Raw genomic sequence first — 71,934 nt, forward strand, 5'->3', positions numbered from 1 at the left:
GATTCCTTAAACATTCTACAGTTTTTCGAGGCACAAATAAAGGAGATAAAAAAAATAAGTACTGACTCAACTGGCCCCTGTGTTGTAAACCAGGGTCTGCCACTGCTGGAAGTATTAAATCAAGAAGTTAACCGTTTAATCAGAAAACAACATTTACAATTTTCCATTGGTAAACAACAAGAAATCAATCACCTTAAGTGAGCTAGAAATCGTTACAAATTTAGAGAAAAGAGAAAGGAGTCTGATGCCAAATGGATCAGGTTAAGGGAAGCCACCACAGCCAAAAATTCGAAAAAATACTGGCATCTGATCGCAGAATACTGCGATTCAAGACAGAGGGCTCTGCCTATTCCAATCCCAGAAAGGGAGTGGGTGGTTTATATTTCACTATTATATAAAAATAATGGTACAGTACCTTTTTTGGCGCCCTTTATAGAGGAGTCATCTCTGCTGGAATATGGTCCTCCATCAAGGGATGAAGTAGTGGGTTACATAAAGAATAGTAGATCCTCCGGCGCCCAAGGGCCTGATGGAATTCCGAACGTGTTAATTAAAAAGGAGCCAGCGGCTTGGGGAGCTCTTTTAGCACATTTGTTTGATTTCTGCTTCCAAACTACTAATGTCCCCTCCTCCTGGAAGGGTAGTATTATAGTTCCTTTGTATACAAAGGGCCCAAAGAATCAACCTACTAGTTTCAGACAGATTGCGTTATTGGACGCTACGGGCAAATTATTTGCTAAAAGCATACTCTGCCACCTGCAGCAATGGGCCAAGGATCAGAACATTTTACCACAGAACAGGTGGGCTTTAGAAAGAATCACGGAACCCTGGACAACATTGCAGCTGTCCAGACCATTGTAGAGAAATATATCTTCTCACGAAGCATGCCGGTTTATACGGCTTTTATTGATTTCTCCACGGCGTTTGATAAAGTGGATCGTCAAACACTGTGGAGAAAGCTTCATCATCTCGGAATGCCGCACCACCTTCTGGGCCTCTTGATAGAATTACATACAGACACTTGGTGTCAAGTTATGATGGGAGGCCAGCAAGGTCTATCTTGCAGGATCGAGGCTGATAATGGGCTGAAGCAAGGCTGCCTGTTGGCCCCTTTTCTGTTTTCCCTCTATATATATCTGATCTTCCAGGCACATTAAATTCAGTGAGGGGGGATGCCCCTAGAATTGGTTCATTGTCTGTAGCTTCCCTACTTTATGCAGACGACGTTGCAATTTTTGATTTAACTCCTATCGGCTTGCAACGTCGACTGGCTGTCCTAACTAAATATGCGGCGGGTCATTTTATGAAAATTAATATTTCTAAAAGCAAAATCTTAATCTTCCACAAGAAAGGTCATAGAATAAAGAAAAGGTATAAGTGGTTGTTAGGTCATGAAGAATTAGAATTGGTCGACTCATATCTGTATCTGGAAAAGGTTTTTGCAAAAAATGGGCGAGACTCAGAACATACTAAATTATGTGTTGGTAAGGCCGCCACTCAGGCTGGAGCTCTGAATAGATTTTATAAAATTTGTGGGAGACGTCATTCTGGTCATGTCCTGTCAGTATTTAAGGTTAAAATTCCGCCCACATTCATTTATGCTGCAGAAGTATTGGATAATAATTACTGGCTCGCCTTTGACAAGGCTGAAGGCCAGTTCTTCCACCAAATTTGTAATCTAAATTCTCTAGCCGCCCCACATGTTTCACGCTTGGAATTTGGTTTAGCCTCCTCTTTTTTTTAGCTCTGTCAGCAGTCCTGAGGTGGGGGAACGCTCTCCGTTGGGTAGATGAGGAATCCCTCAGGGCCGCCCTGAGAGTGGAAATCTTTAACAAGCTAAAGGATTATTCAGCTTTTTTTAGATCATTTGCTTATGCAAATAACCTATTTGGGCTCAGCTTAAATAGTAATTCACTTGTGCCAAAGTCCGCATTGAAGCTATTCATAAAGAAGACTGCAAGCTCTATTAGCATGGCAAGAGATATTGCTCTAAGTAAATCTAAGTCCCAAAATGAGTTAGTTTGTGGTAGTGCCCTGGGAAAAAGGCCACAATTGTATTTAATTTGGAATCATCCACATGAGATTAGAAAACTGATGCTTCTTTTGAGAATTAATCTGTTGCCCTTAAGAGTTGTTACTGGCATTTGGGATAAAATCCCGAAAGAGGAGAGAATTTGTGAATTATGTTATACCAAAATCCAGGATCTTAATCATGTTTTATTTATGTGTCCAGAATCACAAAGGGCAAGGCGTCTGTTTTTAAGACCATCATTTATCAAATTTGATATTCATTCAGCCCAGGAGGCCAGAATATTTGTTTTATCCCCGCCAAACGAAATGGTCTGTTATAGGATATTCCAATTTTTTAAAACTTTTTTGGCTATATTTTAGGGTTTATTTAAAATCTTGCTATTAGTTGCCATTACTGTATAAAAATCATATTTACCCTTGTGCTGCACTTTTTAATCTATTGTTGCATTTTAGGAAAAAAAGGGAAATATTCTTTGTATTGTATTTAAAATTGTTTTTTTGTACTGTATTGATGCACTTTGTGGACCTCCGTAGTAGTTCCTTAACAAATAAAACTTTTTGACTTGACAAGGCACATGTGACCCTAATGAAAGTCTTCAGAAGGCTCTCTCCCCAGGCCAGTGGATACAGGGGTCGGTTTACTGGCTGTCATTCATCCTTCAGACCGTACTAAGGCTGTCTATTCAAGTATACAAGACCTGCGTTCTTCCTTCAGAGGAGATGAGGGAGCAGGTCAGTGCTTAATTTGAGCCAGTGATTCCGGTGCTTGGCCTTGGCAATTAATTGTCAGCACTGGCACCTATACCAGTCTGCCACATGGTGGTGCTATTTGGCTAAATACAAATGAGCACAAAGTAAGTTGTTTATTAATACAATATACATTAAAAATGACTAACACCTGCATCCCAAGTTACTCCTATAGCTAGAGGAGCCTGGAATTGTCACACTTGTAGGAGTGACATGGTTAGTAGCTGTGTTGGGACTGTCATTGCAAGCGATGTAAGGGGCAATGGGTGGTGCAAGCTGCAGTGGCCTCGGGCCTGGCACTTATTTTCTTACAAATTAAGCACTGGAGCACGTTCGGCTTCAGATAAACTGGAGGCCAGTCAAGGGGAGAGGGAATGCAAGGCAAGCATGTGCTCTCTCCCTTTTGCGAAGGTATGTGGGGGATTTGACTTTCTTTGTGAAGGAATGGCAAAATATTTCCAAAGATCTATAGGTCCTGCAGACTGTCCAGGGGTTTTCGCATAGACTTTGTGGGATCTCCCTTTCAGGAGAGATATCCGAATCCAAAGTTTTTCACCTGGAAGGGGAGAATTCGATCTTCTTGGAAATCAAGAGGTTTGTTCTAAAGGGGGGGTGGAGCATTGTTCTTTGCATCCAGAAGGGTTTGTCAGCAATATTGTTCTGGTTCTAAAAGAAAAACAAAAAGTTCAGACCTGTAATAAACCTGAAGGAGTTGAACCAATTTGTATTCTACTGCCATTTCAAGATGGAAACAGTACTCTGCTTGAGGGACATTACAGATAGGGAATTGGATGGTACACTTCGATCTGAAATACATATTTGACAGTTCCCGTATTTCAGGGGTACAGACAATGTGTTCAGTTTCTTTGGCAGGGAAACCTACACAGATTCAAATCCTTCCTTTCAGGCTGACTTTGGCTCTTTGGTGCTTCACCAGTTTTCTGAAGCCAGTCTCATCCTTTCTCAGATCACAAGGACTATGTATAATTGTGTACCTGCATGACATAATATTCTTCAATCAGGAGAAAGATATCTTGGTGGATTTTCTGCAGAAGGCAAAGGACCGTATGCAGAACATAGGGTTCATAGTGAATGTGGAGAAGTCAGACCTCTCTCCCTCTCAAAGAATGGACTTTTTGGGTTTCCTAGTGAACTTGAAGAAAGACATATTGATGATGCCAGAGGCAAAATTAAAGGGGATCATGATGGAGTGAAGATGACTATGGTTCAGTCCCATATCTCACTGAGACATTTGGCCATGATAATAGGTCTTATTGGCCTCCTCCATACAGACTTTTTCTCTAGATACAGGAACCTCCAAAGGTTAAAAATAAGACATTTGCAGAAAGGGCTAGGATACTCTTCGATGATTCCTTTAGACACAGGGCGAAGAAGAAGTGGATTGGTGGCACATATGGACGACTAAAATGAGCAGACAATTTTTCCATCATGCACATATCTTGTATTAGAATTCGATGCAAGTCTATGGGGAAGGGGTGCAAGGTTTGGCACCTTTTGCACTCATGGAAGATTGTCCAGGAAGGAGTAATCAGCGGACATGATCTGTTTAGAGCTTCTTGCAGGCTCCTTTGCAGTTCAAAGCCTGTTAAAAGGCAAAGTAAAGTGTGCAGTGCTCCTCCAGGAGAACAGTGTGTCTGCCGTCTATTATTTTGACAAGTTTGAGGGGACGAAATCAAAACCATTAACAGACCTAGCAAAACCACTTTGGAAATTCTGCCTCAAGCAGGGTATATCTTTGGAGTACATGCAGGGCTCAGTAAATAGAACTGCAGATTGTTATTCCAGGAATTTCGTGGACAGTAGCGATTGGAGTTTGGACTACCAGGAGGAGCAATGGGGACCTTTTTCTAAAGATCTCGCTCCATCCAGGCTGATGACTCAGTTGGACAGTTATTTCAGGTGGAGATGGGATCCAAATGCCCTGGCAATGTATGCTTTTCACCAGGAGTGGTCAGGGGGGTTCACTACCCTTTCCCTCCATTTGTCATGATAGCAAGAAGCCTGGCACAAATGCGCAGAAAATCAGCAAGGGTGGTGATGGTGACACCCCAATGGAGGACTCAGCCGTGGTACCCAACTCTGTTAGAACTGTCAGAGGAGTGCCCTGCTCTGCTGCCAGTCTTCCAAGAGATATTGAAGAATCATTAAGGACAGGTACATCTGATGGTTTCCCAGAACAGGCTAGTTTTGGTGGCATGGAAGCTTTCAGGCTGTTTGCAGATGTGCCAGGCCTTTTGAATGAGGCTTCAGATTACATTGAGGCATAATGGGCCTCAGGCGCCATCAAGGCATACAGATCATACTGGGAGCTTTTGGAGTAGCTGCTGTCTGTGAAGAAGTCTGGACCCTATTTCAGCAAATATGGTGGGGGTGTTGAATTCCTTAGCTTCGTTAGCAGCAAATCGAATGCCCTACAGGACTACTAATGGTTACCGGTCTGCAATTTCAGCGGGACATCAGGAGGTTGATGGGGAACCTGTCAGGGAGAATCCCTTGGTATGTAGACCCCTTGGAGATATTAGATATATGAACTCCCGTAAACCTTTGTACTCACTTATTTGGGATGTTAATCTGGTGTTACATTTGTTTGAATACTGGGAGGATTATGAGATTATCAATTAAATGGTTATCAACTAAGTTGGTGACTCTATTATGTTTATTTTCTTTTCAAAGATTCTCTGATGTTAGAGCATTAGACATGAATGCTTTGCAGTTCGCACCACCTTGGGTACACTTCCACATTACGAGGAAAACTACGAATTCTTCCAAGCTTTGAGGTGTATCCTAAGCTTTGTGTGGCATGGTGCCTTCAGCAAAACATCCATTTGACTAAAGGGGAGTGGATAGCTGCTCCCCAGTTATTGATAGCCTTATGAAAAACCTTTTCCTGCTGTCTTTTACTACTTTGAGTAGATGAGTCAAGGACATTATGGCCAAGGCTGGTGTCGATATGGGTTCTTTTGGTGCTCATTCAGTTAGAGGGGCCATGGCTTTGGAGGCTCTCTGTGCAGGGGCTCGATTGGATGACCTCTTAAAGGCCGCAGATTGGTCCTTGTTGTCCAGGTTTAAAACTTCCTACTGTTAACCAGTTGGCCATGCTGTTATGTTTGTTATTAATGCACTTTGAACATGCATTATATGAAGCCTCTTTTGTGTGTGATAAATTTGCCGTTTCTCATATCCAGTAGGGAAGGGTAGTCCTTATTGCATTAAGGCAATGAAGGGGAGTATTATCCCACCTCCGTTGCTTTTCTTCACATAGAATGTCTGATTAATAGTCACGCTATTTTTGGATGTTTTCTGTAGTCCCTGGAACGCTTAATCTACCATCAATAGGAAGGCCTGGTCCTGGGGGGGAGTGTCCAGAAAGACTAAATGGACTCTACTTCCTGAACGCTGGATGGAATACCCAAAAGCCAGGGGGACCTGATGTGGTTGATGCTGGGTTTCATAATGCTGTTTTTTATTTTCCTTTTTACTCATGGACTGAGAAAACTTTCCTTTGGGGTCGCTTCGGGAAAAGAGTAATCTATGATCTGTAGAGTCCTATTTATGCCCTGTGGGGCTGATTGTATTTTTTGTCATTTCCTGTTTTCTTTTAGGGAGGGTAATAGTAGCACACTCAGCAGGCTCATGCATACATCACAAGGGACTCCTGCAGGTATTCTTGCGGACAGGTCATGAGGATATATTACTAAGACATTTAAGGGTTGGTTGACGCGTGGGAGCTTTGTCCCTACTCAGTCCACTTTTATGTGACTTATTTTCTGCTCGATTTTTTGAGTTTTCTCTTCCAGGGAGCATAACTGATTCGGATAACAACAAACTGATTTGTAGGTAGCATTTCAGTTGGGACCACCTTGTCATGACTTGCCCCCCAAAAAGTACTTGAGGTGCAGATTACATACAGAGAAAAGCGAAAAACAGTCAATGAGACAATAATGTAGTAAAAATAGGTTTATGGTTACAGAGGTAAACAAAAATTACAGGGAAGTTTTTCATTCACATTTTGCAAATTTCGGAGTCCTCCCTGGAGCGTACTCTTGTTCATTCCTCACTTTCGGTTTTCTAGAGAAAGAAAGAGGTTGTTTTAATTCAGAGAGAAGCGATAACATTTCATTCCCCAACACCCCAGCGAACAGACAACTGGCTATGCGACCTAACAGTGCCTAGGTCGCCACCCACAGTGCGTTTGCAGACAGAAACTAGTCGGCGTGCAAAGTGCACGTCCCTAGATTGTGAGGAGGATTCGTAGATTTGACCCCCCCCCCTTCTGGGAACATCTCCAGGCTTTTTACACAAGTGGCCCAACTTATTAAACAGGAACCATTGCTGGGGTGGCCGCCCCTATGCCTGGTGAAGCTTGTGTGCGCCACTCATTATCAGTTATTTGGTGCCACTCGTTTTATTGTGAGAATCCTGCTCTGGATTCAATGTTTATGAGGAGAAGAGACACATATGTGGGCATGCTGATTCTATTCGATCACAGATGGAAACCACGAGCATTCCTGACGGATCCAGCTCACCTTGCCCCCAACGTCACGGCTCTTGGTCCTGAGTTTATTCACTTGGGATTCAGCAATGTCGGCCCTTTCCTCGGCTTCCTCCAGCTCGTGCTGCACCTTTCTGAATCGAGTCAGATGCGCGTTTACTTGCTCTTCCTAAAGTTAGTAGAAAAACGTATGAGGATATTTCGAATGAACTGAAATAGCTACATTTTATATTTTTCATTTTTTATAAATATAGAACTTTGAAATGTGAACTGGATATTATTCTGTTTTCTGAGACCTCTCCGCCCACTGCCTAATAAAGGGATTAGGAAAGCATGCCGAAAACCCGCCACACTATTTTTGACTTATTTTATTCAAGTTTGTCAGCGCTCGCGATGCCAAAGAGAGTCGCACTTTCACTGTCCACTTGCGCCTTAAATATATCACTTTGGTCCACAATCTTTGGACACCATCCAAGGCGAAGTACAAAGGTCAGACACTGGCCTGTGGTCACTTGGTAGTCAACATCTGCACCATTGCTATCATCTGTGCTCTTCCTCCCCGGTTTGACAAATGCCGACAAGCTCTGGGATCTAGCTTCATTTTCCCCCTTGGATTTACCTCCTTGCGCTACAGGTCTCCTTAGTCATCGCCGTGGTGTGGTTCTGATCGCTCACGAGGGGCTATCATTGGATATCTCGGAGAATGGAAAACCCTCCAAACGTAAAAGCAAATTGGTTGAACAGTTCTTCCATTTAACGTTTGGGGACTGACGTCTGCATAGGCCAGGGATGGGCCTGATAGTGGATCTAAAGTACTACAGACCATGTGTTTAGCAAAATGACTGCAATAGCTGTGGGCAAACACATAAGCAAGTTCTCAAGTAGGTGGTTGGAGGCAGAGAGGGCTTCAAATGCAAACGTCCCTCACAGGAGAGATCATTACAATTTAAATGTGGTTTTGTTTTATGCGCATGTGTGGTTAGCAATTAGCGGCAGGATCTTCTCTTCGAAGCAGATTGATGCCATACACAAGACCGATTGATCAATTACTAATGCCAATAATTTACAACCGAGAATCACCAACTCTTCAGTCGATTGTTGAATGGCGAATACCAGAAACTGTTGTTTTAACTATAACTCAAAATGTGGATGGCGGTGAGTCTTACTCTCCATGCTGTAGCACCCTCTCTGTATCTCACTTTTGAGCAAATACACAGACAACACTATGATCCTGTTCATTATGTAAAGCCCCCACCGACAGGTTTTGGTTTCATTAAGTAAAGAGAGGATTAACTCTGTCTAGGTCTTATTCTAGTGCACAATTTTTAGAAAATAACTTCCCCAACCTACACAACCGAAAATGCAGGACCACTTACTTGTGAATGCCCTATTTTCTATTTCAATACATCTGTGTAGAAATGTGCTCAGTCATTTTTTGGCTAGGGTGCCTTTTGCACAGGATGTCCTTGATTCTCTATCCATGATGACATTAAGCAGAAATTTCTCTATTTGAAAGAGTCTCAGAGGCAGACCTCATGAGTTTTCCCCTGCAGGTACTACATTTTAGGCCAGCTGCCAGCTTTGTCAAACATGAGATTCTATTCCCCTGTGTTTCAGACATTAAAGGGCCTGTGTTCTATTTGGCTGATTTAAGAGGTTGAAGCTAGACTATTTCCAGTCAGATTCCGGAGTCCTTCAAGAATCACATCTGTGCCCCTTGAATTTTGTTGTATGCCGCCCTTCCTGAAGACATCAAATGCTTGCCTGTCCATTAAAGAATAGTAGATGGCCTTGAGCTTTGTCGTACTGCAGGCTCCACAACATAAATACTGTCACTCAGCACTAAAACCACTTGGATGTGTTTTGTTTAAAGTCGCTTGGGGTTTTTCTAATTGAATGTCTTAAAATTAAAAGAAAGGGTGCTGTAGTTTGGACAGTGTCTCACAACAAGATGTCTCTGTCTCATTCCGTTCATTCAAACCTGGGCAAAAATTCTACAGATTTTTCTCAAAATAAAGATGCATGTTGAGGGAAAGTATGATGTGCTACTCACAGACTCTTCTGCCTGCCTCTTGTAGGCTTTAACCTTCAACTGCAGTTTGTCAGCCAGATCCTGAAGTCTCAGAACATTTTTCTTATCTTCTTCAGACTAAAAGTAAAAACACAGAAATATGAGAAAATACATTCAAGATGCTATTAACATATTTACAAGCAAGTGTATACAAAGATGAAAGGTGTAGAAATATTTAATTTAGTTCACTGTATAACTTCACACCTCATTGTTTGCCTCTGTATGCTCCTCTTAATTGCTCAATAATCCATGCATACTATGTGAAATTAAACACATACCTGGTATGCTAGTTCCTTAACTCGCCTCTCGTACTTGCGGACACCCTTAATGGCTTCTACCCCGCGTTTCTGTTCAGCTTCCAGCTCGTTCTCCAGTTCATGGACCTGAAAGTGGAATTGATATGGTTATTTTATTCCATCACTGACCCCTACCTCCAGACCCTAACAATTTGAACTCTGCTTTGTAACTCACTCTGCTCTCCAGTTTCTGGAGCTGCTTCTTCCCTCCCTTCATCGCGAGCTGCTCGGCCTCGTCCAGGCGATGCTGCAGGTCCTTCACGGTCTGCTCCAGGTTCTTCTTCATTCTCTCAAGATGGGCGCTTGTGTCTTGTTCCTTCTTCAGCTCCTCAGCCATTAAAGCAGCCTTTGGGAAAGCATGCATTGTAAAGAATTGTTATCTTGAACGTCATACGCTTACATTAAGTGTTAAAATGGAATCTAAGTTTATACTTAAATTTATGGATGTCTCTTATACATTTAATTAGTGAAAATGCACTAAATATTTAGACTTTTGCAATTTTAACTAGAGCCTTACATCGGTAATGGCCTTCTTGGCTTTTTCCTCAGCATTCCTGGCTTCCTGGATGGCTTCCTCTACTTCATTCTGAATTTGGGTGTTATCACTCTCAAGCTTCTTCTTGGTGTTGATTAGGCTTGTGTTCTTAAGTAGAGATAGAAACAGAATATAGAATGTAACAGGTGCATTATCTTGTATTCGTATATAATGAATGATTTCCCAACAGATAGTAGTACCTGAGAATGCAGAAGCTGCAAACGTTCGCTGGCATCAAGAAGTTCCTGTTCAGCAACTTTGCGAGATCTTTCTGTCTGTTCCAGTGCAGCCCTCATCTCTTCGATTTCCGCCTGCTGTAGGTTGTTTCTGCGTTCAGTGACAGCCACCTGTTCTTTCAAGTCGTCCTGTCCTCTAGTAGCATCATCAAGATGAAGCTGGGCATCCTATTGGGCGCATAGCATTTTTTGTGATACAATGTAAATGTTTTGTATAAAGAGACATAGAAGTGCAGTTTGAGCTTTGGTTAAATATAATACCTTCAGTTGAGCTTGTACATTCCTCAGTTGCTTCTGCGCTTCTGCAGCCTGGCGGTTGGCATGGCTGAGCTGAATCTCTATTTCATTCAGATCTCCTTCCATTTTCTTCTTCAGCCTCAGAGCATCATTCCTGCTTCTGATCTCAGAGTCTAATGTACCCTGCAGAGAATCTACAGATCTCTGGTTGTTCCTCTTCAGCTGTTCAATCTCCTCATCTTTCTCTGCAATCTTCCTGTCCACCTCACCCTTGACCTGGTTGAGCTCAAGTTGGATGCGCAGGATCTTGGCTTCTTCATGTTCCAGAGATCCCTATTATAGCAGGAGGGTAACATCATAAACATTGTAATAAAACTAACCAAACGCAGTACCTCAGTGGAACATATTTAACATTGGCTTTTTTACATACTTCAGCTTCCTCCAAGGCAGCATGGAATTCACTCTTTTCTTGCTCAACCTGTTTCTTTGCTTTTTCCAACTCATGGATGGCCTTTCCGGTTTCCCCAATCTGTTCAGTAAGATCTGAGATCTCCTCTGTTAGAGATATATAAATGATGGCATCAAGTTTCTAAAATCTGACACCAGATTGTGGCAATCATTCTATGTATCTATTATGCTACATTAATGTGGATACTCTTTCACATTTCTTGAACAGATACTTACGTTGCAGGTTCTTGTTTTCACGTTTTAAGGTTTCAAGATGATCCAGAGATTCTTCATAAGCGTTCTTCATCTTGAAGATTTCAGTGCTCATGGAGCGGGCATCCTTTTGAGATGCTTCTAATTCTGCCTGAGCTTCCTCAAACTTCTGTTTCCAGTCTGCCAGGACCTGTCAAAGATAGTTTACATTTTCAACACAAAACATAATTCCAGGAAACACTGGTAGTTTGGTAAGAAGATTTGTGTCAATTTACCTTATCAAAGTTCCTCTGTTTCTTGTCAAGGGATGCAGCAGCACCATTGGCTCTCTCCACATCAACCATGAGATCCTCCACTTCAGACTGCAGTCTCTGCTTGGTCTTTTCCAGAGATGCACACTTGGAATTCACAGCTTCAACCTGTTCTTCGGCATCCTGCAGTCTCTGAGCCAGCTTCTTCCTGTAATTGGGTAAGAAAGCAGAAGTATTATGAATGAGAAAAATCCATCAATTTCACAACCCAAGTATCTCTTGTCTAACGCAACATACTTGGCCTCTTCCAGTTCTTCTGTGCGTTGGATGGCATCTGTTTCATATTTGGTCCTCCATTGGGCAACTTCCCCATTGGCTTTGGACAGAGCGCGCTGGAGCTCAGCCTTGGCTTCCTGCTCCTCCTCATATTGCTCACGGAGCAGATCACAGTCGTGTCGAGCGGATTGCAAGGCGTGTGCCAGGGCATTCTTGGCCTGTAAACAGATTACTTTTGTCAGTGCCTCATCATTATTTATTTTCTGTTTTATCAATAACGTCACTGAATAGGTAGTCTGTGGTCAAACTGTGACTCAGTTAGTTCGTTACCATCCTTTACTGTTCAGTTAGGTCAAGAGCCCCAGGTGTGTTGTTGAATAAACATGAGTGAAAAAGGTCTATGTTTAATATCCTGTCTAACCAATAAGGCAGTGCAGTTGCTACCTAGAAAAGAAAGCGTAAGGCCTGTACTGGGAGTGTATTGAGTTTATTTTTTACAAAATGCTATAAAGAGGATCAAATAGAGATGTTTTACAAATTTAAAAAATTAGGAAAACAATGAGTGGTGTAATAGGTACAAGAGTTGGCAAGTCGGGCATTTTAGAATCATTCTCGTTCTGTGTCTCTTTCACCAGTATAGTTTCACAGCAATAGGACATTTAATTGTACCCTTTCAGTGAAGTAATAATCCAGAGGAAGTGACAAAATGACAAGGACTATAAGAAAGCTTCAGGCACGTATTAAAGATGTGATAATTAAGATTCAATTAATCCACAAAGCCTTGCATTTGAAGCTCCGAATTTGTGAGGGAAAGCATAGGGTGAAAGAGAGGTGTTAACTGTGACCAACTCGAAAATAATTCTTTTGATCCCTGATTTGTTGAAGAGTGTGACAAATTCACGTATATGTGTGTGTAGGGATGGACAGAGCTATAGTTTGAACCACATCTCCATATCTACCTAGATCTATGAAACTCTGTTGTAATGTATTCTACTGATCCATGCTGATCAATAAATTGTTTTGTCTGGCTGGTTTGACTTTGCTCAAGCTCCTGCATAATCGTCTTTCTTTGCAATATTGTTCAGTTACAAGTTAGTATTTTCATGGAATTGATCAATGTTCTGTGGTATAACTTATTTGCATAACAGTTCATCTTGAAACAGGTCAATCAGCTTTGGGTTACATAATATGTACTTTGCTTCCAGTCTTTAACTGTTGATAATCCCAGAATGTGGGATGCTACAGACACCTTTGGTATTCTGATACCACTCTCAGCCTTAGAACATGATGATTCACCCAGCAAAGTGCAGAGAAAATGTCTATGCAAAAACGCAAGATACCTTGGTTTCTTCTTCCAGCTGTCTCTTCAGTTCCTCAGTCTGTTGAGTGAAGGCTTGTTTGCCTCTTGTCAGTTGAGAAATCAAAGACTCTTTTTCTTCCAGCTGACGAGAGAGTTCACCTGATAGGAAACAAAGTGAAATGTTCTGTAACTGTCCTTATTGTTCATGAACGTAGAATAATCGTGAGCCAAGGCTGTGAAATTATGAAGAACGTGAAGTGCATTTTGACACAGAAGGTGAAAATGCCATTGAAAGCGATGCATTTATTTGTTTCCTTTTTAAAAACAAATTGTGTTAGTATTAGGTTAGCCTTGGTTTAACAGTTATTTGCTATTTATTGTCTGAGCAAGACAACACACAATTATGTGAGTTTGATTGAGTTTGGGAAACGCAGGTAGAAGGCTGGCTGAATGGGTCTGGCCATCCTTATTTGCAGTGAAGTTCTGTATTTCATTGTTAAACATCTAATTGTGCTGTGGCTTTGAGTGAAATGTGTATGATATTAAGGTGGACTTTCTGAATATTTTTAAAATGTTGTCTTAAATGTAGCCCGCCACCATTTCATTGAATGTTCTCTGCATGACAAGAGCACGTTTATTATCTATAATTCTTCATTGAGGGCCAGATGGACTAACATTAGTAATAGCGATGCCGAATAGCAATTTTTTTGCGAATCACTATTACTAAAGTACTAAAGTTGTACCTGGCCCTTATTTCCTCAGTATTGATTCAGAGTGGGTTGCAAATAGACCTGCCTCATGAATATTAATGAGGTAGATCGCAACTTGTGACCCGCTATGGTTCGCCGCCATCACAGGGATGGTGGCCTGCTTGAGTCAGAAGACCACCATGTATGTGATTGCTTTTAAATAAAGCAATCTTTTTTTTATGCAGCCCATTTTCATTAAAGGAAAACAGGATGTGTTTAAAAAAAAGTGAAACGATTCATTTTTATTTTTTAAACATTCTCAACGGGGAAGTACTCCCATGGGGACCCATTCCCATTTGCGAATCGGTTACCACCAGCCAGTTAGATTCCCTGTTTGAAAGGGATGCCCCTTCCAGACAGCAATTCTGTTTTTGGTTGCAAACCCAAACTGCGATTAGCTAGTTTCACAGTTTGGTGTTTGTACATTTGAAGAACCAATTTTTCGGTCGCACACAGCCCTATTCTGCAAATCAGGCCATTAGCGGCCAAACAAATGCTTTGTACATGTGGCACTTCACACCTTAATTACCATTTAGGAGTCAATAAAACCATGTTGACCATTTTAAATGAGTCAAACATGCACTGGGAGTAATTTATGATTATATCATGGGTTTTGTCCAGCTATTTCGGGTCACTTTTTTCTGATTAATTAACAGAACTGAATGGATAATAAAATTGGATCAATACTTGTATGAAAGTCTAGGTGTTCATGAAAGTAACATTGTATTATGCAGAATTCTTATTCACATACTGTCTTTCTGTCTTTTTTTACTGTAAATGTTTCCAGAAATTGCAGCTTCCTCTTTCAAACTTTTCAAATTAAATTCATACCATTTTCTGTCTGGAAGCGTGCCTTCTGGGTAGTGAGGTCATTAATGATGCGCTGATGTTCATCATCTTTTGTTTTAACTTCGCTGAGTTGATCTTCCAATAGGCGGCTCAACTTTTCAAGGTTAGCCTGTGGACAAAAGATGCCATTAGTGGTAGAGTAGGTAATCAACTTGTTTCACAACATGTTGCTTCTTACTGACTAAAATAGGTTACCTTGGACTTGGAAACATTCTCCATGTTGCTGGCGAGGTCATCGATTTCCATTTTGTATTCACTCTTTTCTTTCTCCAGCTTTTGTTTGACCCGCTGCAGATTGTCGATCTGTTCCCCAAGTTCTGCAACGCTGTCAGCATGCTTCTTGCGAAGGGCAGCAGCAGTAGCTTCATGCTGTAGAGTGGACTCTTCCAGGTCTCGCCTCAGTTTCTGGAACTCTGCTTCACGCTTCTTGTTCATTTCAATCTGGGCTGAAGTGGCTCCACCAGCTTCTTCCAGTCTCTCACTGATTTCTTCAAGTTCCCTGGAGAGATCGGACCTCTGTTTCTCAACCTTTGCCCGAGCTGCACGCTCTGCTTCAATTTCCTCCTCGAGTTCTTCAATACGAGCCTACAAGTTCATATGGTTTCATTTGTTATTTGACATATTTAAACACAACTGGTCGCTGCAACAGCAAGTCAAATGCTATTTTCAACGAAAGTGTGTACCTGAAGCTCTTTGATTTTTTTCTGCAGCTGGGCACCCAAAGATTGTTCATCCTCAATCTTGCCCAGCAGTTGGCTCAAATCGAAGTCTTTCCTATTGTTTTATAAAAATATGTTTAGTAGAATTTTTAGAGGGGTAATTCCTCTACCAGGTTAACATTCACAGCACATTTGTTTAGCCTTCAGAGGTGAATATGCTATTTTAACAAAACTAAGCACAGAAACAAATTAGCTGATACATTATCTAAACGGTAGTTTTTCTTGTTAACATTTTTACATACACTTAAATATTACTTCTAAAGACACCATGCCTCTTTCTTTACGCCATATTTCGGCAACTAGGTCTCATAAACTCCAACTTCTTTAGCTTTTCTTCGCTTTGCTGTTTTATAAACACGTCTATTAGGATTTCAAGTAGTGCAGTTCCCCTGCCATGTTAACACTCATAGCACATTTGATTAGCCTTCAGAGCTGAATATGATGTTTTAACAGAACAGAGAAGAGAAACGTGTGAGCTTATACATTATTTACAGCTGTTTCTTTCCCCATTAGCATTTTCAAATGTACCTAAATATAACTCATAAAATATATTATAGCTACATGGAGCAGACACCATGCCTCCTTCGTTATACATATTTCGGCAAATTGGTCTCCTAAATACCTACTTCTTCAGTTTTTCATCGCTTTGTTGTTTATCATTCTCAAGATCCATCACAGTTTCCTGGGACAGCTTCAGATCACCTTCAAGCTTCCTCTTGGCCCTCTCCAGGTCCATGCGAAGTTTCTTCTCTTGTTCCAAAGATCCTTCAAGCTGAGGATTTTAAAACAAAGGATATATCATACAATTTTGACTCACACTGACTAGTAAAATGTTCCCCAGATTGCAAAATTCACAGCAATAATAATTTATTGAGTGAGGTTTTTTCACAGGAAACCTTATTCAAATGCATACTTTTAACATTGCATGTTTGCTGAGTGGATTCCACTTGAAATATGCATTTGTCACCGTTTTGCCTACTGCTTTGTGAAGCTGTACCGCTTTAACATAAACCAGTGTCTGTTTCATGTAGCTTAGTCACAGCACACTAAAACTTAAGCTTGATCAGATTCTAACAATTCAGTATTTTGGAGGATTCCAAGAATTCGGATTGACTATACTTCTAGTTGCAAAACTAAGTACGTATAGGTGTTTCATCATGAATAATTCAATTGTTTATAGAAAGCCAATTTTTTAACATTCCAGCGTTAAAAGGTAGTACCTACTCTATGGTTTTGTGAATGAGGTCTCTGTTGTACACTTTCTTTCTTAGTAATTTCACCAGAACCATTCAAATTGTTTGGCATTAAGGACGGGTTAAAATTTCCTCACAGACAAGCTCAATAATGATTGTTAACACTTACATCATCCACTTGCTGTTCCAGCTTTGTTTTGGATTTGGTCAGTGAGCTGACTTTGTCTTCTTCTGCCTGCAGGTCATCCAGGGTCTGCTGATGGGCCTCCTGGAGAGCTTTCTTCTCCTTGGAAACCTTTGAGATGTTTTCATCAAGAGCTGCCATTTCCTCTGTGAGGTTTTTAACCTGGAAACATATAGATAAATAGTTGTTATCTAGAGGGACCTAAAATATTCTTCTGCATTTATGCACCTGTAACATATATATTTCATTGAATAGTTAAAAGTTACCTTATTCTCTGTGGCATGCTTTTCCTTCTCTACTTTGGCGAGAGTCAGCTCAAGGTCATCGATGTCTTTCTTCAGCTCAGAGCATTCATCCTCCAGTTTCCTCTTCTTGGCCGTCAGCTCAGCATTACTTTCCTCCTCATCTTCAAGTCTTTCTGTAAGCTCTTTCACTTTAGCTTCCAGTTGGATTTTATTTTTAATCAGACCTTCACATCTTTCCTCTGCATCTGCCATGTTTTCGCTTTCCTGAATATTTATGGAAAAGTTTTAGTTTCATATATTGTGTTGAAATGTAAGAATTTGTAAGTATTGGATTTTACATACCGACTGAACTTGTAATGCCAGATCGTTCTTCTCCTGCAGAAGGACAACCATTTTCTCCTCCAGTTCTTTCTTTCTTGCTTCAGATTTTACCAGAGCTTCTTTAGTCTTTTCAAACTCTTCTTTCATGTTGGCCATCTCCTTTTCAGTCTCAGCACTCTGCAGAAGTGGCTTAATCTTAAAGTAAAGCTTCATCCATGGCCAAGTTTTGACATTCATGAATGATCTGACGTTGTATTGGATGATAATGATGGCTTCTCTGTTATAGGCAAATAAATTATATTGTAAGGCACAGTGTATCTCACAAACCTGTATTTTATGTATTCACAAAGACTATTTATTAATACCTTCTTTCCATCATTTTCTTGAATTCAACTCTCATAAGGTACCCTCTGCAGGCCGCCTGTGTTCGGGTGATGAGGTCGGCCAGCTTTTCATCTCTCATTTCCTCCAGGGTACCCAAGAGGCCGGCTTTGAAGAACACCTTAAAGTAACAAGAGTATTATTGATAACTGACTTATTCCTCTCAATAAAAGACACACTATCTATGTTTTAATAATGTTTTACCCAATGGGCGGAAATGTTGTGACTTCCTTTCCCGCTGACTTGTTTAATGGAGATATCTAATCACTTATTGTACCATTTGGAATGAACCCATAAAGTTACAAAAATTACATGATTACAACAGGAGTAATGACAACCCTGGCGGGTGGTATTTTTCATAAATCCCTGACAGAAGACACATTCCATAAAATAAGAATTTCTTTCCTGTGCAGATTCAAATTCAGGTCTTTCCCTGGCCTACATCTTGGTTGCCAGAAGAAATAGTCTCTCCTTAGAAAAGGAGACTCTCAATGCACACAACTCAAAATCAGACATTCAAAATGCTGTTCTAAGTCTGTGTTGTTTGCCCGATCCACCACTAGCTTCATAATACCAAGTTAGTTTGTCTATTGAAGCTGGAACATTTTGCATGTTGCCCTGCCCAAATACAAAACGTTTCAGCCAATCTGATTGAGACAATTTTCATATCTGATAAATTTTCAGATGAATAAGACTACTCTTCTCCCCAGAGCATTGTAATGGCTGATGTCTGCTGCTTTGTGCTAGTCATGCCTTCTCTCTGACAGCAGCCACCACCTACACAATAAATATTAGCCCTTAAAGTATTTTGGAGTACGTTTTGCATTTTTATTTAATAACTACATCATTTTGTACCTTAGTGTGTCCAAATCTGTACTGTGTATGGTCAACATCGATGGAACCCAACAGTTTCTCACATCCCTTCTTGCTGTCAATAAACGCACCATCGGGAATAGCACTTGCATTGAGGACTTTGTACCTTAAAAAGAAAACAGTGAAGCTCAAGTATTTTGTAGAGCATGCAATAGTTCAAAGTAGCATTGAGAAAATGGATACCATTATTGTCTTGAGTAATCATTGGTCAGAATGAGATACAAAATTCCTCTAGATAGCCTTGAAAGTTTACATTCCTTGAACTTTCCTATTAGGTAAAGTCACAGTTTGTGTACTTATATTTCATGGATGTGTTAACACTTATTGTAACATTCTAATTACCTCTGTTTGAAATCACCATAGAGGATTCTACTTGGGAATCCCTTTCGGCAAATCCTAATGCCTTCCAAGACACCGTTACATCTCAGCTGGTGGATCAGGAGATGGTTGTCCATAACACCTAGAGGGAAAGACTAAATACATTAGTTGATCATGTTCTCACTAGAGCAACAGCTATCCTGAGTTCAATATTAATGTTGAAACTTTGTACCTGGAGTTTTTGTCTCATTTGGAATGAGACAACGCACAAAGTGGGGGTGAGTGCTTCTTAGGTTGGTCATCAGCTTGCCTAAGTTCTCCTATAGAAGTACAAATATAAATATCTTTTAAATAATATTTTACATAGGATTGAATACCTGAAAATATGGCAAATAACAACAGTGATGATATGGGTTAATATAACGTAAACGCAATAAGTTTATATTTAAGTAGATTCATTATGTTCACTTACTCTGAACAAAGCAGACACTGTCTGGAAAGACCCTCCCTTCTTCTTCTTTCCACCCTTGCCACTAGCAGCAGCAGCTGCAGCTTCTAGGATTTGAAAGTAACAAAAGGAATCCATGAATCAGAAACACTTTAAGTTTTGTGGCATTGTTCACTATTTGCATGCATTGAAGAAGGATATTTACCAGCTTCTGCTGCAGTAGCACTGTAAAGCATGGACAGCACTTTAAGGGAGGACTTCTGGTAAAGCTGGATAACAGATTCATTCAATGGATCCTTGTTCTTCTCCAGCCAGCCAGTGATGTTGTAATCCACAGTACCAGCGTAATGCACCAGGGAGAAGTGAGCTTCAGCCTTTCCTTTGCCTGGCTTGGGTTTCTCAAAGTTCTTGCACTTGCCCATATGCTGGTCGTATAGCTTGTTCTTGAAGGAGGTGTCTGTAGACTTGGGGAACATGCACTCCTCTTCAAGGATGGAGAAGATTCCCATGGGCTGAAAGAAACATAACCATGTGAGACTTGGGTATATGTGTATATGTTATTTTAATACAAACATATGCAGTTTGAACAGTCACCCACCTTCTCAATAAGCTCAATGCAGGCAGCCAAATCCATGCCGAAGTCAATGAACTCCCAGTCAATGCCTTCCTTCTTGTATTCCTCTTGTTCCAAGACGAACATGTGGTGGTTGAAGAACTGCTGCAGTTTCTCGTTGGTGAAGTTGATACACAGCTGCTCCAAGGTGTTGAACTAAAAGATAACACATTTGGTTCTTGATTAGATACTTCTAATGAACTCAGTATCGGGAGGCTTATCTATATCTGCACTAATAGATCTTAAACTTACATCAAAAATCTCAAAGCCGGCAATATCCAGGACACCGATGAAGTACTGCCTGGCTTGCTTGGTGTCCAGCTGCTGGTTGATACGGATCACCATCCACAAGAAGAGCTTCTCATAGACAGACTTGCAGAGTGCACCGATGGAGTTGTACACCTGGTGGATACATAATTACACTTGTAAGCTGAATGCAGCGTGTTTATTTCATAATCTTTTTTAATCAACTGTAGTTTTCTTGAGAAAAGTATGACTAGTGACAATGTAGAGTTACCTGGTTAACAGTCTGGCCCTTGGTGACAAATTCATTGCCGACCTTGACTCTTGGGTAGCACAGCGCTTTCAGCAAGTCAGCGGAGTTCAGACCCATCAGGTATGCAATCTTGTCAGCAACTATGAGTAGAAAACACGTTTATTATTGTGCCAACTATACATTTATACTCTGATTATTAGTGAAGGTGTAGTAGACTCAGCATGTTTTATGTTTTCATAGACATAAAACCTAAAAGATGATCTATCTTTATTGCGTATATGTGCATGTATTACTTCTATAGCGCTAACCTAGCCAAAAGGCAGCAGAGTGTAGTAGCTTTATCCTCATGTATCCACAGAGATGATAATAGATGGACTAGCAATACGGTGCAGTTCTCTTCTTATTGCCCGTTTATTGTTTGTGTGGGCTATATTGGAATAGTTGATTTCAGTGTTACACACATGCAGCAGTTTGGTCAGTATCAACAAAGCCTCTTTCATTCTGTCCTAGGTTTCTGTTGTTCAGTTGCTATGTAAAAGCTGCAGCAGGTTTTGAACATGTACTCAACATCGTGTAGTATCATGTCCACATAGTTCTCCTATCGCTCGCAGAATTATACCCTGAATCCCACCAGGGTGGGGTGTATTTGCTAGTCTTCCCATAAAAATTTGTTGATCACTCACTGAATTAGGTCAAACAGCTGATTAACACTAACACAGAAGTATCAAACATTTGGTATGTAAAGTTTGAAAACCATGAGTTTGAAAGGGAAATCTTTGGAAGAAAAACCAGCATGTTGGGAAAACTTTGAAAATGTTTAAACATTTACAGTATGTTTAATTGAGTCGGAAAAAGAATACATTTTGCGCTAGTGTGTTTTTCAGGGATAGGATTAGGATTAGGATTAGTGTAAGGTTACCTTTAGAATTGAGGCAAATATTAACTTTAGGATAACAAAGGGTAGGAAGATGGTATGCGGTCATAAGGTTTAGGGCTTTGTATTAGGGCGTGAGAAAAGGTGAAGTTTAGGGTTAGAGTTTGGGGTATGTTAGACTTATGAGTAGAGAATAGTGATGGTGTAAAGGGTGAGTAGCATTAGGGTTGGAACTGCGCTGCATTGAATAAATGATTGTTAGTTTCAGTGTTAGGTGATGGTGGCGGGGGCCTTGGGACTTTACGGGATCAGTACGTATCTTGAACAACCAAACTGTCAATCAAATTGCGACACTTTCAAACTTTTGGCCTTCAGCCTAATTGATAATGTCATAGATTACGTTTATTGCTCATTGCTCTCATCTTTGTACAGTCACGGCAATCCATCTCTGTCTACAAATGCTGTCCCTTTGAAATCATATGTTTTGAATGTTGTAGTGAGTTCTTTCAGGGAATGAGGTGCACAGCAGTCCTTACCTTCTGTGCCATCGGGCTCGGCCTGCTCCTCACGCTGTTTCTGCTTGAACTTCATGTTTCCGTGGTGCATGACTGCTCCTGTCAGCTTGTAGATGGCCATCTTCTCATCTTGGTTGAACCCCAGGATATCAATGGCACTCTGTCAAGAAAGGGGAAACGCATTTAGGTTTAAGCCAAAATGAAAAGTGTTTGAAACTAAAGTGTACTCTGCATTGTTCAGGGTGGTTGTTGAAGGATGACTCACATCAGTAGCCAGCAGCTCCTCTACGTCATCAATGCTCTTCACCACAATCTCGCCCTGGCTGATGGAGGGGAAGTCGTAGGGGTTGGTGGTAATCAGGAGCATTTCTTCGAAACAAAACAGTTCCAGGTTAGAGGGGTCTCAGAATGCGAGTGTGGGAATATGCTGAGACTGGCAGGCAAAGTACTTTCTGTTCATAAAAGGATAAACGGCGTTCGCGTCCATAATACTTTGTTTTGGGGTGTTTTAGATTGATCTACTCCATTTCAACATCAAATGGCTAAAAGTCTTTGCATTGGGCTCTGGACATGAGAGACAGAGCTCAGGCGTTTGTTCCGTAATTGGAACTATTGATGCAACCCCCCAACTGATCCTTTCATGTCCTAGAATAAAACGGGCTCCTAGACAGCCTTCCTGTCGTGGGAATGGCATGCTCCTTAAGCTCACATGCTGCAGTCCTATTAATGTGTGGAAGCCAAGGCAGGTCTCTCAGTTTAAGCAGTACCTTAAGAGGACGGGAGCTTTTCTACAAACAGGCGGCAAACTTTAGACAGCAAAATGAGTCCCACTCAGACGTCTGCAGTGAATTCTGAGATTACATTTATTTTAAGAGTTCTCGGTTTTATTGATAGGTTTGGCAACAGTTTGGAGCACAACACAATGTTTCTCCAGTCTGCACCATGATGTCAACAAACAACAAGGCGCTATAAAAAATAAGCTCGAGTTGCTACATTTCAGGTTAATGTATTTGAAACTAAGGGCCTCATTTATCAAAAATTGGCGATGAGCAGCGCCGCAAGTCTTTTTGCAGTGCGGCCCTATGCCAATTTGAAAGGGCAGGAATGCACCGTATTGACGAGATATGGTGCAATCCTGTCCTTTCTGCGCCGGCGCACAATTTTGTGCCTAGCACCAAAGCAGGCACCTGTGCACCATGGTGTAAGGGTGTGCGTTGTTGACGGGATTGTTTTTGTGCAAGAAGTGGCACCTTCCTGCACAAAAACAATCCACAGAGGCATTTTCCTCATTCTATGTGTGCTGCATTTTAGACATGGAAAGAGGAAAAAACGAGGAGAAATGAAAACATTTCTCCTCATTTCTCCTTGTTACTCTTGCTCTGGGGAGGCATAAGGTTTTTGCCACTGCTGCAGGTTTATGTGATTTTGTAGGTCTGGGGCAGCGTCAAAGTCCATGGGTGTTGCGTCGGAACACCAACGGGAACACCCATGGAACGCCTCCGTGACGCAGAGCAATGCCATGCAGTGCTTTGCGCTGTCTTCCCTTACTCCATATCTATGAGGCCACGCATAACCACGAAGGGTGGCTTTTCTGCGTCTTATAGATATGATTGAGAAGCCTGTGCCACCGGAACATCAAAAGAAGTGACGCTGCACAGCGCAGGCCTCTTGCAGATAAGCACCTAATATATTGAGATTCTTTCTCAGGCTGGAGCACTCCACTGGCGGCTATTATTCCTCGTTGCCGAGACCTACGAAGCCTGTTTATTCACTCAATCCTCTTTTATGAATTCCCCACTTACAGAATCCAAGTAACAACCATATGATGTCTTAACAGGGACTAGCATAGATTATGTGACATTCCAAAAGTATGACAATATCACTGAGCTATAGAGTGCACCAACCTGTACGCAGCCCGCCATTATGGCTCTCTGGGGACTTTGGTAAATATCACTCACTGAATGCCAGTTCCAATAATTATTGCTGTTTTACCTCACTTCCTTCTGCATCTCATGTGCTTAAATCCTTACTCCTTACTGTGATGGATGCACATCGACAACCAACATGCAAATCCTGATCATGCATAAGGACAATTGAAGTTCCTATGACCCGCCTCACGGCACTCCTACGACTCCTAGCATAAAGTTCCATTCTCGTCTCACGTCTAGGTCTGGTTTTAAACCATTGCTCCTCTGCTGAGCAGAGAACTGCAAATAACTAATCAAACCTACCCACAAGCTCTGGCTTCTTGTTGGTCATGATCTGGTAGAAGATGTGGTAACTCCTCTCAGCTGACAGCTGGAATGTGACTCTGGACTTTTCCAGCAGGTCTGTAAAAGAGACAAAACAAAAATGTGCTTATATGTACAATGCATTGATGTCATTTGATTATTTAGGGCATCTACATCTAATAAAGAGTAAATGTGAGGCGGTCTCTCCAAAGCACACCAATATACTCAAAGGGTTTAAAGCAGGCCTTACATGTCTCAATATCTGCAGACGCCAGTTTTCCTGTGGTTCCGAAATGGATTCTGATAAATTTACCCTAAACAATAAGTAGACAGTTTAGTGACTTCAGGCTTTCCCAAGGAAGCAATGGACAAGTGAACTGGGAAAAAGAAACAAGCTGTGCTTACAAAGCGAGATGAGTTGTCATTCCTCACGGTCTTGGCGTTGCCGAAGGCTTCCAGCAGCGGGTTGGCCTGGATGATTTGATCTTCCAGAGTTCCCTGAAAAAATCAAGGTTTCAATTGGAATGAGCTCCTCTGACAGATAATGTATGTCACTAACTGCACCTTGCACAGGGATTGCAAAAAACAATTACATCTACAAACCTGCATCTTGTTGGCCATGGCAGGGGAGTCTTTTTTCTTGTCGCCACCAGCAACAGCAATTGTTGCAAAGTACTGGATGACACGCTTGGTGTTCACAGTCTTTCCTGCACCAGATTCTCCACTAGAGAGAAAATCAGAATGATTATTGGAAGCGTACATCGATCACGAGGAACGTGTTATTTACTTCATGCATAAGGATATTCTAGGGATAAGATTTTACTCACGTAATCAGGACAGACTGGTTTTCACGATCTGTTGGTGGAATATTTCAAGGAAATAGATAAGTAAACGTCATTGCACAGCAAAAGAAGAAAGAGCCATGAACATAAATAAAAGAATCAAACTTTACCTGTCAACATGAACTGATAGGCGTTATCAGAGATGGAGAAGATGTGGGGTGGGGCTTCCTGGCGCTTCTTGCCTCTGTAGGCTGCGACCACCTCAGCGTTGTACACCGGCAGCCACTTGTAGGGGTTCACTGTGGCACAGAAGAGACCGGAGTAGGTCTGAAAGGAAAGGGCATGATTAGCCTTGTGTTTTAACTACATAAGTGGTGCTGTTTAAGTAAATATTAGAAGCATTTTTCACATTTCTAGAATGTGTTGCTCTCTCTTGATTTTTCTGGTGCTTTGTATCCCTGTTTTGTGCTGTTCTAAGGGAAGCGCATCATGCTGTGGCTATTAATAGTGGGCTGTGGGATTAGTCCCCGTTGTATGCGCAGCTTAAAAACGGTAGTATGCCTTGGAAAGGATTTTACTAGTGACCGTACTGGGGGCCTGATTGACAAAGGTAAACTTACACCTTTGTGTGAGTTTAGCTTGTAGTGGAATTCACAACAACGTATTTTAATACTAAGTTTATGAGTGCGGAGACACCGCTGTCGGGGTGGAGAACTCTGCTCATAAAAAGATAAAATATGCCATCTTTTTATGTGCAGAGCTTTCTGCCGCGACTGCGGAGTGTCCGCACTCGTGAACTGAGTATTAAAATGCATTTTTGTCATTTCTAAAAACAAACGTAAACACTAGTGTAAGTTTACCTCTGTGAAACCTTTTGTTAAATCCAATAACAGGGACTGAGTCTAACTGGTCAATCTCCAATTTGGTCAGTGTCCAAAATGGTAAATTCGAAATTCACTAAAATGTGTCGATTTTTACCAATGGAAAAAAGTGCCAGATTCCCCTTTAATTCCATGAGAAGCTTTTCAGATATCTCGGGGTCCTCTGAAGATATAGTAATTCATAGCAGCAGCGCGGTTATTGTCCTAAGCGACCCTGAACTGATGAATGTCCTGTGAGCCCCAGCACTGAAAAACGTTTTCCCCTATGAGGAAAGTAAGATATTTTTTCTGCTCACATGAGCCATGAAACCTTGCAGCGGTGTTAAGAGCTGCTGTTCTTAGCTGGTCAGACAAATAACTGTGTGGCATCCATCCAGCCTCAGAGTCGAGCATGGGCACAAAAGCTATGGGCCTCATTTATGGGATTTTAGCGTAGGGCAGCAGAGCAAGGCCCCTTGCTGCGCTGCCCTACGCCAAAGGGAAAGAGCAGACTGCACCATATTTAAGCAGTGTAGTGCATTCCTGCCCGTCCTCCTTGCGCTGGCGCCATTTCGGCAGTCTAGCGCAAACGTAGGGACTCTTGCACCATGCTCCAAAGGTGCCGTTGCAGGCAGGATTGTTTTTGTGCAGGAAGGAGCACCTTCCCACAGAAACATTCCATTGAGGCGTTTTACTCTTTTTATGTGCGCTGAAGACTGCAGCAGACGTGGAAACAGGATAAACTATGATAAATAAACATATTTCTCCTTATATACCTCGCCTCAGGAGGCGTACGGATTTGGTGCTTCTCCAGGTTTACATGGCTTTGTAAAATTTGGGCAACGTCAAACTCCATGGGTGTTGTGTGGGAAAACCCACTGCAACGCCCATGGAACCCCTCCCGGGCGCAGAGTTAGGTGACGCAGCAATTTGCGCTGCGTGGCATTATGATTTATGAGGCCACTCAAAGCCAAGCAGAGAGGCTTTGCGTGGCTTCAAAAATCGGAATGAGAGACCGGCATCACTCATGTACCACTTTACATGGTGCAAAAGGGCCGCAGGCCTCTCAGACATTAGCCTCTTTTAGTTCATACGTGATTGCCATGGAGAAGCATTGGTAGATCCTGACAAAGGTAAGTATCTTTGAAAGGGCGAGGACATGTCTAATATTAAGTTCAACAAGATATGGGGGCTTATTTTCAGGATTTTTGGTTGCCTGGCGCTCCTGTGTCTGCTAAAATTGTTGGCACCAAGCCATATCCACAATTCTCTGGATTACCTGGTACACATCCCACCCATGTGCCTCCCGCTAGCCTCTTCTAATATTCTTTTGACTCTCCAATCTGTATCCTGCGCTGTGGTACTCTGAGTAATGTTTAAGTATGCTCTCATAATAAATCGCTTAGAGAACTCTAAGGTTAAAATATAAGATTAGGTGGACCTGCATAGCTAAAGTGCGCGGAGGAGAAAGTGTTGGCGATAGTATCATAATTATTAGTGTTGGCGTGTGTGTGTGCATGTGGTAGTCGTGTCAAAGAGTTTCCTGTATGAATGAATCTCTAAAAAACATTGGAAACCAAATGGATGTCTTTTGTGATATTAGCAGAGATTGTAGCTGCAAAGATGGACGTGTCTCAAAGAGCTGTGGTCTAGCTTGAATCTTGAGTGGAAGAAAGCCTCTGTGCTTGTTATCCACTGTGGCCACTAGTGGCATTAGCAGTACATGCCACAGTGCAGTTATTGATTGCACAATAGGAATCCACAGGCTTGTGAGAGACAATGTTTATCCGCCAGGGATGTGGGCCTCCCACGTGACTTTCAGAGTGCGAGGGAAGGGTACTGTTTCCCTCCTACAGGTGGCAAGACCAGCGGGTTACCTTCAGGCGTGTGTCAATTGCACACAGTCCTGGGGTGAATCCTGGGCTCTGACGCCCCTCAGTGTCACGGGGTTCTCATTTCTATGGTACTCACGTAGATCATCCAGGCTGCATACCGCTCGGCGAGGTTATACAGCACGGAGGCTTCATTCAGATGGGTCATTATGACCATGTCTTCAATCTTGTCGTACTTGGGAGGATTCTGAGGGTAGACTTGAGTGTCTTTGACAGTCACAGTCTGAAGCAAAAGAGAAGGAAGAGTTAATGCAAGAGACTGGCAGAATCTGTGTGGCTGAAATCTATTCCACTTATTTTTCTTACCCTTCCGTCGTCAGTCTTGACAGTGACTTTGCCACCCTCTCGTGCAGTGATGAAACCTTTGACGTAAAGCTCTTTTTCGTCATCTACGTAGCAGGTGTTCTTGGCATCGAATGGCTTGTTTTGGGCTTCAAGCCGTTCCTTTTCACTCTTCCGGAGGAATTGTGCGGCCTCCCCAAACACGGCCATTTCTGCATCCGAAGCCATGGCTGCAGATGGTTACTAAAAAGACAATGTTTGTAACATTAGGAATATGGCAGAGCGTAGTTAAATGTGCACAGTTATTTATTGATGTGAATTAAATCTATTTCAGCATGTGGCCCTCGCAAGAGTAAGGAACGGCTGCCCTTCCTCAGCCTCCTTTCTTTGTCTTCCCAACAGAAACATCCTTGGGGCTCCTGCAGCAGGCGAACCCTTCTGGGGTACAGTAAACACATAGGAGGGGGCCAGGGCTCGAGTGTCATTCGGTGACGGCCCTGCTGGTTGCCTCTAATATCTGGAGCACCATGGAGGAGAAATCTTCTTTAAATCTATGGGGTCCCGTGACAGTACCCTGTCCATGTCCTGTGGCATCCACTGCTACAACATCCAAAGGGTAGAAGGAACTCCCACACTGTGCGCAATGCGCATGCTCCATTCACCAGAGCCAAGACACCATCTGCAGGTTCCACATGGGCAGCCCCCAACATCTGTATGGAAGCTGCAGAAGCAGAGGGGTAACAGACCTGTAGCACGCCTTCCACTTAGCTAGGACCGGGATCTTTTCAACCCTCTATTCGCAAAGTGCAGCTGCACACTCTGGGCTCGGTGTACTAAAAGAGTTTCATGTGAGCTCACAGATTACACAGCAAAATCTCCCGCCGCAGGGGTGCAGAATGAGAGGCCGGATGAATATTAATTGGGCAGGGCACTGTGAGTGGTCCTCTGTGACAGGAGGATGGTCGCCTCCAGAGAACAGTTAGCCTGTGATTTTGGGAATCGCAGTTTTGCGAGCGCAAAAATATTTTGGACATAGGCTGTCCTTAACGAGTGCACAATTGTTCTGATACAGGTTGAAAATGTTCCCTGCTGGGCCTGCAGGAGTCCCGTCCACTGCCGGCTGGAAGGCAACATCAGAGTCCAGGTCCATGTTGTGTTAGGACAGCGGCCTGTGTGTGGTTTCATACCTGCTCTAAGCCTGTAAACATGCTAAGGTTTTAAAACGTGGTTAGGAATGTACAGACTGCAGGTGCATTTTTAAACAAATCCTCTCCGTGGAACGCCCACCCCCCTCTGTAAAGGGGTCTTTAACTCCTACCCTGCCTTGACTTATAAAAGTGGCCTCAACCTATCAATTGCGCCTTCTGCCGTCCAATCCAGAACCAATCACTGGAGCGGAAGCCTCAGTTCTCCATCAAAAGGATTCTTTAACGGGGCAGTTTTGGACAATGTGACTGCCTACTCTACTGGGCTTACTCATTCATAGTTTGCGTTGCATTTGCCCCAGCCCCCTCTGCTCCGACCACCCGCTCACAACAGGCCAGGATTGTGAATATGCCCACCCTCTATGTTACTACAGGCCCTGACGCCTTGTTCGTCTGTCTGTAGCCTCGGGGCCTGGTCCAGGTTTCATCTGTCCCATAACTGATAAAGAACCCAGTGACTTGCAGACCTGGAGTTACTGCGCTGCAAACTGGTTTCCTGCTGTTACCCGGCCAGGACTACCCTGACTGACAAGGGCCGTGGAGTCCGCTGGGCAGAGCCAGGGAGTTGAAGCCCCGGGGCAATCTGAAGAGATGTAACACATCTTCATGGAGGGTTTATCAGGGACGGGTGCCCTGGAGGGTCGGATAGACTTGACTGAAGCTGTTTTACTGGGAGAAACGGACGTTTTATCTCAGAGACGTTAGTCGCATCAAGCCTGCCCCAGAGACGCCGCCATTTGAATCTGTACATGTGTGTGTATGAACGAGTCATTTTGACAGTGCGTCCCTGTGCGGTCTGATGCCTGTTGTGGCTGCGCTCTTCATTGCGGACAGACAGACAGACAGACAGAAGCATCGGTGCTTCACCGGTGATGGCCAGCGCCGCAAGGCTGCCACGGTCCTCCGGGGAGCCGCGGCCTGCCGCCCTCAGATGTCTGCGGGGTTTCTTAGGGCCCCCTTGTGCTTGGTGATTGGGACCGTAAACCTTCTAATCTGCTGAAGCGGGGCCCCTTGCATCGGTATGGACGTCTTCGAGGGGTCTCACTCAGTCTGGCTGGGTGATACTTACATCTTGAACTGACTGTCTGAAGCTTGAAGGCTTGCGCTTGGGAAGAAGGGAATTCATATCAAACCCTCCATTCCCGTTGACATTTTACTCCCCCCTTCTTCGACCAGCCCCTCCCCAACTCCTATCCCTGAATCTATAGCCATCTGCTGTTTTTTTCCATTTAAATAAATTGTGCCATCAGCCCCATATCAGTTCAACGATGACATTAAATAAGGAAGCCTATGTACTTGAGTTTTCTTCAAGTCGGATCATCGCAGCTAATCAGCTGAGTGTGCATTACTGAGTAGATTTAATTATAGATCGCCATAGCTCCTTCTTTTCGACTGCTTCCTACTTGCAGCCAGAGCCAGGTCAGGTCAGGCGCCGTGGCCTCCTTTCCGTCCCTTCACGCACTCTCATCTCCCCCCTTCATAGGACAGCAGCGCCTCGAGTCAGCACTTCGAGGCGGCCTTCACCTGTTGGGCCGACTGTAGCCTATGGCGGGCAGGCTTTCTCAGGGCCGACCAGCTGGAGCTGGGCCGCCCCCTTCAGTTGGCGTGTGTCAGGAATGAAGGTGGTTAATCACGTCTGGGCTCAGGATTGCTGCGGCCGAGGGGTCGCATGGAGCACTCTAAATGGAGCACAGTGCCTCTCTCTCCCGGACTCACGTTCCTCTAAGCCCCTGTCCTTCCAGCACTCCCACACTCTCTTTTTCAAACTGCTGAGACTGGCCCAGACAGCCCTCTCTCAAGCGCCTAGAAGGTCGGGATGTATCCGCTACTGGGCATTGTATTCATGGGTGTTATGCTAACGATACCTCCTTATCCAATCACAGACCAATGTACCAGTGCATTTCAAAGTAGTGGGTGCCCCCCCCCCCCCCCCCCCCCGGCTTTCCCCCTTCGAGCTCTGGGGCTAGCTTGGGCTTACAGACGGCCGCCTGGCGTTGTACCCCACAGCAGTGATCCCCAACCTGTGGTCCGGGGACCCCTGGGGTCCTTCAGTCTCCTCAGGGGGTCCGCAACTACTTAGAACATTAAGTAATATTACGATTAATAAAGTGAATATAAATAAAGAACCTAAATGTACATTTGAAACGTACTGTAACTGTGAAATAATTTGAAACTGGAGGTTAAGAATGACACAACTATGCTCAGATTGATTGGTGGGAGCGGTGCAGGTTCCAGTAATCATTAAGTGGGGGGGGGGGGGGTCCCCAGAAGTCAAAAGGTTGACCTTACCCATACATGGGTCATGGGCAGGCAAGACTTTGTGGCAGATGCGAGGACCGGAAGAAGAGGCCTTGAGAAGGGCAGGGTCGGTAAGAGCAGTGGCCATTCAAGAAGTCCTTCTGCTGCATGGACACCTTCAGTGGAGGGTGCGAGGCACGCGCTCTGTGCATTGAAGGCCGAGCTCTAGGCGGACTAGATATGCCCTGGGGACCCTGGTTTGCCATTCCAGCCTTGTGACTGTGCCTTTGGGCAGCAGCCATCACCTCATGCACCAGGCGCGCAACACCCATTGGACTCAAAGGGCTTCAGCCTCCCCCGTCGTGTGTGGCAGCCCGGGATGAGACACCTTCCCGGGCAAAAAAGCAGCCGCACCCGAGCAATTTACAGGTCTTTAAAAGACCATTTGCATGTTAATGAGGCCTCGCTGTTGTTTCACCCCTTTCCAAGAGCCCCTGCAGCTCCACTCTGCCTATTGCTTAAAGTTCAGCCCCCCCCGAAATTTTTGCTCAGCCCCCCCCCGAAATTTGGCTCTAGTTGCGCCTCTGTCATGCACACGGTTATATCGCTCAGGTTCACGTGCTCTGTGCATTGAAGGCAGAGGCACACGGTCCTATCGCTCAGGTTCACGTGCTCTGTGCATTGAAGGCCGAGCTCTAGGCGGACTAGATATGCCCTGGGGACCCTGGCTTGCTATTCCAGCCGGTGCCTTTGGGCAGCAGCCATCACCTCATGCACACGGTCATATCGCTCAGGTTGGTGCTGCTGGCAGTGGTATTACTCCTCTGCCCAGTTCGTCTCACGTCACCAATACACCATTGCCAAGCATTGTAATGCTAATCATCCCATAGAACGCAAACGCAGATATCTTCCGGACAGAGTAAGAGAAACGATGCTTGTATTGCCAGCCAGTGCATTTTTTAATGTCCGTTATTATATTCAGTCTTTCCTCCTTGTTTTGAACCTTTTGTTTAAACAGCAAAAAGAAAGAGCCCGTCCTTACCTTTCGATGTTTCTGAAGAAAATACGGCAGACCCCCTGGCCGCTGGAAAGAGAAGAAAACGAGTTAGATGCTTTGCCTTTGTAAGGTTGCTATCAAGAATTGACTTTCCATGCGGCTAATTCGAAGATCCCCCCCCCCCCCCCCGTGCTCTAACAGGAAGAGTCTCAAAATACAATCACCAGGGTTTCTCGCGTTTAGGCGGAGGGTGCATTTTTACACGTAAATACAATTAGGAATTTGCTGCCAAGAGCAAATCTTAACAGTCTTTTTAGTGTTATGTGTCCGCTGATGATAAAAAAACACACAGGACATTTCTTCTATCAGTCATACATGCACATAATGTTCCTAAGACACGCAACAGAAAGTACCCAACAGATTGATTCTACGTACCACAAACTGACTGACATCCATGGAACAAAAAGTCCTGCTTATATACCGAACTCTTTGCATATTCAGCATTCTCGCCTCTCCTCTTATGGGTGGCGGAACAACTACAGAGCGCGTGTAGTTGAAACTCAATCCTACTGTGTGTGTGTGTGCAGATAACACTAAAAATAACTGACATAGAAGAGCTTGGCTCGCTGCTCAAACAAGTTCACAAAGTTCTATGTACACCGTTTTAAGTGATAGAGCACACAGAACGTGAACATCGAACACAGCACTGACATACTTCATTACATGAAACAGTTAAAAGTAATAGTTAAGTGGACAATTAAAATTCAGATAATCTGTTCACAATTTTGAAAACTCGATAGGCCTGATTCACAGTCACCCAAATCCCATGACAAATAGAAAGTAACAAACATTGAAGCATGCAATACTATTGTGGGTATTTTCTCCCCAAAGAGTAACATATAAGCAATTGTGGAGTATGGACCTTGTAATGCTTTGCATGCTTAAAAGTAGGTGCATAGAATGCCTCAGTTACTCACTGGTAATTTTCATTACTCAAAGTCCTAATCTTCCTCGCAACAGTAATAACAGGATGAGCTTTAGTCTTCAAGAAAAAGTTAGCACACTAGTTCCCCATTCCTCCAATATGGCCGACTTCCTCTCCCTCCATACACTATAACAAGCATTGGCATAGCCAATAGGTCTCGCCTTTGGGACCTTATAAGTGTTTAGCCATGCAACAGTTGCATAACTAAATACTTATAAGGTCCTAAAAGCGAGACCTATTGGCTATGCAAAGCGGCGTGAAAGTGATCGCGATCAAACATCAAAGCGTCTGCGAAAGTGAAAGTAATCGCGGTAAAGCGCGGCGCGCGCGCCCGCGCACATGCACTGTAGCTCTAGGCTGGCCTGGTAGCACTTTTTGGCGCCCTCTCAATAAGTCTCGCCAGACCAGCGCATGCGCTGGGTCAGGCGAGACCTAAAAAGGAAGTGGATCCAGAGCTCCACCTGTAAACAAAGCAAACCACCGCATGAAGCTATACATAACAGGGAAGGGAGGGATGGGAAACTATACTGTGACGAGGAAGACTAGGACTTGGGGTTATGAAGTTTACCGGTAGGTAACCAAGGCATTGCCTCCTCGCCGTCTGCCTCGCCACAGTAATAACACAACGAGCTGATACTAAAGCAAGTATAGGCTTCATGACAACATGCAAAGAAAACACACAACAAAGTATAAAATGCGAAAACATGTTTAATCCAAAAATAAATGTACTCATACACGTACACTAATCCACACTGGAACGTAGTACAGAAGAGCAAAAGAAAACAAGGCACCACCCCCAACCTTCAGCCCATAATCAGTCATAAAGGTATGAGGAGTAGCCCACATGGCAGCCCTGCAGATATCTTCCATGGACACCTCCTTAAAAGAAGCCCAAGAAACAGCCACCAACCTCGCAGAACGTCCCTGAACAGGGTCCCCCAACCCTCTGTCCTGAGACTCATATGCAAACAAAATCGCCGGCTTGAAAGAGCGACTAAGGGTAGAATTATAAGGCTTCAACCCATTCTGGACAGGCCCAAATTTGAAAAGACAGTCTGTCCACCTTACAGAAATGCTCAGTTCTGGCGAACTATAGCAACAACGCCTTCTTCACATCCAAGAGATGAAACAGGAACTCTTCCCCAGACTGCAGAATAGGACACAACACAGGTAGTACCACTTCAGCCGACCTGTGGTAAAATGAAGCAAACTTAGGGACAAAGGCAGGATGAGCACTCACAGAGAAACCTCAAAAAAGGCGCCATTCTCAAACAAGCATTGGCATTACCAATAGATCTCGCTTTTGGGACCTTATAAGTATTTAGTTATGCAGCACAATATCGTTGGTGCAACAAAATCAACAGTTGCGTGGCTAAACACTTATAAGGTACAAGGTTTAGCCATGCAACAGCAGATGTTGTTGCACAAAGGATACTGAGCTACAAAACTAAATACTTATAAGGTCCCAAAAGCGAAACCTATTGGCTATGCCAATGCTTGTTTTCTTTTTGACATCTCGGTTCGGTTCGGTTCTCTCAAGTCGAGCCGGCCACTTCCTTTCATCCTGGCACATGTAGCTGTGTGTTTGCCGACATACTAAGGTTTTACCTGCCTTCTGGTTCGATCATTATATCATTCGATCGATCGATATTTTTTGGCAGCTTCTTCATCAACGTTTGCTTTCATCACATACAATCCTTGCTTGTATGCGTGCATGGTTCTTTTGTATTATATATAACTGAAAAACAGCTTCGATATGGACTGGTTTAAGTGCCGAAGCTGCTAAAAACAGTCAATTAAACTCCAGTCATCTAAGCCACACCAAATTAAAACAACAAACTCATGTCATACAGGTGTGTGCCAGGAGATAATGTACTAAAGAAATGCACAGTGCTCATCTCTGTTAGAGCTTTCAAACAGAAGCATCAAAGTATTTAAGAGTCATACCTACACATTATCACTGGGGGAACATGCAAGAGCTACACTAAAAGAAAGCAATTCACTTCAAACAGAAGAAATGACAGGTTTCAACTCGCCTTTCAACAGGAATGCAAGTGAAATTTATAGTCTGAAACAGTGGCAGCAGAACACAAAAAAACATATGTTCACAATCAGTAAGCTCTCAGCCACTCTCCAGATCAGAGAAGTGAAATCAAACCAAGTGAGAATCGTGCGCTTATGACTGTAGAATGGAAAGCAAACTACAGAAACTGTATGATCATGCAACCAAATATGAGAGTTTGAAAGGTGTGAAAAACCCAGACCCTGGGTAAATGTGATGACCTTTATTAAGCAAAAGTACTTTTCTGTGACTTTGACCATGTTCTGTTATTTAATAATACACCTGTCACAGTTCTGATAGTCATTCGGTTCACAGAGTGCAACATGTTGAGACATACAAATATGTGCTCAATATGTAAGAAAATTCATTGCTGTTAGAAAGTATAGTAGCAGAAACGATTCATTTACAATTTGGTAAACCTACATCTTCGCTATTATCTATTTTTGTAATTGCGGTTTGTACAGTGATCGTACTGCCTCTTGGGAATAATAAAGTGCCAACACAGGGTAAGACACTGAGGGGGGAAGGGTGCACACTAGTCAAAACACAGATGGATGCAAACTTTGCCAACTGTTTTTTTTTTTTTTAATTTATTTGAACAGTTTTATATAGCGCTGGCTAGACCCGGAGATATCAGAGTGCTTTACATGAGGATGAACATTGTTTCAGAGCATAGTTACAAGTTACATGAGTTGCTGGAGCGAAGTTACATGCATTAAAAACATAGATGTAAGGAAAAAAAGCAGGCAAGGGGAGAGAGATTCAGGGGAGAGAGGATAGGAGCAGGGGAGGTAGACCAATAATGAGAGAGGGAAAGAGGTGGGGAGGGTGAAGGAAAACACAACAGGGAGATGAGGAGAAACAGTGTCTGACGTCCGGTGTGCTGTGATCCCAGTGGAAGAGGTATCATTCCCACACTTCCGCTGTGTGTGGTTCCCTTTGCACTGTGGACTCTTTCAGAGGGGTCTCTGAAACTCCAGGGCATAAATACTGGATCCCGCCCCAACAAGGGGCAAAGAGTGCTTTGGCAAGGGGCGCCATTCCACAACTCCGCTGTGTGTGGCTCCCTTGACGCTGTGGACTCTATCAAGGGGGTCCCTGAGACTCCTAGGTATAAATGCTGGATCCCTCCCCAACAAGGGGAGAAGGAGTGCTTTGGTAAAGGGCACACACAATGGTGGGTAACACATAGTTACATCTGTTACAGTTACCAGTATATGCTTAGGAGAGAAACGTGAGCTTACACAATAATATAAGATATTAGCGCGTAGCGTATTCAAGACACACGTCATATGGGGAATGGAAGGTAGTGGGTCAAAGGTAAACAGGAGAGGAAAGCAGACAGAGTCAGGTAGATCTGAGGGGGGAAAGTACTCCAGGGGGAACAAAGCAGTCGAGAAGAGAGACAGATAAAATCGTGAAGAACCGTGAAAAACAATGTCTGATGTCCGGCTGGGTAGGTGAAGGCCGAGGTGGCGTCCCAGAGCCAGACTACGCTATAGCTGCATAGGACAGCTCCACCGGGCAGCGGCCAAGGGTACTCGGGCTCCGCAGTAAGTACACACAGTTTAAAGTTTCAGCCCGTGGGGCATCATCATAGTTCCATAGAATCAGTCCCGGTGTTACTGGGAGGCGCCGTCCGCCATGTCTTCCATCTCGGGGTGAGTGCAAGCGAGGTACAGATGGGGAAGTTAATTTTAATTTTATCTGAGAGATCTGCTTTCAGAGCAGCCAAAGAAGAGCCCATATACCCCTTTAGTTCTTCACGTAGCTCCTTTTTAAAGTCATAAAGGAAGGATAAAAGTCTTTATTTTGTGAGGGCCATTTGGTCGGTGTCCGCCTTGCCGCAGAAGTTGCCATCTGAATCTGCTGGGGCAAAGCAGTTGGAGACCCTATTACCTTGTTGTTGGTTTTTTTTGGGAGGCATAAATGAAGTAGGGGTCTGGGCCGTGAAGTGTCTGGTGAAGAAAGATACCCTTGAGTGGAGTCATGTCTTGGCTCTCTAAAACTGCAGGGTGTGTTGAACAGGAGAATTACTTCGGGTGTGGAGCCTCTTAGGTGATGACTTGCCTCGCCTATCTTTGTGCTCAGGGGGTTCCCTTATGTATTGTTGTAAGAAGATCAGGCTGTGTATATGGCTTTTTGTGTAGGTTCTAGTTGCCCCGCAGATTCATTATCTCAGTGCCTGTAGAAGCTCTACACAGAGACAGGTCGGCGCCATTTTAGGGCCAGGCATGGGCCCACCATGTCAATATTGCCCAGGTCTCTGTAAAATCCCCTTCTAGGTCTCTCCTGCTTTCAAGTAAGGGGCCTCCTAGGTCTAGGATGCAGCCCTCAATGTAGTTGGAATAAAGGGATATTGGCTTTCTGGCGAGAGAATCATGCTTTATATGCTCCTATCCGAAATGGGCGTCATTTTAGAGTCAGGCATCCCGTTCCGGTGATATCCCTAGCCGCAGGGCCGCCCCCTCCACCGGGGAGTCGTGCGGGGGGAAGAGTGCCCGTCCTCTCAGTTGAGATCGACCCCCTAAGTGCCTCCTCTCACCTCCCTCAGGTTTCTTGAGTTGCGGTGCCGCGTATTTCACCCGGGCCCCCACTTTTTAAGTTATAGGCCAGACCTATTGGCTTTGCCAGTGCTTGTGCTTTTTAATTTACCTGTCTGAGTTGGATCAATAAATAACAAGTATTTTTGCAGTACTAAAACAGTAATTAACTCGAAATTCAAAACAATAGAAAAAAAATCACAAAATTAATTCGAAAAATAGAGTAAATTCAATCGCAAAATGTCCCAAAAAGGACAACAATCTACAGAGGGGAATCAAAGAGATGAATATTAGCACACAGGCCACATTGCTATATTAAAGCCGGTTGCCAAGTTGGTACGAAATTTATGGCCACTTTACTTAACCAGCCTTTTGATACATTTTGCTCATTGCCTGTAATAACTTGGATTGAGCTGATCTGTAATGTCCTGTAGTGAACTGGTCGCCCTGCTCTGTGCATCTCACCATGAACAATAATGATTTATTCTGAGACCCTGCTGGTGGTGAAGGTGAGTTAGGTAAATGTGGCCACCAGCTCAGTTCTCAGTAAGCATATGTTTCACATACAGCTAGGGGAAAGTCACTACCAGCGTTTGTGGACAACCACAATCAGGGGCAGCTCTTTCCGTGTCTTCGCCTGCACCCAGGATGTCTTCGATGCTTGCACCAGCCCACTTCTAAGGGGCCATCTTTGTGCTGCAGTCAGACTGAAATGTAAGAGGCATGCTTAACCTGTCTCAGGTGCATTTATTTATTTCAGACTATTCTCTTAATGGTGAAATCAGATACCTCGGTCCCTTAGGGTGAGCCTAGGCTAACCACCTGGTAGGAAACACACAGGCATGTTCTCTGGCGCCTTTATGAAAAACATTAACTACAACCGTCATAACTAGGATACGCCAAAACATGCGCTTTTGTGGACACTGACAATTCCATGAACAGCTATGATTTTACTTATTGTGAAAAACAGTCTTACTACCCAAGATCTCTAGTCCAGGCCAGAACGAACATTTCCATGTCATTGCATGCAGGCCTCAAAGATCTCTTTAGGAAGAAAACTGTGAATTAAATGCACTCGGGTATGATCTTGCAAGTTATGCACTGGCGCTTGAAAAGTGAACAACATTTGCAAGTATAGGAAGTAGCTGCCTGTGCGTTACAGTAAAAAAGGATGTCGAAATATGTTTGTTCCCAATGAAACAAATGGTGGCCGATCTGCATGTCTCTTTAACATACCAAGCTACGAAAAAAAGTAAGGCATACTTCTCTTAAATCAAGAAGGAATATTCTGTTGGTAAATAAGAAAGGAAAGAATATACTTAAACCTCTCCGGAGACATGTCCCAAACAACGTGTCCCCGAGTGACTGCTCCAGTGGGTTCAATCAAAAGACGAGGAAAGTGATGTTCTCTACACTGATGATACGGAATAATAAGCACAAGCGAGGCAGGCTGCGGCAGCAGGGGGAGGAGCGCGCGCGCCTCGCACGGCAGCAGGGGGGAGGAGTGGGGCTGCGCGATTCCCTTGCGAGAGCGATAATTGCTACCATATGGTGGTGCTCGCTCCCGCAAGGGAATCGCCACACGTGCAAGCGTTGCCATTGAAGGCAATGGAACGCGTGCACGTTTTAGCCTGAAAAAGGCAATCGATGGCTACAGGTCTCTTTCATATTCAGCGCATGCGCTGCATAGGCGAGACCTAAAAAGAACCCAAGTCACCAATACGTCTGGGGGAAGCAATGGTGACCAAAAACACCACCTTGAACGTCAGGAACTTCAATTCCACGGACTCGAGAGGTTCAAACTGACTTTCCTGAAAGGCCCGCAAAACCAAAGGCAAGTCCCATGGAAGAGTAAACCACATAGGTGTCAGCCACCGAAGTATCAAGCACTTCAACAATCTAGACACCAAAGGTTTCATCAGATCAAACATAGGACTTTTAAAGGCCCTAAGTACAGCCCATGGGCCCAGTAGTGTAGAATGGGCCAAACCCAAAGCAAATCCATCGGATTAAAAATTCAGGACCCTAATGGGATCAAAGTCATCACTACAAAAAATCTTACGCAAATGCCAAGCAGAAAAATTAGACCAATGCTTGGCACAAGATGCAAAGTAGATGGGCGCCAGGATTGCTGAATCAAGTCGGCCACCACTGGGGAACATCCATACTCATCCGATCCCCTCCATTCAATAACCAAACCTGAAGGTGCATGGATTGTAACGTCTTGAGAGGAAGGTGGGGCCCCCTCAATGGTAGGGAGGACATGGAATCAACCGTGAATCGCCGAATCCAACAAGAGTGGAAACCACGGTCACCGCTGCCAACCAGGCACCAACAGAATCACCAAGGCCTTGTCCAATCTCTATCTCCTTCTTTATGATGTGCATGATCAGGAAGATAGCACAGTTTCTTCCTTCAAATTTATTGTCCACCGTGATCCTTTGCCTTGTAATCTCCAGGATTGACTATTGCAACAGCCTCCATGTTAACCTTCCTAAGGCTCAGCTGACAAAACGACAAATTCTACAAAATTCAGCAGTTAGACTACTGATGAAACTTCCAAGATTCCAGTCGGCTGCACATGCTCTAGTTAGGCTGCATTGGCTGCCTGTTCGGCAAAGAATTCTTTTTAAAGAGCTTTGTATAACCTATCAAGCACTTCAGGGTCAATGGCTAGTCTTCCTGAGGTAAAAAATCAGCAGATATGTGCCCAACAGGACCCTTAGATCTAATTTAGCAATGAATGTGGTGGTGCCTCCCTATAGGCTTTCCTCCTGGGGTGGCAGGAGTTTTCCGGTCTGCACAACCCAAACTGGAACAAGCTTCCTTTGGCAATTAAATCAGCTTACTAAAATGTAATCTTATTCCCTCTGTCCTCTCTTCTTCAGCACCAAGACACTTCTGGGTGTTTGTTGCACTTTGTGAGAGGCTGGCTTATTATATGATGCACACTTATGTAAATGAGCACCTTGCACTAATCCAGAAAATCCTTATGGTGATTTTAGTGGTCTTAGACAACCTTAGAAAGCTGTGGTAGCTGTGGAGAGCAGCCTTCAGCCTTAGTCCAGAAGGAGTGTAAAGCAGCTTGTTTTACCAGTACATAATCTTATGGTATAGATTAAGTGAAAAAGAATCACACAGTGTAGTTATAAAAATATGTATTTTATTACAAACACTCACTAACACAATGGTACTATATCTAACCCGGAGATAGAAACACAATACACACAATATTTAGGAAATAGAGCACGTAATAGCACAAATACACAGTGGTCTCCGGGGGAAGATTAAACCATATACTAAAATGGTGGTATGTAAACCAAGACCCAAGTCGAGAAAGGCCCCAGATGGTGTAGAAGTATCTAGGAACCCCACGGAGGTCATGTGCTTAGTGGGAACACAACCAAGTTCTCAATGTTAGTTAAAAGGGAAGTTGTGGTTGCAATTTTAAAGAAGTAGGATGCTTCCCAGCAAATCCCTGAAGACACCCCTTAGAAGATGGTAAATTGGAGAGTCACCCCACCTGTGGATACCCTAAGAACCAGGATACCTACACCAGGGAATCCAGGTGCAATGGTGTCAAGTGACGTCCGAAACTGCCATAGACCACAATGGATGACTTCAGGAAGATGCAGCTGAAGAAGAAGACAAAGGAGTTCGGTGGAACCCAAAGGTGGATTCAGGATATGAAGAACCTGCAAGCAAAGGGGACAGAGTCTATGCCACTCAGGAGTGACCAGGAGGCACGGAAGATGAATGCACACCAATGTCGAGATGCAGGTTGGTTGACGGTGCCCTTGTAGGTGAAGCTGTGTGGACCAGGTGACGCTGTGGAAGACCAGAAACAGTTCACAAGCTTTCCCACGTCAGAAGTCTCGAACCAGGGGGTCCGAGTCCCGCAGGGGCACCAACACGCCTTGGCATCGGTAACAGGTGCAAAACTCAAAGAAAGTGCAGTGTCCAGGCCAGCAAGGTCCAAGAGACTCACCACAAGTAGGTAAACCAGAGCAAGCCCCAAGAAAGCAGGGGAGGCCACTGGAATCAGAGGAGACCCTCGACAAGACCCGAAGATCTCTGGAGATGAGAATCGCCTAGCCTTAGCAACGGCCAGCCGACGTGGTGCACAGGTGCTCGGTCCAGCGGTGCCAACGAGGGATACTGGCGATAGACTGGGTCTAAAGACAGAGCAGGCCTCAAGGGAGTTGTAGGACCGCCACCTGTGTTACTGAGCCTGTCGGAGTCCATAGGAGCCCGGGATCAGCAAAACAATCAGCTATATTGCGGTGCCTGCAGATGCAGGGGAGTGACTCCTTCACTCCCAGGGTGTTATGAACCGCAATGTACTCCAATATAGGCCTATGTACATGCTCGACTTTTACCTAAATTTGTCCTACCTCGCTCTACATAACGGCCCTGGCGCTGAGCTTTCACCTAGTTATGTGCTGAGTACATGTCGTGTGGTTTTCTTCGAAAAACTAGCCTAATTTATTTTGCAGGAGGATTCTTATTATCACAGCGGGATTACCATTTTCTGCATAATAACTCTGTATAAGGGTCATGACTATCGTCATCCTTATACAACAGGCCCACAGTAGGTAGATCCTCCGAGGGTACCTATTGGGCATATAAGCATCACATCTTGTAGGAAGCTGGCTCTGTATATATTACACCAAAATGAGGTATAGTATGCACAGAGTCCAGTGGAACCCCAAAGGTAGGCAGAGGTAAATGTAGATAGCACCTTACTCTCTATTTGTGGTAGTGTGGACGAGCAGTGAGGCTATATCAGAAGGTAGTGTTAAGCATTTGTTGTGCACGCTCAGGCAAGAAATGATGTCACACACTCAAAGACTGAACTCAGACCAATTTGTTTGTATTAACAAATATTATATAGATATTGTTATTTCTAAAACCAAGCCAAGCCTGGTGCAGGTGAGTGAAATAATACTTTGCAAAATCTTATGCATTGATTTACAGCTGAATGCAGGTTCAAATGCAGTTGGTGAATTGAAGATAAGCCAACAGTTCTAAATACTTTTCAGTTACTTTACAGATTACTGTGCACATTGTTTTTGAGATTACCTTTTAAGTTACTTTTGCTAATCAGTGTGATATTCCTAGATATCACACTGAGACATTTCCTAGACAAAAGGTAAGTAATTCCCTTTTGGTACATTTGCAGTTTTTCAAGTTTCCATAAAAACCAACTTCACACTTAGAACAATTTTCAAGAAAAGCAGTCAGTGCAATCCTATGGGAGGAAATGGAGTTATCAGTTTACAGGTAAGTACTTATTTGTGGGAGTTGGTATTCTGGGGTTAGAACCAGGGTTCCCCCAGGGTCGAGGATGCAGTCTTAGAACATCCTCAGTGGCATTAGGGCGGCCGGGTGCAGAGTGCTGAGGCCCAATGTTAACCAATGGGAGATAGGGGGCCTCTGGCTGGTGGCTGCTCACCAGCAGGCCACAAGGTTGTGGGAGCAAACCTCCTGGTGCTAGGCTCAGGGCAAAGGGGGTTCCGAGTTAGCACCCAAGGGGCACCCGCAGTGGCGCAGAGGCGGCTGGGTGCAAGGTGCTGTTTTGGCTTCAGATGCCCTGTTGATTTCAAGTTGGGGACGAAGATCTTCTGGAGGTGACCAACAGTTGGAGAGGTAAGTTGGGAGGCCTGGGGATGCTGGGCCACCCAAGGCCGTGGGACGTGGGGTGCATGGGTGTCTTTAGGCGTCGGGTTTTTTTACCAGCTCCGGTCGCGGTCGGGGGGATCCTGCAGAAAGGGACTGCAGGCGTTGATTGGAGATTCGACACAGGTCGGAGTTCACCAGATCTCAGGCCAGGATCGTTGGGGAGACCTCCTCGTAGTGTTGGGCCACTCAAACAATGTCTGTGGGCATCGGGTGCAGACTCGCGGATTTAGCCGGAGCCAGAGTCTAGGGTTGAGCAAATCCAGTGCTCACGGGAGACAAAGTCTCGGTTTTGGAAGGCAGGGCAGGTCCTTCGGGTGCGTGAGGCCTGCTGGCTGCAGGACACACCAGTATTTTGCCAGAGGAGGTTCGAAGTGCGGACAGGCAGGTAGGACTGGGGCCAAGTCAGTGAGCGTCATACTCTACTTAGTTCAGCACGGCGTCTTCGGTCCTTCTTCTTCTCTTCTTCTGGTTGGTTCTTGTCAGAGGAGGCAAGGTTCAGGGTTCCCCCGAAATACTACATTTAGGGGCTTTACAGGTAGGTAAAGTTCGGGACCAATGGGTCCCTTCCTTGGAGTGGGTACACTCTCTATTATGCCACCCTCCAGTGGGAGGGGGGCATATGCCTTTCTCTGGTTGCTGGGTCCTCCCATCTGCAAGATGGCGAGGACTGAGAGTTGTACCTCACATTGCCTCCCCGACCTGAGTGGTGGGGTGGTCAAAGGTGGGCACACCTCCCTTCCTCACTTTGTTTCCCTGCAGATTCTCCCACCCAAAGTGGAGGTCAGAACCGGTGGGGGCCACTTGCTGGAAGCAGCAAATGGCTAGGGTAGCTCACAAAGGCAGCAAGTCTTTGAAGCTTCTCCTTCGTAAACCCTGCCCATCCTGGGGGAGGAGGCTTAGCACCTCGTCCCAGGATGTGCATTGTTCCAAACCCCCAAGAGCAGCAGGCTCTTGACCCAGGGGTCCAGAAACATGTCTGGTGATGGCAGATGGCAAGCAGCCACTCGGAAAGTCTCTAAGATGCCCTCTAAGTGTATTTTTTTATTAAATCCCACACTAGCATTAGTGTGGGTTTAATGTGCTGGGAAGATTGATACCAAACTTCCCAGTTTTCAGTGAAGCCATTATGTTGCTGTGGAGTTCGTAATGACAAACTCCCAGTACCATATACTCTTAATGGCATTACTGGACTTACAATGTCTAAGAAGCGTCTTAGACACTGTAGGGGTACAGGGCTCATGCCCCTGTACCCTCACCACTGGTATAGTGCACTGAGCTAGAGGGGTGGTTTACCTATGCCAGGGCATTGGGTTGTAGGCATGGCACACAGGGATGTGTGCCATGTCGACTCTTCACTTTGTTCTGCAACAAAACACGCAGCCTGCAAGGGCAGTGTGTGTGTGTAAATGTGCAGGGCCTCTATGGGTGGCACAATACGTACTGCAGACCTTAGAGGCCTTCCCTGGCCACAGTACCCTTGGTACCTATGGTACCAGTTACAAGGGTCTTACATGTGGCCAAAAAATGCCAATTTGGTTTTGTCTTTATGCAGTTTTTGGGAAAGAACATAAGCCCTGGGTACCTGGTTGGCAGGAACCTAGGGCACACTCATTCAAAACACATCAACAGTTTGGCTTAAAGTGAGGGTGACCATGCAAAAAGAGGACACATCTTTAATGGACAAACCAGAGGTGAAACGTCCATGCTGACACGAGACGCTGAGGCCCTGCACGCAGTTTCAGCACACAGTGGTCTGACATCTCTGGCAGGGTGTCCTAATCAAGAACAAAGACGGGTGTCCTTCATTCTCTCCCATCAGATAATGGGGCTGGTTCTTTCCTAGGGGAATTCTTGGCTTCACACCCATATACATGTTAGGTACACTTAGGTAGGGTTAGCATCTTAGGAGTATGCCTAATTACTAACATGTATCAATATGCATGCATACATTCATTGTTTTAGCACCATAGTAGGATTCTACCTTTTATTTGCTCTGTTCGTGCTTGTAATCTTATACATATGTGTCTGTCTAATGATTATCGCAGCAAATACATTTTACAGTAGAATGACGCTGGTTTAATAAAGACTTATTTAAAACGTCCACATCGTTTGTTCTGTGTAACTCTCTGAGAATAAGTAACCACGAGTGACTAAGCGAAAAGTACTGCACTGTTTCCACGATCCCTGAGGGGTTCGAGAGATGTTATGTTCAGTGGGTGTGAGAAAACTATTCACTTCTTGGTAAAGGTTGTAGGCTTATAATGGCACTGCGAGCTACCTGGTCTATAGGCTAACATATCCTGCGGGGATGTCTGGAATCAGTTCAGACACCAATCCTTTAGTTTATGTTATCCAAATAATAAGCAGATTCTGCCGATTTGTAAAAACAACACGACAAGGGAGATTCCTTGGGATGTCTTTGTTATCCACAGGCCCTGAGTGTAACCTGTATGGAGCACGGACACTGATGGTGCAATGGACTTGCAGGTCGATGAGTCTAGGAGCAGACGGAGTCTTCCAAGTTGCAGTCTTGGTTCCTTCAGCGAAGTTCGATGCGGTCAGTCCAAAGCGGTCAGTCTGACGTGGTCAGTTAGTCCAGACAGTTGAAGATGACGCGGAGTTGGTTTCTGAATCAAATCCAACGACAAATCTAGGGACCCACCCTCAGGTAAGCCCTTAAGTACCCAAAGGAAAGGCTTGGTATGATTCAGGGGTCCCTCCCAGAGACGGGGCTGGACAGTGGGGAGGATACTCTCATGTCCTTTGTCCAGTTTCACACCAGAGAGGGAGACAACAGCTCCCGGAACTAGTTGGAGTTGGAGTATGCAAGGAGGGCACAAAATGTGCCCTTCAAGCAGTCTCAATGGCGCTGGCAAGGGCCCTCACCCTTTCCCAAGACAGTAAACTCAGTCTGGGAGGTGGTCACACCTCCCTGTGACAGGAATACCAATTCTTCTGCCTTCCCCTGAAAGAGCTTGACTCAGCAGCAGAAGGGCAGAATCGTGTCTCTGGCTGGCAGCAGGCCCAGTTTGCTGTCTGGTTCTGGGAGACTGGTACCGGGAGCACTGAGGGCCTCCTGAAGGAGATTTACAGTGCATGGAATCATACCTCCCACACCGGCTACAGTGTGGGGGTATGATTCCAACATGTTTGATACCAATGACAGGGTTCGTTACAGCTGGTTTAGAGTTGGTCATCGCGTAATGACACAGGACCATTCTATATGTCTCAATGGCTGATGCACTTGCAACCCGGGAGAATGGACTATGAAGGTTGTAGGGGTGCCTTGCTCATGCAGGGGCACCCTCACCCTTAGGACCCAGCACCCTGCCTTCAGGATTGAAAGGTCTGCCTTAGGGGTGACTAATAGGTTTTAAGTGTATTGACCTCAGATATAGGGGATCCTATATCTGTCGTAAGTGGTGCTAGCACCAGCTTATACAGGCTGCAATGGCAGGCTTGGAGCCACATTTTGAGTGGTATGCCATGGTTGGTATAATACATGCTGCAGCCCATGGGAGACCGCTGGGGTCCCTATGCCCTGGGTACCATACACTTGGGACTTATAAGGATAAACCAGTAGTCAATCTGGAGTGTACCTAAGTGCTCACCATGTCCAATTTAGGGAGGAAGCACAGAGACTGGGGTCCTGGGTAGAAGGATCCCAGTCAGACTAGTCAGTAAAACATAACGACACCAGTAAAAAGTGGGGGTGACCATGAAAGCAGATCCTACTTTCCTACACAACCCCCCCAAACGTAAAGAGATGAGGCTAACCTTGCCCAGTTGAGTCTTCACTTTTTAAGTGGAAATATCTGGAGAGTCCATATTCGTTGGCAGGGTTACCAGGTCTGGGTGTAGTTCGCGAACTTTCAAAAAAACTCAGTGAAGTTCCGCGAGTGGCGGAGTGCAGTGTGAACTGTAGTTTGTGCTGGTATTCCTGCCACTCGAGTAGAAATTCTACCCGTGCAGCAGCTTGCGCTCGCGAACTAACCATTTGCGATCGGGGAAAAAACTTCGCTGCACATCACAAAGCGCCGTTTTCTGCACTCCGCGAGCTCCGCGGAGTGCGTAGTGCAGAAAACTCTGCAAACTCCGCAAACGGAGCGAAGTTCACCACTCAGGCCTAATGGTTACTCCCAGGCCTATCTTCCACTGAATAGTCCATCTCCTGTAGGGAAATTAACCACCTCAAAAGTTTGGGATTTTCACCCTTCATTTGTTTAAGCCATAAGAGCGGCTTATGGTCTGTCTGAACAATGATATGAGTACCAAACACGTATTGCCTCAACCTTTTCAGGGCCCAGACCACAGCACAGGCCTCCCTCTCTATAGCTGACCAACGCTTCTCCCTGGGGGTCAACCTTCTGCTTATGAAAGATACTGGTTGGTCCTGGTCCTCTGAATTAAGTTGTGACAGTACAGCTCCTACTACTATCTCTAAAGCATCTGTCTGGACAATGAAGGTTTTGGAATAACCAGGATTTGCAAAATGGGAGCAGTGGACATGGCCTGCTTGAGGTCATCAAATGCCTTTTTCGCAACTAATTGTCCACTGAGCTTTCTTTGGCAATCTTTTGGACGTGAGATCATTAAGAGGAGTCACAATGGACCCATATCCCTTAACAAACCTCCTGTAGTACCCAGTCAGGCTCAATAAAGCTCTGACTTGAATCTGGGTAGTGGGAGCAACCCAGTCCATGATGGTCTGGATTTTGCTCTTCAATGGCTGAACCTGGCCTCCACCTACTTGGTGGACCAAGTATACAACCTTGCTCCGCCCTGTCTGGCACTTGGTTGCCATGATAGCAAGGCCTGCCTTTTGCAAGACCTCTAGAACATTTTTGAGGTGGATCAGGTGATTCTCGCAGGTGGAGCTAAATACAGCAATATCTTCTAAATATGCTGCACTGAAGGCTTCCATACCTGTTAGGACTTTGTTCATCAGCATCTGAAATGTGGCAGGTGCATTTTTCAGGCCAAAGGGCAACACAATTAATTGATAATGCCAACTAGGGGTTGAAAATGCCGTTTTTGGTCTGGCATCCTCAGCTAGTCTGATTTGCCAGTAGCCAGCAGTCAGGACAAATGTACTCAGATATGTGGCTGAGGCCAAAGTATCTATGAGCTCATCTGTCCTTGGAATAGGATGGGCATCAGTCCTAGTGACTGCATTGAGACCTCTATAGTATACACAAAACCTCACCTCCCTTGTTCCACCATTGGTGTGAGGTTTTGGGCCCAGGGGCTATCTGAAGGCTCAATTACCCCCAATGCCAGCATCTTTTGAACCTCTGTCATGATGTAGCCTCTGACATGGTCAGGCTGTCTATACATTTAATTATTTACGGGCAGACTGTCACCTGTGTCCACTTTATGGGTACAACAGGTGGTTTGACTGGGGGTCAGAGAGAACATATGCTTGTACTGATTGAGGACCCTCCTACAATCAGCTTGTTGCTGGTCAGTGAGGCTGCCTGTCAATGCTACTCCATAAACTGACCCATATGCAGGGTTCTGAAAGAGGAGATCAGGGAGAGGGTCACTCTCTTCTTCCTGTCCCTCATCCGTGGCCATGAGCAAGCTCATGTCAGCCCTGTCAACAAAAGGTTTCAAGCAGTTCACTTAAGGGGATTTCTGAGAGTGCCTAGGTCTACCAAGTAGGTGACCTCACCTTTCTGTTCAAGGATGGGGTGGGGGCCACTCCATTTGCCTTGGAGCGCTGCTGGGGCCACTGACTCCAATACTAGGCCTGGGTGGTAAATTCCGTTCCGCTTGCGGAATTGGGTAATTTCGCGTTCCGTGGGGAATGCGGAATTGCCCAAAATTCTGCGTTCCGCAGCTTCGCATCATTTTTTGCTTGTTCGCGTTCTCAAAATGCATATTCGCGAGATATTTCCCCCCGAGCAAGCAATCAGTGTTCGCGAAGAGGAATAAAGCATCGCGAACAAGCAATTCTGCGTGTTCGCGGGATTTCTCCGTGTTCGCAGAGATTTGTTACCGTTTCGCGGGGCTTTGTATAGCGCGACTACGCAAATTCTGCCCACCCCTATCCAATACCCACACTTTCTGGCCTGGCTGGTAAAGAGTCAGGACAGTCTATTGGTCAGGCCAAGCTTTCTGCAGCTCCTGGCTGGCCTCAAGGTTTTTGGTTGCCTTCTTCATGTATTCAGCCATGCGTGAACTTTAGGCCAAGGACATAGTCCACACTATCCTGTTTAGGAGGTTTGAGAGGTTGCTCCCAGCCCTCCTTAACTAGACACAATGGACCCCTAACTGGATGTCCAAAGAGAAGTTAAGATGAGCTTTAGCCAACCCTCTTCTGTGGAACTTCTCTGTAGGCAAAGAGAAGGCAGAGTAATAAGACAACCCATTTTCGCCTAAGCTTTTCTGGGAGTCCCATGATCATACCCTTTAGGGTCTCGTTGAACCTTTCAACAAGCCCATTGCACTGTGGATGGTAGGTATGGTAAATGTATAGTTTACTCCACTCTCTTTCCACAATGCAGTGATATAAATAGACATAAAGTTGGTATCTCTGTCTGTTAAGACCTCCTTAAGGAAGCCCACTCTGGAAAAGATTCACAGAAGGGCCCTGGCGACTACAGGTGCTGTAGTGGTTCTAATGGGAATAACCTCTGGATACCTATTGGCATGGTCCACCACCACTAAGATATAACTGTATCCAGATTCAGTTGGAGGGTTCAAGGGACCAACAATACCAATCCATACCCTTTGGAAGTGGCCTTTAAAGTGCCCCCTGACTCACCACTGGCTTGGCAAGTGACACAGGAGCGGCAAAACTCCTTGGTGTCTTCAGACACATGGGGCCAGTGAGAGTGAGGGACAGGCCTGTCCCAAGTCTTACTTTGCCCAAGGTGTCCTGCAAGGGGAATGTCAGAGAAGAAAACCTCTGAACGTCTAGGATATTACCAACCTACTGATGGCACCAGGCCTAGGGTCTCTACCTTCAGAATACAGAAGGCCATCTTCCCAACAGATCCTATGGGACCCACTGCCATTTCCGCCTTCCTCAGCAGCAGCTTGTAGGTTGAGTGGTTCAAAAGAGGGGCAGGATTGCTGCTTCAATCTCAAGTCTGCCCTGGAAGGGCCTCCTGCCCCCAAGAACTACTCTACCTGGTCAGGCCCAAGTTCCCCTGTGATAGTTCCTTCACAGGGACTGAGATCATTTCCCTCAGGAGACTGATCTTCACTGGGAGTTTGGGAGGTGGATGATTTCTTACCCTTCCTTCTCCTTCTCTTAGGGGCTGTCGGGTCCAGTCTTCCACTGTCCAGTGCTCCCTCAGTGCTAGGCTGCTTGGCCTGAGCCCTGGTTACAGCAAAGACACTGGCAGAAATGCCCATCATTTCTGCATGAGAGCTGAACTCTACTTCAGACCAGGCTGAAGTTTCTAGATCATTGCCCAACAGACAATCTACAGGTAGGTCTGGTGATACCACAACTCTTTTAGAGCCAGTTACCCCTCCCCAGCTGAGATTTACAACTGCCAAGGAATGACCAGTCCTGACATTGCTAGCATTGGTCACTTGGTACTGCAGTCCAGGTATGATCTGTTCACGGGACACAAGTTTCTCTGTCACCATGGTGGCACTGACCCCTGTATCCCTGAAAGTGATTGCTGCCTTTCTATTTATCAAAGGCTGCTGCCTGTACTTGCCCAAGTTAGTGGGACTTACTAGTAAGGAGGCAGGATCAATGCCACCATCACTGACTAGAACAACCTGAGCTGGAGTTCTGAGTAAGCCAGAACCAATCTCAGACCCAAAGGTTAACCCTACTTAATCCCTTGGTTGCTGTACTACCACTTGTACTGATGCTAGGGGATGCAGTTGCCTTAGGGGCAGTGGTAGTAGTTTCCTTGGCCTTTGGACAATTACCATTTTTGTCCAATGGGTGTTCTCCTTACACAAATAACACCAATGCTTCTTTTGACCCTTTTTGGAATTTTGGGACTCCCCCCAGATGCAGGTTTTTGTGGACCTGGAGAAGACTCCCTTTTGTCTTTACCCTTGTCCCCACCCTTATCTCGGGATTTAGAAGAATCTGACTTCTTCTGGTCTCCTCCATTACCATGGTTTTTCTGCTTGACCCTGGTGCGGATTTATTTTCTGCCTCCTTTCCCAATGCTTGGGGAGAGTTCAGATCAGAGTCCACCAGGGACTGGTGCAAAAGTTGGTTCTGACAGTTATTAAGGATGTGCTCCCTCATTATCAATATGTAGAATCCTTCATAGTCTTGTACCTTGATTACATGAAGCCAGCCTTCCAGAGCCTTAATAGCACTGTCAATGAAATCTACCAAGTCCTGGGTGTGTGCCTTCTGGGTGTCCCTGAACTTAATCCTGTATAGTTCAGTGGTTAAGCAAAACCCATCAATGAGTGCACTCTTCTGTACTGAGTAATTGTCAGCCTCCTCTTCCCTAACAGTGAGGAGCTTATCTCTACCTTTGTTAGGAAAGAGGTGCCACAGGATAGCTGCCCACTTCCCTTGAGGGACCTTTTGAACTTAACAGGCTCTCTTTAAAGCAGTGATCCATTTTTGGATGTCAATCCCCCTCCTGGTAAAAAGGGACTATCCTGTTCAGGTTCCTAGTATCAAAAGAGTTTCCCCTGGCTCTAGGGACACTAGACCTGCCACCATGGGACTCTAGTCCCCGATTTTTCTTAGCTCGTTGGACTTCCAGGGCCTCCCTGCCAAGGGCCAACTGATCTCAACTGAGCTTGACTCACTCTCAAGTTTGAGCAGTTGGTACTCCGTTTCCAAGGAGTCATCTCTCTTGCTAAAGACAGAGGTCCCTATGGAATGTCCTGAAGCATTGGACTAAGCAGAGGGAGACCTAGATCTCCTCTGTCTCCTCTGAACTTTCCCAGGAGGAATATAGGCGGACCTACTTCTAGGGACACCTTCTGTGCCATCTGCACTATTACCTGGATCATAGTTCACAAAAGTGGAGTCCTCAGACTCCTCTTGGTCATGCTCAGAATTAGAGCCACTGGTGGTTACCCCTCTGGTCCCATCTTCTGGAGCATCCCCACCCTCTTTATCCTGATCTTCTGACCTGCCAAGGTTCTGGAGATCCTTTAGAAATAAGCAACTCTAAGTGATGCTTAGTGGTGGAATTGCTACCTGTCTTTCACTTCCTAGAAGTACACAGGGTCCTTAGTTCCTGGAACTTAACGCCGCTGTATCTAGAAGAGTGGGGTGCACCAGCATCCCAAATTAAAGACATGGTTACTAGGTGTAGTGTGGTGTTGCACCTACCTAACCTAGTGTAAACTAAATTTCCTGAGATTGGAGAAAGGGTTGTGCTAGACCCTTAACAACCAATCCATAAGTTCAGTATAACTTACTTAGTCTATCTAAATACTATATGTGCCTAATGCTAGTGATGATTTTTCAAATAATCCACACCTAGATTAGCTGGTAAAGCAATGCAGGATTGAATCCCAACCGCTGCACACCAATGTGAGAGGCAGGCTTAGTATATGATGCTCACTTATGTAAGTGGGCACCTTGCACAAATTCAGACAACCATTAGGGTGATGTTAGTGGTCTTAGACAACCTTAGAAAGCTCTCTAAGTGGTAGCTCCACTGCCATACATAAAAATAAAAATCCCCTATATGGTACTAGCCTTTTACTGATTATCGTATCGAACTCGATACCAAAAAGAACAAAGCCCGGGTTAAGAACCACCGGTATTTCTAGGGAAGAATTCAGAAAAAATTGCAGTTCATTAAAAAAGTGGACCAATAATGGACACGAAAAAAACATATGTGCAGCATCCGCTGCTAGCTCTCCACACCGAGAGCATTTATCTCCCCTTCCCGACTTCCATTTTGCAATCTTTGCTGGGGTATAATAGAGGTCAAAAATTGACATGAAGCACTGACTTTTTAGGCTTCCAGACAGCAAGGTTAAGTTTGCCAGTTCTAAAATCTCCTGGAGATCTATGTTCTGGATTCCCAACCTTCTTTCCCACTTTAATTCATGCATAGAGAGATCATCTATCTGTCGTCTAGTAGCTTCTTGGTATACTTGCGCCAGCTTCCCCCTACTTATTACAACCTTCAGTATAGGAATCCCCTCTAAAGAGCAAATACCCTTCTTAGTATATTTATCTAGAAGGCTACACAGTTGTAAATATTTAAAGAAGTCCCCCTTATCTAGTTCAAATTTTTCTCTCAATGAAACATATGACATTATTTGTCCATGTTCGCATAGATCCCCTACAGTCCGTATGCCAATAGTGCGCCACTTCCGAGCAACTGAGTCCATGAGCACCACATCAGCACCCCCCGTCAAACCAATCGGAGTATAACAGTTAACTTCCTTAATCCCACATAACGTGCATATCCGTTTCCAAACATAAAATGCTGCAAATAGAATTTTAAATCTGTTTTTTTTGTAGTAGCTTGGCTCAATAATTCTGACTAATAAATATCGTGCTTCTAAACCTAAAACTAATTCATAAATAGAGGGAGAGATAGCCAAATCTTGGCTAGCCATTTCCCCATTAATCAAGATTCCAAAATATTGGAGCATCGATGCATAATAATAAATACGGAAATTAGGAATAGCCCACCCTCCACGAGCAATTGGAAGATAAAGCCACTTCATGGCTCTTCTAGCCCTTTTATAGCTCCAGAGAAACCGGGAGCACATCCTTTCTATCCTCAAAAATATATCATTAGGAAACAATAACGGAACAGCCCGAAATACATATAGAAACTTCGGAAAAATTAGCATTTTTATAATATTACTCCTCCCATAGAGTGAAAAATGCAGATGATCTAATCTTTCGAGAGTCTTTTTAGATGCTGTAACAATAGGGTCGATATTTAAGGCTGGTATATCCTGTACTTTTGCAGAAACTTTAATACCCAAATATACCGCCTCATCGACTAATTTAGCATCTTGGGGTCGTCCCTTTTCCGAATGCAAAATCTGGGTCTTGGCTAAATTCAGCTTATAGCCTGAGTACCGAGCAAATTCATTAGTTACTGTCTCTATTCTACTTAAATCATTAACCACATCACTTGTCACAACTGCTAAGTCACCAGCATAAGCTAGAACTTTTAAATCATGTGAATGAGGTTTAACAGGGACAATTAATGAATCCGATTCGAGTTTAAAAATCAATGGTTCTATATACAGGGCAAAGAGAAGGGGCGAGCAAGGGCAACCCTGTCGGGTGCCCCTTAACACTTTAAACTCATCCGATTCCACCGCTGAAACCCTGACAGTAGCGGCCGGATTTCTATATAAGGTCTGAATTGCCTTAACAAAATCTGAGGGGAATCCCTTCCAGGCAAGAACTGACCATAGATATGCCCAGGAGACCCTGTCGAATGCCTTTTCGGCATCCAACAGGGCCACCCCAGCCTGAGAGTCTGTCGCTTGTGCCCAATCCAACATGGATATAACCCGAGCAATATGATCTGTTGTGCCCCGTCCAGCTATAAAACCATGCTGACGCAATGAGACAATTGAAATAATAACTTTAGCCATTCTCTTAGCCAGCAGTTTTGAGTAAATTTTACTATCTGAATTTATTAAGGAGATGGGGCGGTATGAGCCTAACTGCTCCCCATCCTTCCCCTTCTTCTTAAAAACCATAATTACCGTCTTGGACCATGAGTCCGGCGGAGAGCCTTTAAAAGCATTTCTCATTAGAGCCAATAGCTCCGTGCCCAGCTCCGCCCTAAACTTGCTATAAAGCTCCAAAGGTATTTTATCCGGGCCCATGGCCTTACCCGTTGGGAGTGAAAGAATAGCAGCCTCCACTTCTTCCAATGTAATTGGCTCAGATAAATTATCTTGCTGCTCTTCTGTTAAGTAGGACGAAGTAATCCCTGCTAAGTAATTATCCACCTTGTCTACCGCCTCATTGGAATACAGATATTCATAGAAAATTTGAAAAGCTTTCCTTACCCCTAGGGGCGTTTCCTGAAGTACTCCCTGCATATCTTTGATTTTGAGAATTTTATTTTGCACCTCTCTTTGACGAAGTCGATTAGCCAATATTTTACCAGTCTTCTCCCCGTACTCATAACATTCCCTTTTAAATATCTGGAACTTAACAGCTACCTCCTCAGCAAACTGTTGAAATAAAATAGATCTATTAATAGCGAGTCTTCTTAAAACCTCAGTCAAATCCGCTCCCTCTTTAATTTGGCTATCCAGCTCGCTTTCTATATTACCTAGATCCCTAATACGGTTTGCCAGTAAAGCCTTCAATTTTTTGCGCTTATATGCCGCAAAGCTAAGAGTCTCACCTCTAAGTCCCGCCTTAAAAGCATCCCATACCATCCCTTCCGTGGCCGAGTTCCTATTAATCTCAAAAAAACGCGGAATCCATTCCTTAATATAGTTACAATACTAGGAGTCACACAACAGTTTTCTATCAAATGTCCACTCAGATCTCCGTGGGGAGACTGTATCAAGCTCAATTTTAAAAACTAGAGGATTGTGGTCTGAAAGAAGCCTTGGGATAGTAAATATATTCGCCCTGTTAAGCAAACAACTGGATACAAAGAAATAATCCAATCGTACAAGTTTTTTGTGAGGGGCTGAGAAAAACGTGTAGCCTAACTGGTCCACATTAAGTTCCTTCCAGGCATCACATAATCCTTGATCCAAAGATAATCTACGCACACTTTTGAATACTTTAAGTTTCCTGCCAGAATAAGCCTGATCACTTCTCAGATCAAACCCACCATCCAAATGTATATTTAGGTCCCCACAGATTATAAACGGTTGCATCCAAGTAGACAATTATATATTAATCTTGTCAAAAAATTCAGACTCATCTAAATTCGGACCATACACGGTACCGATTGTAAACCCTTTTCCACTAATCATAACCTCCGCAAGAACCCAACGCCCCCACATACCCTCCTTAAACTTAGTAACTGTCAATACACCCATCTTAGATAAAATAGCAACCCCCTTGTGTTTGTTGCCTGTCGAGAACAGACAACCAAATCCATCCCCAAGGCCTTAAGCCATCCACGATTCGCCCAGGCTATATGGGTCTCTTGTAAGCATAAAATGTCCCAAGACATTGCCCGGATTACCCCCGCCAGAGCTTGCCTTTTGTTTGGATCATTCAGACCACATATATTAAGCGAACAAATTGAAATTTTACCCATTTAGAATATTATATTTGTTTTCCATAACCATCTTTTCTTCCGCCCCAATACATTTCCAACTTAAAGCCAGCCACCAAATCCTTATAAATGCTATAGATATAATTTAACAAAATCCCTTCATAACAAAACAAAAAGAAATCATCTACTGCTGTCATTTTCACCCACAAACACCCCCTTAATCCCCCCCTCCAGTGCAAACCCCCACTATATCCCCTACAAACCCTGCTGCCCCTAACGCCAACCCAAACCCCCCTGCCACCCCCATGAGGCATTGGGACAATGGTCTCTTGCGATGTAGAGTCGGACATCAATTCTCTCACTCCCCTTCTCACCCAAAAAAAAAAAAAAAGAATAATATTCATTTTCATTCACAATCTGATGAATTGTTATACCCACATAAAGATAACTAGACTCAACACTCCTTATCAACTCTTAGCGATACAAATAATATAATCAGCATTTAAATATTATAGAGTCTGCAGGAACTCCTTGGCAGATTGTTCATCAAAAAACATCGCCGTCTGACCCTTAGCAACAATCTTTAGCTTTGCAGGATTCTGGAGGAAAACTTGAGCCCCTTTACCCTGAAACTGTGGGATTAACTGCCGCATCCTCCAGCGCAAGTCAACTGTAGACTGGCAAAAGTCCGGCCTCACAAAAAAGTCACAGTCCTTCGCATGGTCTTTCTTAGTAGGCCTTGCGATATCATAAAGGGCCTCACGAGCCAAAAAATTGTTTAACGATATCAATATTGCGCGAGGAAATGTAGCACTCTGAGCTGGCTTCTTTCTTTGATTTATGGGAAAGCGGTGAGCTCTCTGTATCTCTACCCGCCAATCCCACTGTGAGAGCTCTGGAAAAGCCTCTCCCAACAACTCGGCTACAAATTTGCGAGTGTCCGACCCTTCTTTCCCCTCTGGAACCCCCAGTAATCTAAGATTGTTGCGCCTTACGCGATTCTCCAAGTCTGATAGCTTCCACTGCAAATCATTTCGGTAAGTTTTCATGGATCCTGTAAGTTCTCTCTGTTTAATGAGGTCGTCCTCTAAGGCAGATATCCGTGTTTCCGCCTCGCTAATCCTTGCAGACATATCTGTACATGTCTTAACCACCCTCCGGATTGAGTTCTGCAACTTCTTAGAAGAATTTTGCGTCCGTATGCTCTCTGCCTGGGTCTCTGCCCTGTGTGCCATGATCAAGCCATAAATAGTAGCCAACGTTATTTCCCCCTTCTCACCCCTTTCAACAGTATTATCGGCTAATAGGGATAACTGTGGATGAGCAATTGTGTTTGTGTTTGGCGAGTCCTCGTAATCCCAGGAAAGAGAGGCGTTTGAGCCAGGTGGGCTAGATCTTCCCGCACCATCCTTTGTAATCGGCCCAGGAATTACATTCTCTGAGGATAAACCAACAGATGGAGTTAGTGCCTTGGCTCCAGCTTCCCCAGAGCCCGCTTCTTCCAACCCTTCTTCTGCGAAACTCACATCCGAAGAATGATCTGACATAGAGAAAAAATCGTCTGCATTAGATACTTTATCTGGCGGTTCAGCAAGATCCAGTCCATATTGACTAATCACTGCCATTGAGTCTGCGAGTAAATCCCCAACAGCCTCAAATCTTCCCCCACTCTTACCATTTGTATTCCGAGCCTCTCTCGCTCCCTCATTAATATTCGTGCATGCAAAAGAGTCATTATCATTATCCTGTTCAATAGCAGATACTGAGCGGACTTCAGGTCCCAGAATGCCATGCGGGAGCGATTTACACAGGGGCTCAGTATTATCATCCGCTGCCCCAGGCTTACTCACTCTTCCGATCACCACTACAGAGTTATTTTCCTTACTTTCTTTGGTTCCACCACACTCCGAGTCAGGCACATCATCACCATACTTCCCCCGGACAACAGGCTCGTCCCTTCGTTTTTTCCTGTTCGCCTTCTGTGAAAACATCGCCGGTATAGCCGGTAAAACCAGATTCTGTCGCTTTACGGCATCCTGCAAACCATCCACTGAGTCTTCGGATACCAGCACATCAGCCCCAAGCGCCGCCACTGCCACTTGCCTGCGACTCTGCATCTCCTCTGGTTCGGTCATCATCGAAGCCTTCCCTCCGGATACGGCAGCGACAGCAAGCCGCGCCTTGACCGGCGTCCCGACCTGAGAAGCTGCAGCTCGCGGCCTCGCCGTACGGGGAGGCAATCTTGCCGCCATGCCTCGAGGTCCGGACACAAACACCTTCGGACTGCAGGACGCCGGAAAGGACCGCCGGTGAGAAGGGTTTGGGAGCAGCAAAATCCGCCAGCACATTAGGAGCCCCAAAAGAATATTCTCCTCATTTAATATAGTAATCCGAAAAGGGTCATAGTGAAGAGTGAGTGGGAGTGAGGAATAGTCCGCTCAACCGGCCAACAGCGTGGCCGCCATCTTGCCCCCCGCCTTCCTCTTGCCCCCCGCCCTTCAAGCAGTCTCAATGGAGCTGGCAAGGGCCCTCACCCTTTTCCAATGCACTAAACTCAGTCTGGGAGGTGGTCACACCTCCCTGTGACAGGAATACCAATTCTTCAGCCTTCCCCTGCCTGAGCTTGACTCAGCAGCAGGAGGGCAGAATCGTGTCTCTGGCTGGCAGCAACCCTAGCTTGCTGTCCGGTTCTGGGAGACTGGTACCGGGAGCACTGAGGACCTCCAGAAGGAGATTCACAGTGCATGGAATCATACCTCCCACACAGGCTATGGTGTGCGGGTAGGATTTAAACATGTTTGATACCAAACATGACAGGGTTCATTACAGCCAGTTTAGAGTTGGTCATAGCATAATGACGCAGGACAACTCTATTTAGCTCAATGGCTGATGCACTTACAACCCGGGAGAATGGACTCCGAAGTTGTAGGGGTGCCCTGATCATGCAGGGGCACCCTCACACTTAGGACCCAGCACCCTGCCTTCAGGATTGAAAGACCTGCCTTAGGCAAGACTTATAACTTTTAAGTGTAGTGACTTCAGATATAAGGGATCCTATATATGTTGTTAGTGTTGCTAGCACCAGCTTACACAGGCTGCAATGGCAGGCCTGGAGCCACATATTGAGTGGTCCTCCATGGGTGGCATAATACATGCTGCAGCCCATGGAAGACTTCTGGGGTCCCTATGCCCTGGGTACCTTAGTACTATATACTAGGGACTTATAAGGATACACCAGTAGTCAATCTGGAGTGTACCTAAGTAGTCACCATGTCCAATTTAGGTAGGAAGCACAGAGACTTGTGTCTTGGATAGCAGGATCCCAGTCAGGCTAGTCAGTAAAACATAATCACACTAGCAAAAAGTAGGGGTGACCATGAAAGCAGATCCTACTTTCCTACACGCTTTATAAACTCAAATCAAATATTCCTCAACACCATAGGAATCAATAGAACTAGGGGAAATGCATACAAGAGTCCAAGAGGCCACGGGAAGGACATTGTGTCCACCCACCATGCCTCCTGACGTGCAGAAACAAGGGATCTGGGCATCCTCCAAGGAGGCAAACAAATCAATCGTTGGATACCCAAACCTCCTCACAAACTCAGGAACACAGCCTATGTTAGAGAGATCAAGCCCATGGATGGAAACACCCTGCTTAGCCTGTCTGCTGCCTCATTCTCCCTGCCAGGCAAGTACATCGCCAACAGAGACTCCAGAGACAGCTCTTCCCAGCTGTAAATCACCTGACTCAGACAGCTGAGGGATTTTACTCCGCAACTCACCTGGTGATTCCGATATCCCATGACAACCTGCTTGTCTGTCCACACCTGCATATGCTGCATTGCCAACTGTGGAGCTAAAGCCAAGAGACCCAGATGAACTGCATTCAACTCCTTATAGTTGGAAGATCAAGCAGCCTGAACTTTCGACCATTTCCCCTGCCCTCCTTTCCCCCCCAGTAGCTCTCCAGCCCAATGAGCTGGCATCCGTAGTCACGATCTTTATAGGCACCATATGAAACCAATGTCCCTGTGACAGATTCACATCGTCCAACCACAAATTCAAAACCTCCTGGGCCCAAGGAGTCACTGGAATCCCCAGTTGGTAATTTTGGCAACTTGGCACCCAGTGGGAGAAAATGTAACTGATCACAGGATGCATATGTTACCGGGCCCAAGGGAAAACCATCAGAGATGCAGACATAAGTCCCTGAATCATCAACAAATGGCTCACTGGGGGGCATTCCTGCGGAAGCAATCCCTGAATTTCCGTTACCAAAGTAACCTTCCTGTCCACCAGCAGGATGGGACTTTCCCCACCAGGGTCTTGAAATGGGCCCCAATGTATGTCAGATCCTGAGTTGGAGTCACACACAAAATTCAGATATCAGTAAATCAGCTAAAAGTGAGAAAATTCGAAACCCTGTACCATGAAAAACACCAATTAGGGGAGCCAACACCTTGGTAAACACCGTAGGTGAAGAACACAGACCAAAAAGTAATACCTGGAACTTGTAATGGCGTCCCAGAACACAAAACCGTAGAAAACTCTGTGACGTCGGATGGACAGGCCCAAGCAGGTATGCATCCTGTAAGTCTAGGGACGCCAAGAAGTCCCCCTGATTGATAAATGGCAGAATCAGTTGAAGAGACATCATCTTGAACTTGACTTTGAGGATAAACAAGTTCAGCCACTTTAGATCCGGTACAGGCCTGAGTACTTTCCACTAGAGAGAGAATAGAATAAACACCTTGTCCTTCCTTTACCAAAGGCACCTGAATGGTGGCTCCCTTTGTCAGGAGGCTCTGAACTCAGTCTATGAGAGCCTGATGTTTCATGCCCTCCAGCGGACAAGGAGAGACTTCTGGCGGGTTATCCATGAAACCAATCCTGAACCCCTATGTAACCACCTGAAGCACCCAGCGGTCTGCCACAATCTTCTCCCAGACTTAGGAAAACAGAGAAACGCAACACCCCCACCTGATCTAGTACCACCGCCACACAGTAATGGCTTAGGCATGGCTGGTGAGGAGGAAGTAGATTGCTGGAACCGGGATTTGTCATGGGAAGGGGCTCCCCGGCCACGCCCCCTACCACAAAAGGACTGATTCGATTTCCCCAGGTAACCCAGACCAAACGCCCGCTTGTTGCCAAAGAATTTAGGACGAGCAGGCCTATCAGGAGTCATCAGCTTACGATCCTCCACCGATTTTTTTTTATCAAGACTTCCAAAGAAGAACCAAATAGTTTCACCCCAGAAAAAGGAATTTTCAACAGCCATTCTTTTTTCGGTAGCATCAGCCTTCCAGGCCCTCAACATTATCTGATGCCTTGCCGCTATGGAAGATCCCGCTGTAGATACCGCTGCACCTAAAGTGTCAAAAGAAATGTCTGACAAAAGTCTGACCCATTGCTACCAGAGTAGATGATATGTCTTCCCCCGATCCATAAGCTCCGCCAGAGATTGGAAGTTTTTGAGGATCGTCTGAATCGTATACAACGAATAAGCCACATCTCTAATCACAAAATTAGATGCGGCAAAAGCGCATTTTACTGCCACATCCACCCTCTTATCAACAGGGTCTACTGATAAAGCATCTTCAGAGATAATAGTATCATGTGACGCCAACCCAGCCATCAAGGAATCTACCTTTATGGATGCCGGAACATAGTCCGCAAAGTCCTGCAACAGGTAACATTTTGCCAGAAAATGTGGAAAACCATGTTTATCGACATCCTTCCATTCATTCTCAAACACTTTTATTTACAGATGAATGTAGTGGTCAGGACTCTGATACTGAGAGAAGAAAACCTCACTCTCCTCAGGCAAGACTCATTTTTTTTCTTATTAAAAAAAAAATCTGTTTATTAGGTATATAACACAGAAATACAAGGTCCATACAGATTGACAAACCCATGCCTAGAAATGCATAGATCGACAGTGGATCAGATTACAAGAAAACTATTTCAGTTGATTGAATGTATAGAATTCCAAATGTCAACAACAGCCTAAAATGTTAGAGCCTCCATGGGAGCAGATCTCCAACCTGTGTAGCTGGAGAGTGCTTGTTTCTGGACCTCTGCAACAATGATCTTCTCTGAGTCCATGAGGGAATGGTGTCCCGGGTTGTAAGAAAGGAAGAGGAAGACATGTGCCATCCTGATGACTTTTTTTTCAACTTTATTTAACATTTTTTTCATCTACAATTTACCAAAATGCGGATTGTGCAATCATTGTTATCATACAATAAACAGAGCAAATATTCAATAGGTCATACAGTGAAAAAAGGTACATCATGATCCGTTACCAATTTACAAATCAAGTGAGATACAAGCATGTCAGTAATGTAATCCAATGTTTAATCTCCTAACCACCTGTCGAGGGGCATACCATGATCTGTAGTGGTGGGGAAATAGAGAGGGGAGCAGGATCAGCCCACCCTGGTAGGGACAACTCCTGAAGGGGGCTGGGATGGCGCAGCAAACCCAAGTTCCTGTAGGTAATTCTTTAAGGGGTCCCAAATATCTCTAGGCCTTGACGTTGTTGGAAGTGTTGATGCAAATAATTCCCCATTGGTATTACAATAAATGAGACTGCTCAACCATGCTTTGGTAGTAGGTGTAAATTTATCGCCCCAATGTAGCGCTATCTCTCGCTTAGCAAGTAGTAGCGCAATAGAGGTGTAGCGGCATGATGCTTTGGGGATATTACGGACATAGCCTAATAGGGCCACTTCCGGAGTTGAGTGAAGGTCCAGATGCGTCATCTTAGAAAGGATCAGGTATGATACTCTCCAGAACCCTTCAATTTTCTCACAATTCTAGGTCATGTGAACAAAGTCAGCGTGTTGAGTCCCGCATTTGGGGCAACTATGTGATCTAGAGCGGTCAATCAAGTTAAGTTTGGAGGGGGACATATAGGCTCTCCATAGGAATTTAAAATGAATCAGTTTATGGCGACTGTTCAGGGAAACCTCCTTCGTTTGAGTACAGCAGAAGGTCCAATGGGAATCTTCTATGGGATGCCCTAGATCACGTTCACAGGTCTCGCAGCCTTTGGCATCTCTGGTGGGCACCAGTGTCATGCAGGTCTTATATAGCTTGGAAAATAAATGGTCCCCCCAGCATTTGTAATCAACAAAGACAAAGGTGCAAAAGACTCCGGTTCCAGTGGGAACTCAGATATCAATGACCGAAGTACGCTGCGAAGCCTGCTGAGAATGAAATGGTCCATAAACGAAGCTTCGCTAAATCTGGTGTATTCGGAACAGTGATAGATGTGCGCGTTTGGAAATAACTCACCACAAGTGTCTAGGGAGTATATAAGAAAACAAGTTACTTACCTGTAACTTTAGCCCTCCAGTATTGGAACTTTCATAGATTCCCATGCTTGAATCATTCCCCGTCATCGAGATGGGAGTCCCCGGTATACATAATTTAGCAATAGAAACCATTACAAAAAAGAAACTAGGCGTAGGCCCATTCTAGTTTTGTAACATATCCACCTCTTTTTGTAAAAGAGACCAAATAAAATTAACAACCAATCAGATCAGCCTCACCCTCTAGAACTTTCCTGAGAGAACCTCAGACCCTCAGATTTTCGTAGCCGTTGTTTAACCATATAACTGAAGATGCTGAAGGTCGAGCTTTCCCAGGGGCGGAGGGTGAGTCGCATGGGAATCTATGGAAGTTTGCAATACTGGAGAACTAAAGTTACAGGTAAGTAACTTGTTTTCTTACTCCAGTATTGGAACTTTCATAGATTCCCATGCTTGAATCAGAGTAGCTAGCAGTTATGAGCACATTTTTAGAATCTTGGTTCCTTATTTAACCATTCTTGATAATTAAAACCGAAAGCCATGAGACATTAACAGGAATAAACAGGAAAGAAGCAGCCAATTCGCCATACTCACAAAATCAATGGTAAATAAACACATTTGTAAACATAAGGAAAAAGTAAGAAACAAGCAAATGAAGTTCAAAAATGTGCAAATAGTTTAGAAAGAGAGACGGAAGGAGGGTTGAAAGGGAAAGCTCACCACTTAATGAAAGAGGTTCCTCAGGACTGCCTGGCAATAATGTCTAGTAAATGTATTAGTATTGCTCCAGGTCGCTGCTCTGCAGATCTACCGGATAGGAACTCCGGCAAAGAGGGCTGTCAAAGAAGAAACCGCCCTTGTGGAGTGAGCACGGACCCAACCTTCAAGGGGCTTGCCCGCTGCTTGGTGACAATACTGGATAGCGCTGGTAATCCAACAAGCAATCCCCTGCTTGGAAAGGGGAAACCCCTTACGAGGGGCGCTGAAAGCCACAAAGAGCTGAGATGACTTCCTGAAGTCCTTAGTACGTTGAAGATAGAATTTTAAGCACCGTTGAATGTCCAGTGAGTGGAGTGCTTTTTCTGCTGGAGTAGTCGGTTGAGGGAAAAAAGTCTTGAGTATGACCGGCTCATTCAAATTAAAGTTTGAAGGCACTTACGGTATGAACTTCGTGTTGGTACGGAGTATCACTGTCCCCTTTTTAAATTGGAGAAAAGGTTCCTGAATGGTGAGTGCCTACTCTCCTAGCTGAAGTTAAGGCCAGCAGAAGAGCCACCTTCCAGGAGAGGAATTTCTGGTCCGCCCGATGAATAGGCTCAAAGGGATGCTTCATGAGCTGGGTGAGAACCAAATTAACGTGCCAAAGAGGCGGCGGAGGCTTGACTGGAGGGAAAACTCTATAAAGGCCCTTGAGAAACTGTTTAATTATCCTTGCCGACCAGAGGGAAGGACCAGAAGATGTGCGTCTGAAGCGAGAGATGGCAGCAAGATGCACCTTGAAGGAGGAGTGAGCCAGCCCCGCCTTTGCTAACGAAAGAATGTAAGGAAGAACTTCATGCGGTGCAGAAGAAAGACAATGAATGCCCTCTTGCTGGCACCAAAGTCAGAAACGCTTCCACTTTAGCCGGAATGTTTTGTTGGTACTTGGAGCAGTTGCCTCAGAAAGTACGTCTCTACATTTTGCCAAGAGGGTCAAACCAAGAAATTCTCGGTGCTCAGGAGCCATGCCGATAACTGCAGACTGCCAGACTTGGCCCTGGGACATTGTCAGCAGCAAAGGAATCGTCTGCAGCGGAAGTGGACGCTCCAGGTAGAGGAGGTGCAGCTCTATGAACCAAAATTGGCGGGGCCACGCAGGAGCTATCAAAATCATTTTGCAAGGCTCCGTCTTGAGCTTCCTGAGAAGTCTGGGGATCAGTGGAATGGGGGGAAAAGTGTAAACAAAGGCGCCTGACCAGGCCATCGAAAGCGCATTCCCCAATGATCCCGGATGGTAAAGCCTGCTTCATTTCTTGTTCTGTGGCATGGCAAAGAGGTCCATGGATGGCTTGCCCCATAGGCAAAAAACCAGTTCCAGAGTGGACTGGTCCAGTTCCCATTCATGGCTGACTGATTTCAGTCTGCTCAGTGTGTCCGCCCTCTTGTTGAGAATCCTGGGAAGATGCTGCGCTTGTAGCGATATACCATGTTGGATCGCCCATTCTCAGATTGTCTGAGCTTCTTTTGAAAAAAGACGAGACCTGGTACCGCCCTCTTTGTTCATATAATGCATGGCCGTGGTATTGTCCATTCATACCAGGACTGCAGACTGCTCTATCTGCGGGAGAAAAGCCTGTAATGCCAGGTGAATCGCCCCGAGCTCCAGCAGATTGATATGTAGAAGACGATGTTGGGGCAGTCAATGGCCGCTTCCATGAAGGTCTTGCAAGACCACTCCCCAGCCCTCCAGTGAGGCGTCCGTAGTTATTATTTGAGGAGCTAGGCTGACCCTGAAGGAGAGGCCCTGAGAAATATTTTTCTCGTTCGTCCACCATGATGCGGCCTCCCTCATGGACACGGTAACGAAGATCTTGTCCTCGAAGGGCCCGTCCACTTGGCGCCACTGCAAATCTAGCTCCTCCTGGAGAGGGCGCATCCATAACCTGCAGTGAGGAATTAGAGGAATGCAGGAAGACTTGGACCCTAGGAGGGACTTGTAGTGGCAACTGAAAGTGACTGTCTTCTTATAAGTCGACAGGCCATGACCATTAGCTTTTCTTGTCTCTCCAGGGTCAGAAATGCTTTGTTGAGGGACGTGCCTAGAAAGGCTCCCAGGAACCGGGCTGTTCTGGATGGACACAGAGTCGACTTTTCCGTGTTGAGAGTAAGACCCAGAATGTTGAAAAAGTGTGTACACACCGCGACTGATTCCTCTGCTGCATGCTTGGAAGAAGCCTTTAGCAACCAGTTGTCCAGGTAAGGGAAAACCTGGTGCTGTTGCTTTCACAGAAAAGCTGCCAAGGGATCTAGTACCTTTGTAAAGATCCGCGGAGCAGATCTGAGTCCAAATGGCAGGACTTTGAACTGAAAGTGGTTCTTGGCTACTGTGAAACGAAGGAACTTCCTGTGGGCTGGATGGATGGGCAAATGAAAGTATGCATCCTCTAGATCCAATGCGGCCATGTAGTCTCCTGAGTTGAGGAGTCGAACGATGTCCTGCAAGGAAACCATTCGAAATGACTGTTTGATGAGATAGGTGTTGAGCTCCCTCAGATCTAGAATAGGGTGCCACTTCTCTAAGGTCTTCCAAATCAGGAAGAACCGGGAGTAGAAACCCTCTCCCCGTTGAGAGAGAGGAACCGGCTCTATCGCCCATTTCAGGAGCATTTGATGGACTTCCAAACGTAGAAGACGAAGATGTTTTGACTCGGTGGCACGGGGGGGCTTGGGAGGCAGTGCCTGGACAAACTCCAGAGTATGTCCGTATTGAATGATTTTCAGAACCCAACGATCCAATGTGATTTGCCGCCAGTTGTGGAAGTAATGCGATATTCTGCCTCCCACTGGTGTTACGGGAGGAGAAGGGACAGTAGTTAGAGCCAGCAAGCTGCTATTGACGCTTAGAGGAGTCCTTCCCCTGGTGCTGATGTATATGAAGAATACCGTTGTTGTTGGTATCCTCCTCTGTAGGTAGGAAAGCCTCTGCCTCTGGACCCACGAAAGGGGACCTTGCGGTATTGCAGAATACCTAAGGATTTTGCGGTCTCTGTGTCTTTCTTAATATCCTGAAGCGCATCATCAATGTGCTTCCCAATGAGCGCTTCTCCGTCGAAGGGAAGATCCAAGAATTTGTTTTGGACCTCTGGACGAAACCATGTAGCTCGAAGCCAGCCTTGGCGTCGAAGGACAGCAGCACCCGCTAAGGAGTGGAACGCAGTTGTTGCCATGTCCATTGCACAGTCAATGACCTCTGAAGAGGTCATCTCACCCTCTTGAAGAATCTTTTTCGCCTCCTCTCTAGCATCTTTCGGCAATTGATCCAGATAGGGGGAAAGGTTGCACCACATCTGACGATCGTAGCGACCAAGCATTGCTAAGGCATTTGCAGCCCTGATCATCAGGCTGGACATGGAGGAAAACCTCTTGCCGGCGTTATCGAGGCGTCTGCCCTCTTTATCTGGAGGTGTCGTGAGGGGAGCTTGAGGATTTTTGGACTTTCTTTGGGCTGCCTGGGAGATGACAGAGTCCGGTTTAGGCTGACTGACCAGGCAGGCTGGGCTATCCTCAGGAGCCTTATATTTCTTTCCAAGGCGCAGCAGTACTGGAATTACCGTGGCTAGATTTCTCATTACTTTTAGACCTTCAGCCCAGACATGACCAACTATAGGAATGGTCCGAACTGATTTTCTGTAAGGCTCCTTGAAGTCATATAGGAAACATTCGGACTGCACCGTAGGCATGGGCAGATTGAATCTCTTAGCCGCCCTTTCCATCAAATTATAGAAACCACGTTTGTCTCCAGGGGGAGAATCCACTGGCGCTGGTGAAGGCGAAGCTGGATCAGGAATAACATAGTCATTCCACTCCATGTTTGCATCTGGAAGAGTAGTGTCACCTTGGTCCTCATCAGAGGTATCATCCTGGATGAGAGGGACGTTTGACAGCATATCTGGAGCCACTGGCAGTGGTGGAGGCGGTGGCAATTGAGGGGTAGAAACCAGTACTGGTGGCAGAGCTGTAACTGGCTCCCCGACCGGAGCCAGATATTGTGTTGGGAATCTCCGTCTATAGTCCGAAAGCATAAATTGTAAGTCCGTTAGTAGTGAGGAAGGCATAGAGACCATCTGTTGCTGGTAGACCTCTTGTTAACCCAAGGAAGGATCATACTGCTGCTCCTCCACGTACTCTTCCTCAGAGTCTGTGTCTTGGCACTTAACATGCAACTGAGACGGGCTATTCGCCTATCCATAAGGCCCGTCATCCTCCTCCGATCCCTCCTCTTCAAGGAGGAGTGCAGGTGGCTGAGGAGTCACCCTCCTGGGGGAAGTCATCTCAGGGGCAATCTGGCGCTTCCTGATTGTCAGTGCAATGTAATCCCTCGTCGACGATGTCGTTGACTGGGTCGTCGATGATGATGTAAGGGTCGTCGACAAAGATATGAACGCCATCGACGGTACTGTCGTCGAGATCGTCGTCACCTCTGCAGCAGATGCTGCCATCGTTGTCATTGTGGTAGACGTGGTTGCCATCGTCACCACCGCCGTCATCCTCCTTGTCGACATCGAAGTCGTCTACGCAATCGTCGACGACAGAGTTGCCATCACTGCGGATGCCACAACCGGCATCGATGCCGTCGACGCTGAAGTCTGCAGCGTAGTCGAAGGAGAAATCACCATTGATGAACCCTTCGACGGAGTCAGAACTGAAGGAGACAAGGACTTTGACTGTACCTTTGAAGTCTTCGTCGACGGAGTCGTTGACAGCGTTGTTGACGAGTGAATTTTCTTCACCGGCTTGCCATCAGAAGAGAGAGATTACTTTTTTTAAAGGTTTTTGGAGCTGCCGGAGGTGAAGAGGGAGGAACTGAGCTGGACTTCCTCTCTGATGTTCCCTCTTCTTTACACCTCAGTGAGGAGATTTTCTAGGACTATGCCTTTCAGACCTATGAGAGGTCTTTTTCAAGGCTTTACTGGGACGGTCTTTTCAAGGTGAAGGAGAAGACCTACCCCTCTTCACAGACCTCCTAGAAGATGAAGCGGAGGAGGCCTCATCACTATCACTGGAGACTGGTTCCTTCCTTGACTTAAGCTTCTGGAGCCAGGTCAAGAGACGCCCCTAACGGTCTTGCAAAGTCTTCGTTGAGAAGGTCCGGCATATCTTACAGTCTGCTGCCTTATGGTCTGGGTACAGACAGTTAATACAATCCTTGTGCTTGTCCTCCACATAAAGTCTCTTCTTAGCACAGGGTGCACACGCCTTAAAAAGGGCTTTCTTCTCCTTGTCAGACATATTGACATGTAGTCTAAGCAGGTCTTGAAGAAAAACAGGTGGAAAAACTGTAGGAATAAGGTTGGTAGGAAAAAACTGAGCAGAGCTCAGTGGAGACTCCCTTGCACAACGTGCGGTAGAAAATCTGAGGGTCTGAGGTTCTTTCAGGAAGGTTCTATAGGGTGAGGCTAATCTGATTGGTTGTTCATTTTATTTGGTCTCTTTTACAAAAAGTGGTGGATATGTTACAAAACTAGAATGGGCCTAGGCATAGTTTCTTTTTTGTAATGGTTTCAATTGCTATTTTATGTATACCGGGGACTCCCATCTCGACGACGGGGAATGATTCAAGCATGGGAATCTATGAAAGTTCCAATACTGGAGTAACCAGGGTGCATTGTATTCATTTTTCTTCGGTGATGGGTAGCCAAGGGTTATTGAGCAAAGGGAGCGCGGAAGAATATAACTTGTGGCCGCCAGTTATTCGTGCAATTTGTGGTAGATACTGTTTGAATGTCTCTGGGGTCTCTGGGGAACCCCTTGGGTAGGATTGTTTTTAATGAAGCCAGTAACACCAGGTCTGCCTCTAACTTTAAATATGGGATTCATGCATCTGGATGATACCATGAGTGAGTATAGCTGCACTGCGCAACCAAATAATAGATCTGAAAATTGGCCGTGGAAGAGGTGTACAGCAGAGAAGTAAGTTCAACAAACCCCTTTGGCATTCCCATCTTCCTCATTACCGCCAGGAAAAAGGCCATTCAAGGGAGTCGAAGGCCTTTTCCATGTCTAGTAAGGGCACAGGGTCAAGACTGATTTGCATATGGCTGGGTTCAAACTGGAATGGCATGGTGAGCAAAAAAACGATGGATTTAGGCCCAGATCTCTGTACAGGGGTGAATGTATGACATTGTTCTGCATTCTGTCCATCAATTGTTGTTTTTGCATTTGTCACCCCGAGTGGGAAGGGTATGCTCAGACGTGAGTCCCTTGCTCTCCATGCCACTGGAATCAAGCTATCCTGGCTGACGAGGGCTGAAAGCCCGAAACCGGTCCTAGGATGCTTGTTTCCAGTCCAGGGAGGACCTGGCTTGGCAGTTCGGGCTGGACTGTTCCCATGGGGCACAGGGTCAAGACTGATTTGCATATGGCTGGGTTCAAACTGGAATGGCATGGTGAGCAAAAAAACGATGGATTTAGGCCCAGATCTCTGTACTGGGGTGAATGTATGACATTGTTCTGCATTCTGTCCATCAATTGTTGTTTTTGCATTTGTCACCCCGAGTGGGAAGGGTATGCTCAGACGTGAGTCCCTTGCTCTCCATGCCACTGGAATCAAGCTATCCTGGCTGACGAGGGCTGAAAGCCCGAAACCGGTCCTAGGATGCTTGTTTCCAGTCCAGGGAGGACCTGGCTTGGCAGTTCGGGCTGGACTGTTCCCATGGGGCACAGGGTCAAGACTGATTTGCATATGGCTGGGTTCAAACTGGAATGCCATGGTGAGCAAAAAAACGATGGATTTAGGCCCAGATCTCTGTACTGGGGTGAATGTATGACATTGTTCTGCATTCTGTCCATCAATTGTTGTTTTTGCATTTGTCACCCCGAGTGGGAAGGGTATGCTCAGACGTGAGTCCCTTGCTCTCCATGCCACTGGAATCAAGCTATCCTGGCTGACGAGGGCTGAAAGCCCGAAACCGGTCCTAGGATGCTTGTTTCCAGTCCAGGGAGGACCTGGCTTGGCAGTTCGGGCTGGACTGTTCCCATGGGGCACAGGGTCAAGACTGATTTGCATATGGCTGGGTTCAAACTGGAATGT

The 71,934-nt window shown here is 45.1% G+C and overlaps 1 protein-coding gene across 1 annotated transcript; it reads right to left on the reverse strand.

The window, feature by feature from the left end:
* Positions 1 to 6,741: 6,741 nt before the first annotated feature.
* Positions 6,742 to 32,583, reverse strand: LOC146797046 (myosin-4-like). Its single transcript, XM_085629652.1, has 40 exons — positions 32,464 to 32,583; positions 28,003 to 28,221; positions 27,776 to 27,919; positions 25,115 to 25,271; positions 24,990 to 25,017; positions 24,766 to 24,886; positions 24,568 to 24,660; positions 24,413 to 24,476; positions 24,163 to 24,261; positions 22,197 to 22,300; positions 21,953 to 22,091; positions 20,564 to 20,682; positions 20,299 to 20,448; positions 20,032 to 20,202; positions 19,639 to 19,945; positions 19,458 to 19,540; positions 19,218 to 19,305; positions 19,010 to 19,127; positions 18,650 to 18,773; positions 17,779 to 17,915; positions 17,435 to 17,690; positions 17,114 to 17,356; positions 16,833 to 17,009; positions 16,097 to 16,242; positions 15,435 to 15,525; positions 14,947 to 15,336; positions 14,734 to 14,860; positions 13,194 to 13,312; positions 11,875 to 12,071; positions 11,602 to 11,785; positions 11,351 to 11,516; positions 11,097 to 11,221; positions 10,691 to 10,999; positions 10,394 to 10,597; positions 10,176 to 10,301; positions 9,834 to 10,004; positions 9,641 to 9,745; positions 9,345 to 9,440; positions 7,326 to 7,460; positions 6,742 to 6,867 (listed from the first exon to the last, which is right to left on the reverse strand). The coding sequence occupies exons 2-40, from the start codon at positions 28,204 to 28,206 to the stop codon at positions 6,847 to 6,849; spliced, it is 5,838 nt and encodes a 1,945-aa protein (XP_085485778.1). The 5' UTR covers positions 28,207 to 28,221; positions 32,464 to 32,583; the 3' UTR covers positions 6,742 to 6,846.
* Positions 32,584 to 71,934: the final 39,351 nt, after the last annotated feature.

Source organism: Triturus cristatus, chromosome 10, assembly GCF_964204655.1.
Source record: "Triturus cristatus chromosome 10, aTriCri1.1, whole genome shotgun sequence".
Taxonomy (NCBI): domain Eukaryota; kingdom Metazoa; phylum Chordata; class Amphibia; order Caudata; family Salamandridae; genus Triturus; species Triturus cristatus.

Coding starts and splice junctions, on each gene's coding strand:
- LOC146797046 (XM_085629652.1), bottom strand. CDS start 28,206: ATGGCTTCGGATGCAGAAATGGCCGTGTTTGGGGAGGCCGCACAATTC. Junction 25,018..25,114: donor CTATCAGTTCATGTTGACAG/GTAAAGTTTGAT, acceptor TTCCACCAACAG/ATCGTGAAAACCAGTCTGTC. Junction 22,092..22,196: donor AGGAGCTGCTGGCTACTGAT/GTGAGTCATCCT, acceptor CTTTCTTGACAG/AGTGCCATTGATATCCTGGG.